The sequence below is a fragment of the Triplophysa rosa genome, linkage group LG2, assembly GCF_024868665.1.
Source record: "Triplophysa rosa linkage group LG2, Trosa_1v2, whole genome shotgun sequence".
In the NCBI taxonomy this organism is placed as follows: domain Eukaryota; kingdom Metazoa; phylum Chordata; class Actinopteri; order Cypriniformes; family Nemacheilidae; genus Triplophysa; species Triplophysa rosa.
In genome coordinates, this window is record NC_079891.1 from 8,455,662 (window position 1) to 8,527,750 (window position 72,089).

At 37.6% G+C, this 72,089-nt stretch overlaps 2 protein-coding genes across 6 annotated transcripts in view; one reads left to right on the forward strand and one right to left on the reverse strand.

Moving 5' to 3' along the window:
* Positions 1-440: 440 nt before the first annotated feature.
* Positions 441-29,366, reverse strand: LOC130545593 (transmembrane protein 47-like). Of its 3 annotated transcripts, XM_057320214.1 has the most exons (4): positions 29,003-29,363; positions 9,509-9,649; positions 1,353-1,419; positions 441-1,268 (listed from the first exon to the last, which is right to left on the reverse strand). In XM_057320214.1, exons 1-4 carry the CDS (start codon positions 29,196-29,198, stop codon positions 1,124-1,126), a joined length of 549 nt encoding a protein of 182 aa, XP_057176197.1. In that variant the 5' UTR covers positions 29,199-29,363; the 3' UTR covers positions 441-1,123. The 3 variants fall into 3 exon arrangements, with proteins under 3 accessions (XP_057176197.1, XP_057176193.1, XP_057176207.1); XM_057320210.1 differs by having other exon boundaries at positions 441-1,419; positions 29,003-29,366; XM_057320224.1 differs by lacking the exon at positions 1,353-1,419 and having other exon boundaries at positions 443-1,268; positions 29,003-29,356.
* A 33,581-nt stretch (positions 29,367-62,947) lies between these two features.
* The window catches only part of LOC130565175 (neuronal migration protein doublecortin-like), a 61,004-nt gene continuing 51,862 nt past the window's right edge, over positions 62,948-72,089 (forward strand). For 2 of the 3 annotated variants that reach the window (XM_057351759.1, XM_057351773.1), the window contains exon 1: positions 62,948-63,071. The gene's annotated coding sequence lies outside the window, so the exon portion shown is untranslated. Of the gene's footprint in view, positions 63,072-64,483; positions 64,521-72,089 lie in introns of all 3 variants that reach the window. The other variant, XM_057351766.1, reaches the window with a different exon arrangement.

Below are 72,089 nucleotides of genomic sequence, written 5' to 3' on the forward strand. Positions count from 1 at the left end.
CCCGACGGAGGCACAATGGGGAGAGAGAGACGGACTCGACACAAGCTGCCACACACGGAAACCTCTCAGTCAGCAAGGAGGACCTTCACTGACTTCCGAGCGACGCAAGCCAGGCTGAAGGAGAAGCCGTGGATATTTATGCTGTTTACTTTGGGTGCTCTATTTAAGTTGTTTTTCTGTGGAATAAAGTCGTGTCAGTCTCGCCAACCTCGTCCTCTTCCTTCCTTACCATAACGAACCCGCTACACTGGTGCGAGAACCCCGGGACGAATCACTTAGGTTCCCTGGGAACAGGTTCGCTGTGTGGACGGCCAACCTCTCCAACCTGACCAACGCGCTCCTACCCTTATTTTGCAATTATAAAAGACCGGTTGTATCGAGTGGCCGCAAGACGCTCAAACAAAAAGTTTTCTGCAGAGATCTGTGAGCGCTTATTCCGGAGCTGCTTCGTTGAGCATTGGTATGCTGAGTGTGGAATAAACGGAGAGCAGAGTGCTGGCACTGAGCGTGCGGGAAACTGCTTGTGTACCAATCACTCGCACGGCTCATGCTTGCTACTAGGGGACCTTGCTACATGGGAGTCGGGTGCGTCTGACGCTAGAGCACCTCTGGAGGTCGGGAAGTGCACCTTCCCTGAGACCTGCACAGCGCTCTCTCTCGCTAACCTGCCGTTTTTTTTAAAGTGTGGCGCTTCCGTTGGAAACACTTTAAAAACGAGTAAATCTGCATAGTCACCAGTGGCAATCTCTGCAAAAATATAATTCGCAAATTAATATTTTTGGTCGCAAATGCGACCGTTTTAGGCGCAGTCTGGAGCCCTGGTGAAGACACATGAAAACTTGAAATATGCAAAAACGTACCTTTCAACAAATCTTTCAAACTGTCAGAAACAAGATTCTCTGGTCTGATGAATCTCAGTTTCATGCATCATCTCTGGAAAATACAAGGCACTGCTCAACACCTGTACAATACCATCTCAACAGTTAAATGTGGTTGTAGCGGGTTCGTTATGGTAAGGAAGGAAGAGGACGAGGTTGGCGAGACTGACACGACTTTATTCCACAGAAAAACAACTTAAATAGAGCACCCAAAGTAAACAGCATAAATATCCACGGCTTCTCCTTCAGCCTGGCTTGCGTCGCTCGGAAGTCAGAGAAGGTCCTCCTTGCTGACTGAGAGGTTTCCGTGTGTGGCAGCTAGTGTCGAGTCCGTCTCTCTCTCCCCATTGTGCCTCCGTCGGGTGTTTATATTCTCTCCCCGCGCCCTTACTGGAACGAGACACAGGTGTTGGTCGTTTGTAATTACTCCACTCACTTACCGCTCGTCTCCCGGCTCTCTCTCCTGCCGCATACCTCGCTACACCACGCTCCCCTCGCCACAGTGGTGGAAACAGCATCATGATGTTTTCAGCTGCAGGGACTAGGGCATTTGTCAGAGTAGAAGAAAAGCTCAAGGGCACAAAATACGGAGATAATGATCATGAAAACCTAGCCCAGAACATTCAGAACCTCAGCTAAAACAATGCAATGGACAACTCTGTCTATGTCCTTGAGTGGCCCAGCTAATGCTTGGGCTTGAACCCAACTGAACATCTCTGTATAAACCTGTCTACTGATGATCTCCATCCAACCTGACAGAGTTTGAGAGGATCTGAGGAGAAGAATGGCAGAGAATTGCCAAATGTTGATGTGTAAAGCTTGTCACATCATATTCAAAAAGATTTGAGTCTGTAAACGTGCTTTAACCAACTACTGAGTTAAGGGTATGAATACTTATGCAATGTACTTATTATTATTTTTAATAAATTAGGAAAGTTCTAAGTCACAAATAAGCTTTTTGTTTTGACATTATTGTGGATGGAGTGTAGATTAATGTAAAAATAATAATTTAAAGTAGTTTAAGATAAGGCAGCAACATAACAAAATGTGAATAAAATGAAGGGGGATGAATACTTTTGCAAAGCACTGTACATGGTTGTCATGATCCTGTCCTCCTTGTCAGGAGTTTTCTAGTTTTGTGGACTTTTGTGCTTGTTGGGTTTTGTGTGGAAGCATATTGCCATGTGCTCTTCTGTCGCGTGTCTTGGCCCCGCCCCCTTGTTTCCCTGTAATCTTCCCCTTAGCGTTTCATTCCCCTCACATGCCCAGTGTAATTATCCCCTATTTATGGCCCTCTTGTCTTCAGTCCTGTGCTGGTTCGTTTTGACGTTTACCTAGTGTCCCAGTCTGTCTTGTTCTTGCCTTGCCCTGTATAATAGTGACCTTGGTTTTGCCATCGGTTTTGTTTTACATTTTTCCCCCTCGTGGGAAGTCTTTTGTTTGAGAGTTTGTTGTCCACCCTTTGTTGTGTTTGATTTTCCTGTTTTGCCACATCATGGTTTTTTCTTTAATAAAAGTATTTTGTAGCCAACTGCTGTCTCCGCATGGGTTCTCTTTCCAAATTCTTGACATTATTATTGTTATTCTCTATGGAATGTACAATGATGAAACTTACATAAATGCTATGTTGGATTGTCAGAAACTGTCAATTATTCAATTGAAGTATATTTTATTTATGTATATTATTATTTTAAATATTGTTATCAGGACTGGGACCCTAAAATTACTAAATACCAGAACAATTTGCAATAATACCAGATACAATGATTGTGAAAAATACTGTCAGATATCATTTCCAAAACATGTAAAGGCTTTGGAAAACATTGTCTTTCTTTTCCAACCCCATAAAGCCATACTAAACATTGCCACGAGTAAGGCTGTGCTGTCCATTAAAACACTCACTGTGACTGATAACAGTTATTATAGTCTCATTACACCTATAGTTAGACATCTGACTATCAAAATGTCATTGTCAATATGCTAAGAAAGTCGCAACAAGTTCTACCATGTTCTAGTTAAACTATGATGCAGGTCTAAACATTCTGACATTATCAAGTTTCACTGTATAGAGATCATACAACTTCAGTTCAAGTCTAAAACAAAACACCTTTCTGCACTGCTGCTATTGCTAGTTGAGGAATCCGTTTTATATAATTCCTTTTCATGTGGTTCTGTGAAGCTTGCAACCTTAAGTGGTTCATCTCCATGGTGACTATCGATGAGCTGATCAGCTGATCAGGGTTTTGTCACTCCTAACGTGCAGACATCAGGTGGCTAAAGATGATCATTTGTTTCACGGTGTGAAAGGACTGGTTGTCTGCAATTTCTTGAGCTTGTCGAGGTTTATGTGAAAGTGCCTCAACCAATATGTAAAGCGATCAACCAGAGTTCATTGAATCTTGAGAGCCATTTTATAACCATTGAAACATATTTTAGATTAACCTCATGTCATAACCTCGTGTTAAACATGTCATCTAAACAAAATAATCTGTGACTGGTCACCTTAAATGTCGGTTAGAGACTATCTTCCTGTTTAAATTGGTGGTTAGTCAATATAAACTACATTGTGGAACAGACTTTATGGCGTCAAATGTCTGGCTACGCAACACTACCTCTGCACTTCTGAATTTGTCCTTTGTGTCTCCACCTTCCACCAGTGGACTGCAGGCGTTCAACTCGAACAGTGAGTTACACCCCAGTGGAAAGTGTGGGTTTGAGCATAGATGTGTACGCATGCAGTTTGCCAATGTGTTGATGAATGTTTTCGTGAGTAAGAGGAAGTAATTAAAATTTGTAGCAAATTAGGGGGGTGTGGGTCTCTAATGGATATGAAATGCTGAATTGGAGTTAAAGAGAGACAAACTGTAGAAATAAGATGATACAAATTAAAACATGTCTATTTCTGTCTATTATGCTGTGTATATGAATGAGAACAGATGGTGTTTTGTTGTGTTTTAAGCACTGCTGTTTTTTTGTAAACAAGTTCAGGTATCAAGAAATACAATCTTTCAATAGGTCACTGTTTATCTGTGTACACGTTCTCATGACATCATACATCTGCAACTCGCCAAAGTCTTCCCAAGTTTCTGCTGCACTTCTCCAAGTATGAAGTTGGAAATTCTGACATTACCCAAGTTAAACAGAATACCAAGTTAAACATGCCAACATTTTCACCAAAAATGTTTCCTTTCTACTGAACATATAAATTGGCGTCTGCAGAAAGTATGTGTGCAAGACCATTAAAAATAAACAGCTTCTGTTCTTTCATACACAGAAAACATTCACAGGCCCATGGGTACACAGAATTAACACACCCTCCACACTTGGCCTCATTATGGGACCTTTATCCACAATTGATCTCAAAGCATTCAGAGCTAAGAAAAAAGACCAAGCATAAACATTACTGTACTTTATATTTGACATTCTTCAGAAAGAGGTAATTAAGATCAGGAAAGCATTTTTTTAACTGAAACTTTTATTTGACAAAGATGTTTTAATTTGAAAAATTTAATCAGTTGATAATCAACAATAAATGATGCAGCACAAATACTTAGATTATGTAACCCAATGTTTCTTTACTAGATTGGGGTGGCTACTAAAAACAGATCTTTGCAAACATGGATAAAGCTGAAACAGAAAGTTCTTCTGGACCAGCGTAGTTTACGTATTCTAGACTGGTCTATAAGCAGAAGTAATGTTGATAACCAGTCAAAGTCTGCCAGATGCCCTGATGGAGATAAAGATGATCCCCAGAGAATAAACCATGTTTCTACTTGCCAATCAGACAGGGTTTTTCTCTACTTTCTCACTTTTCCCAAGCTAGAAAAAACTAAACCCATCTTTCCATTCATTCATCTTTCTATTTTCCTGTCTTGCATAATGGCAAAAGTGGTAAGTATCTGTGCTGTACCACTGTACAGAAAAGCTGTGTATAAAATGAAAGTGCCAAATGCAAGTAAATAATAAGGCGAGCGGTTACAGGCCAGTGGCGAACAAAATACTGGGAGTTGCAACATACTAAACATAAATGGTTAAAATATGGTGCTTGGAAACATATGCCTGTAGTTTGAAAAGAGGCCCGATTCACATTTCGCGTCTTTTCCGCGCGCATATCCGTTATTTTAAATGTAGACGCGCGCCTGATGGGGGCGACGCGGTCGCAACGCGCATGCGGTGCGACGCGTTCTTTTTTTCAGGCATAATAACCAAAAACCATAATGTGATGATGAGAAATACATTGAAGGCACTAAAATATAACATTTATTTAGTCACAAAGTAGCTACCATTTGCCTTCATTTGTCAGAATTGACATTTATCAGCCAGTTTCTTCAGGTCTCATCCTGTGATGCTTTTGAAATAGTAATGAAGTAGTTTTCATCTATGCTGGACTCTTATTGGCTGCCTTTTCCTTATTATTTAGTCCAAATCATACATTTTAAACACTTTTATTAAACACAATTTTAGTTTTCGGATGAAAGTTACTATGTTTTCATAATTTTATTTTTGTTTTTAAGATCACAAAATCCTAAACTTTGAAAGGTTTGTAGTTCCTACTACTTTCAGTCAGTTATCTGACCCTACTCCGTGAATGAATGATACATATGAAAGAGAAGAGATACATATGGTTAACTAGAGAAAAGACTAGGCCTATTGCACATCACGGACCCCAGTTAACAATTTACTATTACTTTAAGAAAATTTTGGACAAACCAAACCGCAATGGGTGTTTATTAGGGGTGGCGCGAGATCCAATGTGTCAACACAGTATCCTCACGCAATTAGCATGATGGAGTGCTGTGCTCGAAATTGCGACCATTTTAGTCGCATATGCTCCCTAAATTTAACCTGTGCGAACTCAAAATATATTTGAACAGAACACGCTAATAACTGCACAAAGTATGTGCATGCTGTGAGCTGATACAGTGACCGGCCCAACCATCCCGCGGCGCTAGTTTCTCACTATTTTTCTATGTAAACACGCACTAGACGGATGGGTTTCAACGTTCTGGAGCATCTCTCGCATCTGCAGCGACTTGCACATAAGCACTAGTGTTTACGGCGGTTCGCGCTGCCAGCAGCACTTTGGGCTGAACAGCAGCTGACTGTACCACAAGTACAGTATAGCAATTGCAAGTTCACATTACTTTATTTTAAATACATTCACAGGCAAACCTCTTCAAAAACAGATAATCTGCATCTTAAATATGTGCAATGTAAGCATAAAACATGATGCGTTAATGTAGTTTTAACTGACTGACAGTGTAATATGATGGTCACCTCTGCTAACACAGGCACTATGCACAAGCATATAGAGAAAACAACCACAGCTCTTTCCTAAAAGCTGCGCCTGTTAAGAAAACAAAGCATCATTTTTGTGAAATTACTGCCTGTCAGTTGAGTTTGTGACAAAACATTTAGCAATGTTTACATATTGCTTATTACGGCATAATATAATTCATTAAAATAGAAGTTTAATTTGTTTCATAAAGTACAAGTTGATTTTATAATGCCTACATTTTTTGCATTTTGTGTTTTTAAGGTGAATAAAAGACTATTTTCCCCTATATATTTAATCATTGAGGATTTCTTTATAAAAGTCTAAAAATCTTGTCTCTTGAACCGTCTCGTGTCTCATCTCGTCTCGTGGGATAAGCATCTCGTCACACCACTAGTGTTTATGTTTTTGTGACAGATGCTGTTTTGCTAAAAGTTAAATAATTTTATTGTCACAGAGACTATAGTAAAACTTTCATTGAACCCTGGATGTACACTGTTAGTACCAGCCCAGGCTCATTGTAAATACAGACCTCTGCCTACATTTCTGCATAATGTGAAATATGTAGCTCCAGGTACAAATGTCCACTAGAGGCAAGTTTTTTCTCTGTTCTAATGAGTTTAATTAAAAGTTACGACGCAGACACATGCTCAAAGTAAAAAGGTTAGAGCACCTAACTCCACTACCACCCTAAACCTAAACCTACCCACTTCCCAACCATATAAAACACAGAACAAGCAAATACTAGTCAGCCACGGTTATTTATTGCAAACACTGACCAAAAACTGTAAAAAAAAGCATTAAAAACAGGTCACTTTACATTCGGAATCTTCTAAAACCATACGATATTGTTGTGTGATGAGCACATAAGGTTTTAATTACCGATTATCGCGCTCCAGGAATGCACCCAGTCACATTTCATTCAACAGTTTACACTCGAGGTTAGCGTATGACGCAATCTGCGACGCAATGTAGGTGAACGTAATGACGCAACCAGTCACAAGACACCATAAGCACAAATGATTTGAGACGTTTAAAACGAAACTAACCCCAGTGTTCGCCCCTGTTCATTAGCAAAACAACCATCTTGCCGCAGCTAAACATATTAACGCACATAATGTATTAACATTCATACAGCTAAACTCCAAGTGTCCATGTGCACTTATATAAGTTTAACACTGGCTTTTTGAATGTTCTATTTAGCCCGTGACTGACTTAGCTCCCTTCGCTATCATATGCTAACGTTATCCTCCTATATATACAGTACATTTACGTCAATTCAGACTGTTGATAAATATTACTTACATCGGCAGTTTTGTCTCGTTCAGTCGGTCTCGATCCCTCTTGAGCAGGGGTGTCTAATGTCGGTCCTGGAGGGCCACTGTCCTGCAGAGTTTAGCTCCAACTTGGCTCAACACACCTGTTTGGAAGTTTCTAGTCTGCTTTGTGAGACCTTGATTAGCTGTTCAGGTGTGTTTGATTAGGGTTGAAGCTAAACTTTGCAGGACACCGGCCCTCCAGGACTGACTTTGGACACCCCTGCTCTTGAGGAACAACTTTGAAGCTAATCCTGCTTGTACTGTCCCAGGTTGAAAAAGCACTCCGGTTTGAAGTGATTCGCGCAAACAAGCAGGTTTTTACTTATGGTTTCTGATGGATTTCCACTAAAAATAAAATAAATCCACTCCTGTCTCTTCCTAGGTTTGGACTCTGTGCAGCGACTACATTGCATGTTGTCCACGAACTTTAGCCATGGCGTCACGTACACCGCTGTCGCTTGTGAAAACAACAATGGCGGAGCGTGGTGGGTGGAACTGTGTAGATTAAGGGGCGGTAACATTATAATAAAATCTGCTTTGGATGTCACAATCAGAGCGAAATCTGAACGGCTTGATTTCTCACATGCTTGCAGGGAAAGGCACACCAAAACAAACTTACTGGGTTCTTATTTTTCACGTTTCTGGGTTGCTAGATGCACCGGGGACCCGATTATAGCACTTAAACACAGAAAAAGTGGGGTTTTCATCTGATGTCTCTTAAGTAAACAACAAGATCTTGATTTACCTCAGCCAAACACAATCAATCCTCACAGTAACGACATCAGATGTTTATCTGCCACGGATATACTGTACATCAATAATATTCAGTATCATCTGCTTCGTAACCTTGAATGTACCTGCATCAGAACAGAGAAAAACCCATGTGCCACTAGTGGACATTCCCCCCGAAAGATGCAGCGATTTGTAGCTAGCATCTTTGGAGCTACATATTTCGGGTTATGCGGAGGTGCGTTTTTGCAATGAGCCTGTGTTGGTTAATACGATTAGTGGGTGATCTCAGATTATGACCTTTGTCACTGTGCCGACCGTTCATTGTTGTGATAAACCAAAGTAGCTTCTGGAAGAGCACATGGAACATGCATTCCTAAAGTGCACATTCACACGGGCCACACTCATACACAAATACATCAGCTAGTGTGGGTTTCATGGGAGCTGCTGCTCTTAGTTAGAGTGTATTTTATTAGAGTCAACTATTTCTGAAGGTAATTTTCTGGCATTAGAAGTCAAAGCCACAGGAGACATTGCTCAAGGCACATAAGAAGCAGCTTTAAAAGCCTCAACGGTTCTATTCTCTCTATCTCCCCACTGCACTTTCATAAAGGGATAATCCTCATACATTGAAACACACACACGCACGCACGCACGCACGCACGCACGCACGCACGCACACACACACACACACACAAACTGTCTAAGCTTGCTGAGGGCAGTGAAAGACTTCTGCATGAGCAAGTCAGGGAGAGGGAAAGAAAGAGGCTGGTTACTGGTTAGGAAACACATTCCTCTACACATTACTAACTACGTGGTTAGTGAGAGGCACTGAGAATGGAATTTCTCACACATTCTCTAATGAAGGGCCCCAAGAGCCTATTAATGGCTTAAAATTACTTCTGTTTGGAGTCTTGGGAATTGCCTTACATGCTAGGAGTGTTTACAAATGATGTAATAAAAACAGAAAAAGTTTTGCATACAGTTAACACCCATGTGTGACAATGACTAAAATGCTGCATTTTGCATGCCAAGTCAGTCAGCATTATAAAGAAACAATAATATGTGCATGCTCACATACAGTATATATTCTTTTATAGAGCGGTGAATGCAATCATCAAATTGGCGAAAGAATCTATCAATTCTGTTGGGTGACTATGTCATTCCTGAGGTTTAAAATTTAAAACACACTGGAATTGACACAATACATGCAGAAATGCTGATTAAAAGCAAAACTTGAGAGTTCTCATAATAAATGCTATATGTATATATATGCCCATCATTATGTCAATGTGGGTGCACCTTACCTGCTGAGAAAAGAAACACTGCCACCATTCGATAGTGCTTCCTGTGTGTGCCTTTACACAGAGAGATCAGAGCGATGAGAAAGGCCACTAACGTCACAGACGCCCCTGCTAATAACAACACCAGCGTTGCTATCTGCCAGTCTGGGAGAGACGCAGATAATCAACAATTAGTAATAGTCATTTACCATTTACCAATGATGAGAGCTAATCAGTACAACACAAACACAGCTCTAAAGACCCATTCAAACAGACAATTAACAAATAAAAGATAGTAATTAAACACTAACATAGCTTATAATTTACAGCTTTAACGGAGTACATTAAAGGCCTTTTCTCTAACAGTTAGATTTTTTTGCCATAAGAAGTCTTAAAAATCAAATCTATACATTTCCTTTGGACTAGTGGTTAAGGTATATTCGTGGACACAAACTCATGGGACGGGAGGGCTGAGTAATAGAAATTCTGACCTCCTTACTGTTAAATATCACAAGTAGTGATGCACGATATTGGATTTTTGCCGATATCCGATAATTTCCACCTCAATTAAGCCGATAGCCGATACCGATATATGCTGTCTATCCACCGGGCGTTTTTACGCAGCTAAAAGTGCCTGCCGTTGGACAAAGTTTTTTCAACCAAGGTGCTTTGGTCGCAATTATAAGCTGCATGGGAAAAAAATAAGCGCCAGCACTGAGCCCGTGGAACAAAACAAGGGGGCATAGCCCAGTCACTTCAGTGACTGTGCCTTTTCACGGGGCTTGACATTAAGCATTGTCATGTGGTTGTCCTTCGGACAAGTAAACTTGTCATTCACTTGTCCGAATACAAAAATTACTTGTCCAACGATAAAAAAAAAATATTTCATTTGAATTCTCAATATAATTGTTCCGGATCTAGATTGGTAAAGTTTGCTTCTAAGCATTTTAACTAGTGTCCGCTTTGGCCGCCTGAATTTGGTTATAGGCCTACTCTCCGTGACTGCTATAAAACAAAGGCAAGCAGTAATTATTATTAGTGTTAAGGCTGTAGGTTAACTTTTTTTGCACATAGCACTGGTGCTAGAAAGGTTTAAAGTTTGGTAGCACAGGCCAAACTGTATGAGTATAAATCGTCTGTTGTCATCATTAAAAAAACAATTGCAAGTGTAGTTCATCATGAATGACACATAACTGACAAAAGACATTAATGTTACATACAGATGAATAAATTAGGGCCGTATCATTTTTAGATTACCTAAATTTGTTTGAATATTTCTCAGTTGTGTATTTTTCCTTTTTAACTATACAACAGTGGTATATTTGTCCACATAAATTACTGTAGTATACTATAGTAAACTGCAGTAAAATTCTTAGATACTATAGTGTTTTTGAACTTTACTATAGTATACAGTGTTTATCAAATCTTGTTTGCAGATAGCTTCACTCAAACAGTAAAATATGGGAAGCCGGTTCTTACGGGTTCTTACAAAACCTTTACCCTAACCCACACCCTAACCCTAACCTTACTCTAATCATCTAAACTACCTATGATTGTTAAAATAGACGAAAAAAAACGCGTAATTTCAGGGGTGAGGCCTCACGTGGATCTGTGAACATGGGAAGAAGGTATAAATATTGAATAGAAATGTAATCTTAGGACTACTTAATATAGTTTCAACAATACGCCTAGCCATAGCGGAGGTTTATAGGGTCAAATTTAAACCACTGGCGCCTTTGATTTAATTGGTTCGCGCTGAGCTGTTGTAATTGGTCGGCGCAGCGCTGCTGAGGATCAGTTCGCGCCGACCCGGCCATTCAGCAGCGCAAACAACTCGTCCTCCCTGCGTGGTCGAGTCGGTCGCGCGGTTCGGCCCAATTAACCGAGCCAATGGCATGTCAGCACTGCGCGAGCTCTACGACACCGCTCCGTTTCGTTCCACATTTGGTGTGTTCGGCTTCCCATAGACAATCACTCATGTTGTATGTTAAACTGTGCACGTAATTCACTCAGACACGCAGAACAGCCAGATGACATTTAAATAACAGGATTCTGCGTCCGCATGTAGTTACATGGACTTGATTATTGTCACACACAACAAGCACCACCACAACAAACGCACTACACACAAACACACAGCTCTGTCTAATGCACATATTCTTATTATTCTACATATATGTCGCACTGTTGTTATTTTTTTTCAAGTTATTTGTCCAGTCGGGCAAGTAAAGTTATCTCTCACTTGCCCATACAAAACATTCACTTGTCCCGGACAAGCATTAATGTTGAGCCCTGCTTTTCACATTTTAAAATGATGATAAACGAAATAAATTTAAAACATTTGGAAAATGAATTTGGTGAATATTAATTAAAGCAACAAGAGCATAGGTGTCTTCAGTGGCGTAACTTTGTTTTGAAAAGTGGTGGGGACAAAGACGACACAAACAATACTTTAATAAATTGTTTCTCTAATAACTCATTGGGAATATTCATGGGCGTCACAAGCGTGAAAAATGTAGGTGACTCCTCCAGAAAACAGTATAAAAACTGCGCCGCTTTATCGACGGCTTCAGTGGTGTAACGTTAGTGCGAAAGACGCATGACAAATAATATTGACACTGCCGTGAAGCAGGTTTCGAATCCGCTAAACTCAATATTCAAAATTTTCACATCACATATCAGATCTGCTTCCATTTGTTTTTAAACTATATCATGTTTTCATCAATGGATCATTTAAAGCATGTTGTGCTTTATTATATGCAAGGATGGCTGTTGCCGTACGTAATTAAACATATTAATTCGTGATTGACACAGATTACCTGTCGGTGGGTCAAGGATTGAGACGTTTGGGAATCCCCTGCTAATAAGGACAAACATTGAAGTATACAGGGGATACAGATGGAAAATAATATCTTTAAAAAAATTCTTATTTTCACTTATTACTACGGGCATTGCCAGATAGGCTACAAATATACAACGAACTTTCTAAATTTTGTTTTGAACTCATGAAACTACAAAGTTGTGACTTTTTCCATTAATTGGAGTTTTCTATCAAGTATCAAAATGTAATTGATCTAGCAATAGACGATAGCAACCGTATGTAGAGAACAATAAGGACGAATATATAGCACCAAAGAGCAATTAAGCGCAAAATGTTTGGTACATGTATGACGTGAACTGCCATTTTCAAATATTTTCATCATTTTATTAAAAATAAATACCTTTACAATCTGATATGTGATAGGGAAAAAGTTCAGCAAACAGCAGTCCCGAACCCACGACGACATGGAGTAGGTAACACATGCTCTACGCCACTGGAGCAGTCGAATTTCATATGCCTATCTTACATTTTGTCTATTCCAGTCTGAAACTTTTGGGCGGAGTTAGTATCTCTGCTTACAGAGTATACCTCTGCTTACAAAGCAGGCTACTTGCATGGTAAATAGACCCTCCGTATTTTTTATTTCTTCCAATAAGTGGTGGGGACAAAATTGACTTTGGCAAAAAGTGGTGGGGACATGTCCCACCCGCAAATTACGCCTATGGGTGTCTTTGAAATGGAGACTACAAAATGGCAGTGTGCAGAGACGAAAGTCACAGGGCGGCGCGCTGCATATTATCCACGCTTGAGCTCAAGTTCAAAGTCAACTCCCGATGGACGATGGGCAGGATTCAACTTCATTTTTACTCTGTGTTTTAGTTAAAAACGTTAATCAATAAATAGGCAGTGCACGGCTGACGGGCGCAGAGATGGATTTCTTTGCACACTCAGTTAATGTAAGAATGTGGTGCTTTTACAAGCATGATTTAATTACAGCTTCCTATCGGCGAGGCATATCGGCGTTATTTTCTTTATCGGGCCGATGCCGATAATTAATTTATAAGCCATTATCTGCGATAATATCGGCGTGCCGATAATATCGTGCACCACAAGCACAGCATTTGATGTGCTGTTTTAATATACAGCCAAACTAACTTTTACTTTAAAGGTGCAGTGAACTAGGACCACAATTTTAACCCGAGCTTTTGTTATATAAGAGGGAATTGTATTCAAGCGAACATCCTGTAAGTGTCAGACCTGAAAACGCCCTTGTTACTGAAATAACAACTGTTATTGACACGAGGCTCAGAGAAAGGCAGGTCCTGGAATGCACCTATCTGGTCCTTAAACCAGGTACTGGTAGCTTTGGCACTGTGTGCAAGTCCTGTTGGAAAATGAAATCCGCATCTCCATTAAGTTGGTCAGCAGCAGGAAGCATGAAGTGCTCTAAAACTTCCTGGTATACGGCTGCGTTGACCTTGGACCTCAGAAAACACAGTGGACCAACACCAGCAGATGACATGGCACCCCAAACCATCACTGACTGTGGAAACTTTACACTGGACGTCAAGCAACGTGGATTCTGTGCCTCTCCTCTTTTCCTCCAGACTCTGGGACCCTGATTTCCAAAGTCCAAAGGAAATGCTAAATTTACTTTCATCAGAGAACATAACTTTGGACCACTCAGCAGCAGTCCAGTCATTTTTGTCTTTAGCCCAGGCGAGACGCTTCTGATGCTTCCTGCTGCTGACCAACTTTATGGAGATGCAGATTTCATTTTCCAACAGGGCTTGGCACCTGCACACAGTGACAAAGCTACCAGTACCTGGTTTAAGGACCATGGTATCCCTGTTCTTAATTGGCCAGCAAACTCGCCTGACCTTAACCCCATAGAAAATCTGTGTGTCTGGTGTATTGTGAAGAGGAAGATGCGATATGCCAGACCCAAAGATGCAGAAGAGCTGAAGGCCACTATCAGAGCAACCTGGGCTCTCATAACACCTGAGCAGTGCCACAGACTGATCGACTCCATGCCACGCCGCATTGCTGCAGTAATTCAGGCAAAAGGAGCCCCAACTAAGTATTGAGTGCTGTACATGCTCATACTTTTCAGTTGGCCAAGATTTCTAAAAATCCTTTCTTTGTATTGGTCTTAAGTAATATTCTAATTTTCTGAGATACTGAATTTGGGATTTTCATTAGTTGTCAGTTATAATCATCAAATTAAAAGAAATAAACATTTGAAATATATCAGTCTGTGTGTAATGAAGGAATATAATATACAAGTTTCACTTTTTGAATGGAATTAGTGAAATAAATCAACTTTTTGATGATATTCTAATTATATGACCAGCACCTGTAAATATACATTCTATGCGCTGTTTTCATAGCATATCTGGGTCCGCTGGATCCGTCGGCTGCCAGCAGGAAATCTTTGCGACAGTTTTTACGACACTGTAAACAGACAATTCCGCTTATCAACCACGTGGGGCAACAGTGAGCAGAAGTAACAACTTTTCTTAGTTCCTTATTGGACAATTCTCCCGGAAAAGCAAGCCCACGCGTCAACCCGCCAGAACGAGAAGAAAGAGCACGCGTCAACCAGGGAGAGTGGGAGAAGGAGCATGCGCACATGTCAACCAGCTGGAGCAAGAGAGAGAGAGCACTGCGTTCGCAAAGTTCAGCTGTGTTTGTTTGTTCACTACATTTCGGTGAGGAATGTTATATAAACGGTGGATATGACGCTGGATTTGGAGATCGTTTGAAACTGATAGATGGAGCGGTCCCAGCGCTAAAAGATGCCGGACATGATCCGAACGTGGTAAATGAAACAGAGTCATATGTCTATGTTTTGTTGGCAATGGGTGCGCACATGTTTTAGTTCCCACGCGTGCAAGAAGTCGTCTGTTTTCGAAATTAAACGTACAGCTGTAACTGTCTTTTATAAATGTGATCAAACTAAAGACTCTTCAAAGATACGATGTATGCAATACTACTCTATAGGTACTCAAGATTATTATGAGATTGGCAGAAACTGTGTGTGTTACGTGAGCTTTAATTTGCTGGTGTGAATAGGTACTACAAAAAAACCAACAATCTAAACACTTCCAACCCAACAGACGTGAGGAAACAACATGGTCATCACACTTCTCTATTCCCTATTTGACAAATTGCAACAATCTACACATCTCCCCACTTACATAACACCAATAGGAATGTTTGACTTTCAAGGTGTGAAACAAGAAAAGCAATCAATTAAATGTTGACATAACTGAACAAACGTAACATTTAGGTGTCATGAAACGGGGAGGTGAGACACGGACAGAGGACCCATGTGCAGACAGCGGGTAAGGGGTTAACAAGACTTTAATAAATAATAAACAGAACAAAAACCCACGAGGGGGTAAAATAACAAGATATAAACATGACAGATAAACAGGAACACGGACTAACTAAACTAGACAGGACTAAAAAATAACATTTACCATATATTACAAAAAGACTACACTAACAAGACAAGGACTCACCCACATGAAACAAGTGACAGTACAATGAACCAGCACAAGACAAGAGACACGAGGTCAATATATAGGGAGATAAATCAAGAGGGGACAGGTGCGGGGCATGAACTAATAATTATCACTAATGAGGAAACAAGAGGGCAGGAACAATGACGAGACCTGGAGAGTATGGAAGGCAATCAGTGCTAAAATGCCCCTCTCCACATGAAACAAAAGGTTCTGTCATGGTTCTGCCACTAGATCTAGAAAAGCAAGACAAGATGGGGCAGAACCATGACAGAAGCCCCTCCTTAAGGAGCGGCAACCTGACGCTCCTCAAGGCACAAACAAGACAAGACAGATGGGTGCGACCGGTGCGACCAGCCGTTCGAGGGAGAAAAAAAAGTCTCTTTCGTTTTATTCAGACGGTTTTGTACAGTATTTTTATAGACTTCAACACTAGGAAATGTTTTTTTTATTAAATTGTTATTAGAGTAAGTCTTTTACCACTGTAAAGTGACTTTTACTTGTGATACTGGACTGTTGTGCTTTTATTTTTATCACTTAACTTTAAACCCATTTTCCTCCAAATTCCATTCCTGAAAATCATAGCGCTTCAGCCGACCTCAGCCATAACTTTTGTTACATACACAAGGTATGAGCAAAATAAAAACTGATTTGGAAAGGGCTTGAATATGGTATCAAAAACTGTAATATATAAATTTGCACCATGTGTTAGGTTTTCCCAGATCGAATCACATATGAACATAAACATTAAATATATAGATGAATATAAACAACAACGGCTTTATTGGGCATTCAGTTCCGAGACGCAAGTACAACGTGATGACGTCACGAACATACTAATTACCACCTAAAGCCACCTTGCACCATAGTGACGGGTAATAATAGATTATGACGGATTTTTACGAGCCTGTCAGTCAAAATGACGGACAATAAAAAAGTCTAGCGCAACCTCTGGTGTGTACATGTGAAAATGCGTGTGCTGCAGTCAGACAGAGAGAGGTGAGTAGCCTAGCCCCATCAGTTAAACAAAGTGGATGTAGCCGCGGGTGATGAGAGAAGATAAAAAGAACGATTGACAACTTTTTCGTGAATAATGTGAGAAGGCCTGATCCGTCCGAAAATCATACTTACTTACTTCCCACCTCTTACCTAAATAATCCCCCAAATCAGGGTATTTAGCCTATTATGTACTTAGCAAAGTGAAAACGCCACATCTTGGGTTTTACTACTATAATCTTTAATTTTGTCATTTAAAACAAAGGCTGTTACACCATTTGACAATTTCAGGTACCTTCAGTCTTTCAGTCTAACTTTCATAAAAAAGGTGCAAATGTTATTTGTAATTACGCAAAATCAACATAAATACATAAGTACATTTTAAAATATCTGATGCATGCTTTTAAAATCAGTTCATCTTGCCAACCCTGTTTTGTGCAGTCTGACAGGTAAAAAACACAGCATCTCTTGTCAGGTCTTTTGTCGATGTCCACCTAATGCTTTCCTGTCAGCTCTCTACTATCCTATCCCAATAATGCATAAAAAGCCTCTAAAATATAAAAAACATATATATACAGCAGGGCTCTAGAGTGCGACCAATTTGGTCGCACATGCAACCTAATTTCTCAATGGTGCGACTAAAAAAAATCTGAGGTTGCACCGGTGCGACCAGCCGTTCGAGGGAAAAAAAGTCTCTGCGAAAGTCTCCCTGTGGTTCAACAACAGACACATTAGGACATGTCGTGGTCTAAACCAATCAGAGATAGTGAAGGGCGGACCCCCCTCTGATTGGCCGTGGTCCAGATATTCCTGTGCGTGTGTGTACATTTGAAAATGCTGTGCTGCAGTCAGACAGAGAGAGGTGAGTAGCCTAGGCCGCGGATGTAGCCGCGGATGATGAGAGAAGATGACAAAGAACGATTGACAACTCTTTCGTTAAGAATGTTAAGTTAAGGCCTGATCCGTCCGAAAATCATAACCAATGCTCTGACACGCTAGACTGCGACTAAATGGTCTCATTTTGCTACAAATTTTCCTGCCAGTGCGACAAGTTTTTCTTAATGGTCGCACCGGTGCGACTGTCAAACTGATCAATATATAATTTTTGCGTATTATAAATTTAATGCGCAGAAATGTTAATGTTATATTTTCGTCTCCCCTCCTTCAACCATTCACTTATCTATCAGTGCCCCCGCCCCCAAAGACGTAATTCGCGGGCTACGGGTAAGAGGCGAAGGACCGAAAGAGCAGACGAGTGAAGCGCTCAATCTTGCAACTTAAATAAATATGCAAGAATACAGGAATTTCCCCTGCTAAGGTACAAAACAGCAAAGATAACGAAATGTGTTGCAAGTATTGTATGCATGTGAAGCTAATGCAGGAAACATGTGTTTAAACTTTATGCACTAAACTATTGTATAAAGATCTCTAACAATACTGCAAAGCATACAAAACGTTATACATCACGCTAAATACTATTTATTTGTAAGTCGCTATTGATAGAAGCCAAACATGTATCAATGCAGCTTTCATGAAGAATAATCATTAAAAGCCTTCAGGTCTCGCGGGTTGTTTGAGATATGCGCGCGCCCAGAGAGTCAGAGCACAAAATACTAAACGGAGTTCTCTTTCACGCCTTCTTACTCTGAAACGGACATATTAACACAAAATAACTTTAAAATTCCCATATTAACAAGAAACCTTGTAAAGGTATTTAGTTTCGTGACCAAACAGTTGGGAAACAAAACAAGTGTTCCAATATATTACGCGAGCTCTTAAAGGGGCAGCAGCATAATAAAGATCTCTGTTTATAATGTTCATCAAACAACAACGGACGGGCCCAAAACACTCACTGATATTAAAGGAATTGTGTTCTCTTATAGGAGTCGTTCACAACAAATAAAGGAAGAAAGTAGCTTTAAAGGCGCAGTTCTTGAAAATCAGCGGCCACTAGCTTTGTATTATAGTTTTGCAATGAATCTCTGAGTCATTTGCCCACCCCTCCCTTTCGAATTACGACGGTGGCCGCAACAGTAAAAAAAGATGTCGTCGACTGAGACAGCGGATAGTAGTGATACAAGCAGGTAAGGCAATATATTAACGTAATTAATCATTTAACATGTATTCTATTGCGAAAGATACTGTTACAATTCTATAATTAGATATATTTCTTGCATGCTATCTAGTACACGCTGAGAGTAGTGAAGTAACTAAAGTTAGCTAATCATAAATAGCAACGCTGTTCAAAGCGTTTGATCTGACAGCGACATAGGCAGTTAGGTGTAAGTTAGTAGACGTTTGTCTCCCCCTTTGTAAAGTCAGGAACAACCGGAGTACGTACCGCAGGAACGGAAAAACATTATTATTCGGAGGTTATATGGTCATTTCTATAAAATGCTAACGTTACCGTTTCAACAAAACAGTTGTTTGGTAAACATTGAAAAAGTGGAAACATTGAAAATGTTGAATTATCTTACCAGTCTAGCAGAAAACAGGCAACTTAGGCATCGCCTTGAAAACATTTGTCTTTCAACAGTGCCTTCCATCTGGTAATAGATACACCGATGTTTATCCTGGATTTCTGCCGCCGTTTGTCTCTAATTCGTCTGGCAGCATCACGTTTGCGCTTCTTTGACGACGGAGATTCACGCTCTGTCGGCGCTTGTGCACAATACGCATGGTCCTCCATTTTATCAAAACTTCTAAGACAGAACAATCAATTGCTTCAGCTAGACGACGACTACTCCTCCTCCTCTCCGTACTACGACTTACTACTTTGTGCGTCTTCAACTCAGTGATGACGCAAGCTGCATCTAAAAAAAACACACAAAGAAGACCAACATATACGAAACGCGCTCTGTAGAGCTGTTTGTCCGTTAGAGCTTACTGTACAAAACATGGCTGCGCAACATAACAAATTCGATGTAGATAGGCCCGCTCCCTATGTAGATACAACTGGTTTATTCTAAGGTAATAAAAACATAACTTTTCATTACGTAAGGTTTTTATACACATCTAAAGACACAGTTTTGTATGTTATATTGCATTTCTGTTAATAGATCATACAAAACATCCCGCACTGTACATTTAAGAAAGATGTGCTTTAAATATGGTAAAGTATTGAAAGAGAGTTTACATATACAATAAAAATAATTCAATCATAAACAATGATTTGTATTAATTTCTAATTCATTTATTAATGTATTAAACACATTTTAATGAAGTTTTAGTGATTATTTTTTCTTACCTCACCCCACGACTCTGGTGCTATCAAATTAAGGGCTGTTGCCACCAACTGAATAACTTGGTAGCACCAGTGCCACCTCTCTCAAGTGTTAGTCTACACTCTAGAGCCCTGCTTTCTTGTAGAATTGTGCTTCAAATAAAGAACTTTATGTTGACCAGATTGTTAGTTAACCATTTACAAGTCAATATTGCCTATATGGACAGAGATTTTTTAAAAAAAAGTGAACTTGTAAAACTGTTAAATGCGATGCGGTCGAAATTTTGGGTGCTCCTAACTTTTGTGCTGGTGCACCTAAGAAAAAAAGTTAGGCGCACCAGTGCAACCAGTGCAACCAGTGCAAAAAGTTAGTCTAGAGCCCTGTACAGTGGCAAGAAAAAGTATGTGAACCTTTTGACTTAGATGAAGATCATATCACATTTTATGACAAATTTATTCAGAAAACCATGAAATTCCAAAAGGTTCACATACTTTTTCTTGCCACTGTACATTTCTATTTATTTACACACCCTCGGGCATTGACATTGTTTCTTCACTATAACAAGCTGAAACTGGTCATTGGTGATCAATATGGAACTCTATCATGTTTTTAAAAGTTGAAAAGATACAGGCAACACAAAAGTTATTGCGTTAGCTCATGATTGTCTCATAAAGCGAACTGATCGATCTGTGCAAGAAACCAAAGTTTATTTACATTTTTACTATCAGTTACAGCATTATTATCAGTCATCTACTGTCTATGACCAACTGCACCTATGTGCCCAACTCACTTTGAAAGTCAGAGCTCTTGAAGTGGGAATTCTGAAGGTGTGCATACCAACTGCCTAAATGCCCATCCAAGTAAAGTCAATGTGTGGTAAACACTGGATATTGATCTGTGAATGCCTCACATTACGTGATAATCTGGACCGACCATTTGAACCGTTCGAGGTAGGGCTGCAGCTATCGATTATTTTAGTAATCGAGTGTTCTACTGATTTTCCGTCGATTAATCGGGTATTCGGATAATAAGTACTTTTTCTTTATTAAAGAGCAATACTAAATATACGAGAGAAAATAAGACGGGTCTCTTAAAATGAACAACTAATTTGTTTCCTTTTTAGAAAAATTAACATATTTATTGCTGAAATTGCATACATTCATATCTGTGAAAACTAAACCCATTTAGTACATTCCATTGCCATATTACATTCAAAATGCAATATAGGCCTAATACAAATGTATAATTATGAAACATTAATAAAAATAGAAAGAATCATTTCAAAGGTAAACAACTATCTTCAGCTTATGCATGATGCATTTAGTTTATCTAAGTTAGTTTTAGTTTCTTTTTTTAATATTAAATAGTAATATATTTGTCCACATAAAAATACCGAGTTAACCGGACTTTTATTTTGGCAGGTCGTCGGAAGTCGCTTATTTTTTAGTGTTAGCTTCACTCAGTAAAATGTTCTGAAATAAACTCTCAGAGCAACTCTGGAGATGAAGTTCATGTCCTCATAAAGTGCAGTCTATTCACTCAGACAGCCAGATGGCATGTGTAAATAACATGATTCGGCATCCACTAACATTAGTCTGCATCTAGTTTGATGGACTCAATGCAACCGGAAAACAAGTTTCACTCGCAAAATAGACTAAAACTAAGTAAAATAGCAGTTCACCATTTCAATAAGCTATCAGTTATTTATCAGCAATAGAAATACGTGTGAGCGTGTGAACAGACTAAAATGCGTGTGTCTCACGGTGAATGCGAGAGACTTGAGAGCCCTGTAACATGAATAGAGTTTAGCGGCTGTGCGTCAGTAATAACGGTCCGTGGGGAAACGCAGCGCTCCGTGTGTACTGTAGTTAAATGGATTAAACAAAGCTTCGAGGCAACAAAAATTGCCTCAATGATTTTTTGAATTCGAATTACTCGAGGAATCGTTTCAGCCCTAGTTCGAGGTCATGGACGCGTTTTATCAAAGATTCTCTGGAGGTGAAAATCATGGTAAAATCTGGCAGAGAATCCTGTACTCTGAGATCAGTTTCACAGCTAAAACACAGCATGGTTTCAGAATTAAAACAATTCCACTGAAAATATTAAAACACCCACAATATAACGAACAGCCTCACTATTGACTAGTCGACTTGACCATGCTGACCCATGACGTAAATACACTGCCCGTCCGAAATAAAAGTCACACTCTAATATTTAATTGAACCGCCTTTAGCTTTGATTACGGAATGCATTCGCAGTGGCATCGTTCCGATAAGCTTCTACAATGTCCATTTTTCCCGTTTAGAGTTGCATTAATTTTTCGCAAAGATCTTGTATTGATGATGGGAAAGTCCGACTGCTGCGCAGTCTTCTCCAGCACATCCCAAAGATTCTCAATGGGGTAAAGGTCTGGGCCCGGTTGCATAAAGCACATTAAGTGTAATTTTCCCTTAAGTGTGTCCTTAAGTATACCTTAAGTTTTACTTAAGTTATTCTCCTATTGTCTTTGGTAAAGGAAAATCACCCCTTAAGTGTCATACTTAAGGGAAAAACTTAAGGTGCTTTATGCAACCGGGCCCTGGACTCTGTGGTGGCCAATCAATGTGTGAAAATGATGTCTCATGCTCCCTGAACCACTCTTTCACAATTTGAGCCTGATGAATCCTGGCATTGTCATCTTGGAATATGCCTATGCCATCAGGGAAGAAAGAACCCATTGACGGAATAACCTGGTCATTCAGTATATTCAAGTAGTCACCTGACCTCATTCTTTGGGCACATAACGTTGCCCAATAGACCTCCAATCCAATGGGAGGCTCTTACCTATTTGCTTAGTTAAATCCAGGTGGTGACTTTTGTTTGGATGGGCAGTGTATAACGTGGTTCTAAATACAAAAATACAAAAGTAGCAGGAAGAGGGGGGTGCGATCAAACTCATGTTCAGACCAAACATAAAACCAAGTGTGAAAAACACGATGCAGATTGCAATGATTTCTGCTGCCAGGCTCATGCTGCTCTGGGAAGAATGCTGAACTGCTGATTTAGCATAAAAATGCTGATTAAAGAAGAGTTTTATCACACTAAATGCCTGACACAAAGCTTTTACCATCTCTCTCACACACACACTATTTCAGATGGTTTTTAATACATAATTCTACTGGAGGCTAATCCCACTTTACTTGCCCCAATTAAGGCAAGAAAGGATAAAATGATGGGGTAATTTACTATTAAGGATTGTGTGTTTCTCCTACACAAAAACACATGCATAAACCTTACCTCAAACCAAGATTATTTTAGTTTACTAAAATTAAAACTTTGAAAACGGCCCTGTTCATTGAAATCAAATAAAATATTGACCTACAAATTATGGGGAAAAACTTAACTAAAGGAAAAATTGAAATGTTGCATCAAAAATAAATTGAAATAAGTTTAAAGCACTAAAATTATAATAATAAACATAAACTGAAATAAAACTAAAATAGAATATTATATAATTAATTAATATTATATATTATATTAATTATTATATATAATTAATTAATATTATATAGCAACATAAAAAATAAACAAATAAATCATAAAATGACAAAAGCATATACCAAAATTGCTAAAACTTTAACTAAAATTAACATAAAAACTAAAGATCTAAAAATAAAAGCTAATTTAAAAAAAATAAAATAAATAAAACTAAAATGAAAACTATAATAACTCTGCCTCAAACACACTCTTATATATCCAATCACTTTTTTCGTTCACTGTGGCCTCATGGGTGCTGTGTTTTTAATGAGCTGTGCCAAAAAGAGCAGTGAGGCAGCAATGAGCGCAATACAACCGTGAACACAAACACCATCAGTCACGACAGCAAATCATGAGTATATATGCGTGTGTGTAAGAGAGTGAGGGAGAGAGAGAGAGAGAGAGAGAGAGAGAGAGAGAGAGAGAGAGAGAGAGAAAAAAGAGCTTAATTCCCAAGGGATCTATGTAATTGATTATTCATTGAGGCCAGTTTTCCACAAAAACAGTAAAGTAAAAAGAAAAACAACTAAGTAAACAGAGTTTTGAGTTGCTTTAGAGAGATTAAATAAAACTTTGCTGATCTTTTTTATTAATTAATTAATCATCTATGCTCATTACTGCAATATCAGATGCCTGTTTGGAATCTCGTCATTTGATTGTCTTCAGATTACAGCTAGTTTCGTAAAACAAATATAAAATGATTGTTTAGCCAAAATGAAAATGTAGTTATTTAATTTCTCTCACATCATTAATACAAACATTATTTTCTTAAGGCTAATTCTCTGACAAACACTAACAAACTTATTTGTAGGAGTTTGTAAGATCAGCGTGAAACACTAATATCCTGTGGCTGTTCTGGCCATACTGTATATCAGCACTTTAAATTGTTTTTCATCCAGACCACTCTGCTTTATGTATCCTGTTGTCCATATTTGACACTGGAAGGATACGACAGATTAATGACCTATCGGTCAACTTCTGTTGTTTTATATTAACATATGGTCACCTCTCTGACTTGGATATAACACACTTATGAGTCTGCTATTATGCTGAATGTTCCTCTACAGTAATTGCATAATTCAGCCACAAGAATCCATCAATATTTCTCAAAATGTGCAAACTTTTGCACTACAAGACCCCAATAGATGTCATTTATTGAACTCTTCCAATGAGGGAGAGACAAAAATTCCAGAAGTACGACCCATTACCAGGTGTGAAAAGGTGGAAACAGTTTGAAACTGTGATTTTTCTGTTTTGCAGGTACAAAGCAGGTTACTTTTATTTTACTTTTTACAGTTTTGGTCGCATTATCCTTGCAAGTTATGCATGTCTATAGGGAGAAAAAAGCTCATGGATTTTTTTCTCATTGTGTCTGCACAGGGTTTGTTGTTTCATTCAATATATGATATTACTTGCATAATATTCATTAATTGCACATTGGTCCTTCTCTAATGATTTTTGTCATTTTGAATGCATTATGTCAACCTACTGTAATGTCAACTATTGTATTTGCTATTTAAATATAACATATGATGACTTTTTACTTTAACCCTTAACTATAGAAGTAATTACAAAATATTTTAAATATTGAAATATTTTGAAATGTTTGAGTATTTGTACGTACTAATTTAAGTATCTGAAAACAGCAATGCACATGATTGAATTATGTCTAAAAAGCTGAGAAGTTTTCAAATTAAGAAGTTTTTTTTACTTTGACTTCACTAAATAAGCTTGTAATATTAAGTTTTAAATTCATGATAATATTCATACTTTCTAATTACAATTCTACTCACGAAACAATTAGGCACATTTATATGCATTTACACAATGTCTAAAGCTGGATTCATACTGATTTGCTGGATCAGTGTGAACTGGCCTTAAAGTGATAGTTCACCCCAAAAATGAAAATTCTGTCATCATTCAAACCTGTATAAATTTCTTCTGATGAACACCGAGAAAGATATTTGGAAGAATGTCAGTAACAAAACAAATTTTATCCCCCATTTACTGCCATAGTAGGGAAAATAAATGCAATTGCAGTCAATGGGGTATGAGATCTGCTTGGTTACTGACATTCTTCCAATTCTTCCTTTGTGTTTAGCAGAACAAAGAAATGTATACAGGTTTGGAACAATCTGAGGGTGAGTAAATGATGAAAGAATTTTCATTTTTGGGTGAACTATCCCTTTTAGACCACAATGTATGTCTTGAGTTGATGTGTAAAGGTCATCTAACAGAGTTAAGTGTGTATATTTAACAGACCCATCCAACACAGAGCTAATGGACACAGACAGAGAAACACATTCATGCTCTGAAGTCTATAGGTCTCTAGATTCACCTGACCTTGTCCTTTTACTGAAAAACCAGAAAACTCACAGCAATAGGGGGAGAACAAGCAAACACACAGAATGCCCTCCCCCAGATCAATTGGGACTTATAATATTAAATGAAAAAAATGTCATGACTTTCTGTAAGACATGATTAAATCTACAGGATGTAGTTTTTAAGTCTCAGAATAGTTTACAATTCATCTTAACATACCTAAACTGCTCCATCTGCCTATGCCTGCAATTACACATTTTAGATACCTAAACTAATACCAGCAAAGTTTTATTTGTCAAATTCATAATGACAGGGCTGCAACACTTGCTGAAAATGAAATGTGCTATAAAGGTGCCATTAATGCAACATTTAGCATCAAATTGTAACTCACTCTAACAATCCGGAGCATTTATGATTTAGCACCATATCCACTCAGGCCTTTGGCCCGTTCTTTTTGCATGTTTTAAATACAGTATATTCGGGTCATTTGTTTGAGGCCAACTTTATTAACTAAAAATATGAACTACGCACTAGATTTATTTCTTTATAGCTGTCACAAAAACAGCTGTCTCATAACTTGTTGTAATCACTTTGTTGTTTGTGTATTCAATCAGTGTGAAGTCACTGATTTCATTCTTCATTTCACTTGACAAAAAAACCTTCCGTTCAAAAAGCAAATTTGATTCGATGTTTACATGTCTACCTAATGCCCATTTCTGACATATAGTCAAATAGCTTATGAGAATAATTATATCAGACTACACATCTCACAGACCACACAGTCTTTATTTTAGTCACTGAAAACATTTTCACAGATATAGTTTTAGTTCATAGGCCTCAATAAAGTGATTGTGAATTTCTTAGTTTTTCTCTCTGGGATGAAACGGTAGTGGTTAAAACCAATCACATAATGGGTTGTGATTTTTAAACCACAGAGACTCAAAAACCCCTCTGCTTTGTCCAGATTTTGTTCAAATGACATCACACACATTTGTTCTATTATTTGACTTGAAGTGTATACCGAAGCCCTAATAAGCATCAGCAGAGTGTGTGTGGAAGCCTCTTATCTCTGTCTCACAATACACACAAGACTAACAGTCTGAGAGTCTGTCTTCCAGCTCTCCCTTAGGACAGATCTGTACAGAGAGATACATAAATGATAAAAATGATAGAGAGAATATATATAGTATAAAGCCATACTCTCGTATTCCCACAGAAAACATCTCAGGGTGGAGTGAGCTAGCCTCATTATCATCAGAAGCTGCTGTGTGATTCTTTAGAGATTGCCATCTCTCTCAACATAGTGTGCCAGCAGGACAACGAGAGAGCCAGATAGAGAGAATGTAACAGAGATTTCACAGAACTGTTTTAAGACATGCCAGGGACCAAACTGCACCACAGCAGTACAAAAACAGAAAAGCCTCTTGCCTTTTGCTACACTGCTTACAAAGCTATTCACTGATGTTGGTTTATGCACGCAGTATTTGATTGATCTTGTGGGTCCACCGAAATGCATTGTCTTGATTCGAAGTTACATGGAAAATTTGGGAAACACAACCTTCAATCTTTACTCAATAAATTAAACATTCTACAGCTTGGCATAACAGAAATTCATGTTAATGCTTGTTTTGTCCTATTTTAGGTCAGCCCAAGTTTGTCTGAGGCCCCTTGGTTGAGGAAAAAAATCTAAACCTGCTTCTATCTAAAGCTTTTAGTGAGGAACAGCCAAAAACAATACGTTCTTAATGAAAATTGTGAAAATGAAAATCTACCTAAGTGTCTCGCTTGTGTTCACCTGAAACAGCACATCATGATGACAGGTTTGACTTTGATGTCAATGAGAATCAAGCTGATTTTAATTGAGCGCAACTGTGAAAGAAATTTGTGGCAGTCTGTTTCTTACAAAAAGCTATTATAAGGCTCCAGAAGACTTTGAATACAGATCATTAATCACGCAGACTGCTTCTAGACTGTGATTGTGTCCACAATCACATTTACACTATGGAAAACAGCAGCCTACAAAGTATTTCCTAATAATGACACCAATAGTAAATTATCATATAGCGTTTAGGTTCCAGTCCAAAACAAAACCACCCTCCCCAAAACAAATGAATGAAAACAAAAGCATTCCTGCCCGCTAGACAACAACAACGAAGAACACGCCCACCCCCATCACAAAGCTCAAGAGGGTCGTGGGGGAGCACAGATGGCAAATAATCGCTCATCAATACGAAAATAAATGTATGAATGGACGAACCGTGTCGGCTCAGAAGGGTGTAAAATATAGCGGAATGGCTACACGTCTGTCCTTTCGAAAGGATCACGGTGGACTCAATTATGAAAACGCTTGCACTCGTTTGAAATGAGCCAAGAAAAATCTAGAAGCTAATGCACAATAGTTTGGAAACGTGTGTGTGAGAGAAAAGGAGAGTCAACAATGACCCACTGTTTGGTCCGTAGTATTCACAGAAAAACACCGTAAATTCGACACATTTCTCACTATTAAACAGTCATATTTGGAGTAGAAAAGGGATCACTCCACAAAATGGACTTGTTATTGGCCATATTTGGAGTTCCTGGAAATACATATTTTCCCAGCTGTTGCTCTTCCGCTGTTCAACCATGTATGTTGAAAGGTTTTCACGTGTAGCTGGTAAACAAATACAAGCATCGCTTTGAATGCCCTGAAATCGACTTCTGTTATGGCAAGCACGCGTACACCCTTTAGAAAGTAAACTGGTTTTTATTTTAGTGGAGGTGAAGAACTAAAACAGTTTTTTTGACGTACGGGTTGATTACTTTTCCTTTAATCCTACAAATACCATGGTCATACGGTTTGTGGGACCATGGTAAATGTGTGGTTACTATAGTTTCCCTAAAAATAAAAAACCCGTTACTATAGTTAAACAATGTTGAACTTCCTACGGCTACCACTGTAAAGGTGCTGTTAATAATACTCTTGCAAGTTCCTGGTAATGTTTTGTTCTCATTCCTTTAGTGCAGAACAATGTTCCACTCACCAAATTTACCTAACGTTACTTATAACTACCCCATAATCCATCATATAAACAGTGTTTCAACATAATGCGTGTTGTATAGACGTTATGCCTACCAGACTTGAGGGTGGAGATGCAGTTCCAGCCGGTCTCTATTTCCCTACATGACTCCCATAGCGACAATGCATAGCCCTCCGCCGTAACCCATGCGGGGCTCAACAGCGCAACAACGTCCAGGCAAAGTGCGAGGAACACGCAGAGGAGAGCGATTAGTTTAAACGGCCGGAACACGTACACCTCGTTTACGGACATATTCTCATAGCAGGCCGTCTCTGGATTCGCTCGTTCGCGTTGTGGTCAGGGGCAGAGATGTAAGGCTCGCACTTCAGCTGCGAAAGTTTGAAGGTCTGTGAGGTGTTGAGCCCTGCGTGCCTGTAATACTTTCCTCTACGCGCTTACCAGCAAACGCTCAGCACGTAGATGAAAACGCGCCACCCAACGGCCAATAGAGGAACATCTCCAAACATAAAAGAAATAGTGAGGTTTTGTAAATGGAGTAAATAAACATTTCAGATTTAAAGTTTTGTGGTTTCTAGTCCATGTCTGTTAGCTTATCTAAAACGATCTCATCTGGATTCTTCATGTCTGCACAAACTTTTCCCAATTTGTCCAAACTCTTGTTTAGAATGATCATACTCTGTCTAGCAATTACAAGTGACATGTTCTCTGTATATTATTTTCTGTAAATGTAGATGTTTGAATTCTGAAAATGTTACTTGTTTATAGTGCAGATAATTAAGATTTCCTATTCTTAGAGTTATCTATTTGTGTATTATTATCCAACGAAAATTATTTTCTAATATAGAGAAAACAACTTTTGCTATTGATTGTGATTTTAATAGCCACATCAAAGATTAACAAATATTGTTTGTTATTAAAAGGGCTTTGCAATACTGTTGGTTATGAATGAGAATAAATCGTCATGAAACAAAGCAAATCAGGTTTAACAGTGGCAATGTAACTTATAATGCTACTTACAAAAGGAATATACCCTTCACTGTGTTGCACCATCACCTGTTATTTAAATAAATTGCAATCAAGGCTGTGCCATATTGTGAATATATCACAGCTGAGGGATAATTGATGTGATACAGAGTACCTGCATCCCCTTACAGCCATGGCTGCATTAACAGTATGGCACAGCCTTGATTGCCGTATTGCAGTTCCATATAATTAAAATAATTAAAGACACGTGTTTGTTATTTTTTAAGACATAGTCCCTAACAAGTAACATCTAACAGTACCAGAATGTTGCTATGCAACAAGAAAAACAATGGGTGTTGCACAGCAATACTAATAATAGCTTAATGAATAAAGCATGCATAAGAACTAATCATCACCCAAACTAGCTATCATCGTTATAACTAGGGGGATGTTTCCATAAACTACCCCAGCACCTAGGAAACAGGATGTCTCTCAAAGTGATATTTCAGGTGGTAAAAATCTGTGACGTTCTCTGTTCTCGCCACACTCCACAGGAGCTGTAACAGTGTCTGCAGATGTTAGTGTACTTTGTAATTGCACTCTATGCACAGACTCCCTTCTGACCTTAAAGCACCTGCGTCATTTCGAAACACACTTAAAAACCTTAACCAGTCCTAGACTCCTAGATCCAGTTTCAGAAATGAACTGATGTCTTTTTAATAGTAATACTTCCCCCCCTGGAACTGTTTTATAATAGCATGTTCACCCCTTTTACCTTTACAAGGGCATTTTAGGGCACTTTAAGGGCAACCATAAAAACATGCAATATTTTGTCTATTTGTGGGTTTATTCATTTACTGGGATCTCAAAGAATTTATATCCACATAAAATAAAAACTGCATGTTAGACCAAAGTCATCTGGAGTCTTCAGTCACGACACAGCCGCAACATGTGAACCTTATCCTGACATAATTAGCTTTGCCCTTTACCAGCTACCATTAAAATTAGCATGTCATAAAGAGATATGGGAGTGGTTGGGAAAAAGGAAGAAAGAGAGAGTAAAGGCTTTTTGAGGAGGAAATCACAGCTCATTGATGATTTATAATGAGAGAGACAGGATGAATCCTTTTAAGATCCCTTGCTGCACCAGCAGCTTAGAATCGGAACAGAACATCATCATAAGTGTATGCGAGCACATGCACGCACACACCTAATCGCAAGCCCAAACACACACATGCATTCATTCACATAAACACATACATTCAAATTGCTTTTCCCAACGCTTGACAGTACACCTGAGCAACACATCTTGCTCTGCCAACTGGGCTCCCTGTTTGCTCTTGTCTCAAGGTCTGCCTTGTTTGCATAATTGCTTTTTTCTGTTTATCTGTCAGCGCTGTCATTGAATTAGGTAAAAAAATTCAGATTGTAAAACAAAATGTGTGTATATAATTAGATGGACTTTTATCAGTATAATACTGATATCGCTTATTACACAGAAATGATTTATTCACACTCATGTCATTCAAAACCTGTATGTAATTCTTTCTTCTGTGAAACACAAAAGAATGTATCAGTGGTTTTGTGTCCGTACAACAGAAGTCAATGGGGGCCAATGATGTTTGTTACCAATGTTCCTCAAAATTAGTTATTGTTTTCTGCAGAAAAACAGTCATACAGGTTTGGAATGACACAAGGGTGAGTTAAATGAATTTCTCTTTTTAGGTGAGCTATCATTTTAGAGTACAGCATATGGTCTTAGATGTAGAAACCTATCACTGGGCCATTTCAACTTGGACCAGTAAACCAGTTCCCAAATCCAGACCTCGTGACCCCCCTCCCAGAATGTGTTAGATCTCTCTTTATATAAAACACCTGACTCAATCATCAACCTTCTACCAATGCTTGAGATGTCTCCCTAATTAACACACTAACCAGCTGATGAGTTGAGTAAGGGGTTTTATAAGGAGAGATCCAAAACATTCTGGGACGGGTCCAGAGGACTGGATTTGGGAACCACTGCGAGTAAACAATCACCGGGTACACCCTATAAACTACCTAGCAACTGCATAAGCATCAAAACCCACTGGAAACATTACCAACCTTATAGTATCGCCATAGCAACCACCCACAACATCCCCAACATTTGACTTTTCCACGACCCATGTTTATATGTATATGTTTATTTTTGTGCAGTTTTACATAAACCCAGCGAAGCAGTTGGTTACAATGCATTTTATAACACCTAAGGGGCATTGTTAGGAATGACGTGAAGCGGATTTTGCTTTTGTAAAATGTTTATTCCATATGTGTAGCAAGGCCAAGAATGCAGCAACAGTGGAACAGTGAAACTTAGGCTATTACAAAGTACAAATCGGGTATTTTATAATGGATTAGATTGTGGCTCAACCAATCAGAATCAAGGACCAGAACTGACCATTTTATAATATTGATTCTATTATTATTACAATTAAAAGGATGTGAATATATTTGCTCTTTTGATGGCACTTATTTAACTGGAGTGCAATTAAACGTTAAATGTCAATCTCTTCACAGCAAAATTGCCAATCTTAAAAAAGGTCAAATTAACACTCTTGATCATATATAATCCACATGCGTGGATTATATATACGCTTTGAGTGTTAATTTGACCTTTTTTAACATTGGCGATTTTGCTGTGTTTGATTGGTTTGTGACTAAAAAGTGATTGCAATAGAAATCTATCAGCCTTTCAAACAAACCTGATGAATAAAAGCGTATTGTGAAAAGGTGATTTATTGTTGGCAGGCAATAAGAAGCTTGTTAATAGACCTTGAGCAAAATGAAAAGGGAAATAAGGCAAGAAAAGTTTGAAATGACAAGAAGGTGAGGAAATGATGACAGAATTTTCATTTTTGGCTGAACTATCACTTAGAACAACAGCAGTACAGTGGGTATAACATTGATGCTTTTAAACATATTTCTTGTGTTATTTTTGATAGGGGACATGGTTACCACCTGATGTTGTGCTGTTGTTTGTTGATAAACTGATAAAAGTTCATGTCTGTATTAATTGAACAGATGTGCATTAGTGACCTAACATGAGATTCTTTCTCTACAGTTTTGTATATTGTAAATCTGCAAAAGTATAGTTGTGCACTGCACATTATCCATATCTCTCTAATCAAACACACCTATTAAAACTTATCAGCTCATTAGTAAAGACTCCAAGACATCAGAAGAGTCAGATGTTTTATTGAGTTTAGTTTGAAGACATTATGGTGTTTAGTGTTTCCTTTAGTTGGGAACTTGGCTTTTTAACTCCAGTGATAGTTTTCCTCTGTCAGTTATAACTTACAGTATAACTGCATAACCAGAATCAGAATCAGAAAGAGCTTTATTGCCAAGTATGTTTGCACATACAAGGAATTTGTTTTGGAGCATCCAGAACACAGAAACAGCAACAACAGTACATAGAGACCATAACACAATAGAATACAGTACACAATGATTTAAATAAGGGCCTATGGGTATAAAAAACTAAGAAATACAATACAATAAACATAAGATAAAGATATAAAGAGTAAAGCTATGTATATATGTACAAGTAAAAAATAATGTGTGTGAAAGATATTTTTTCGGGCAAAGGAAACAAATGATCAGATTGTCATGAAGCTTAAGTTCAACTGTGTGTTGTTTCACTATAAAATGCTTATGTTTTTCTTTTTACAAAACTTACTATAGATATGTGTGATGTGTTCTTGAAGAAGCTGCATGGAGGAGGATGAAACTCAACAGTGGTGACAATTAACAAAAACGATGCAGCAATGTATGCTGAAATTAGATTTTTATGCGTTATGCGATAATTAATCTATTTATTGAAATGCATTGACAATTAAAATAACAACTTATCATATCAGCTTCTATATTTGTCCACATCTTCCCACACTTAAGTAAAAATCTGCAATCATAACATACATTTTTCTACGTTTTGACATTTTCTACCAGTTGATGTAGTTGTTTCCAGTTTTTCCAAATGTATATTTATATTTTGACATTACATTTTTACATCGCATAAAGGGCATATAGCAGTGGCGTTGCTAGGCCCTTTTTAGGGGAGCTAAAGCCCCCCTAAAGTTCTATTTTAGCCCCCCTAAAATATTGTGAGTAATAATCTGTACAATCTACAATCTGTACAAGAATTGGAGATCGCTTTATAGTCCCCTTTAAAACTCTTATTATGAAAATGGCGTTAGGCTGCGTTATTTAGCGCATTCTTCAGTTTACAGCAGCACATTGGAGTGAACGTCATAAGCAGAGTAACGTTACAAGGTGTGTGCATTAACGTGACATCTGCATTTTTGCCATTCTTTGTTATAAATGCGGCTTAATATGATGCGGGAGCGATACAAGACCCTTTCCCATCCACTGTAAAAAAGTTTTGTCTGCGTTCACCCCTCGTTAACTAACGTTAGTTGTTTACGTTACCTCCAGCAAAATGAAAGCATCACACCAAAGACGGCATACTTTAGAAAACGATCATGATGATATTGTAGCGCACAGAAATGTGTCATGCATGATGTGCTGTTTGATTTTTCTGCACCTAAGTTATATAGAGAGTTGACGGTAGTTTTGACAGCCCCGGAAAGACGTCGACGGGCAGATAAAGTTACGTTACTGGTGCGGCTGTGTTATTCATTGTTCTGAGTTCCGAGGAAAAAAAGTGTACTTAGAAGCTCTTTGTCGTTTTTCAGACGCTTCAGTATTTTTATTATTAATGTAAAACATATTGTGGATGCAATAGATGAACACGCAGTCATGCAAAGGAGTGACAGCGCTCGTGCTAATCAGAATGGCAGGGAAATATCAAGTTATTCCTACTAAATAATGATTCAGCAGTTGATTGTGACATTCATTATATGGATTTGTGGCTGTTGTTGTCACTTTGAATAATAAATGTTGCAGATTGACCGATTAATGTGAAATTCATTTGAATAACAATAACTTGTCTTTATGCTTTTCTGCATATTTTTAATTATTTTAGTAATGTATACAGTATGTGGTGCTTAGAGTGTGGCTATATATATATATATATATATATATATATATACAGTGCTCAGCGTAAATGAGTACACCCCCTTTGAAAAGTAACATTTTAAACAATATCTCAATGAACACAAATAAAAAAATCCAAAATGTTGACAAGACTAAGTTTAATATAACATCTGTTTAGCTTCTAACATGAAAGTAAGGTTAATAATATAATTTAGATTACACATTTTTCAGTTTTACTCAAATTATGGTGATGCAAAAATGAGTACACCCCACAACAAAAAAATACTACATCTAGTACTTTGTATGGCCTCCATGATTTTTAATGACAGCACCAAGTCTTCTAGGCATAGAATAAACAAGTTGGCGACATTTTGCAACATCTATTTTTTCCATTCTTCTAGAATGACCTCTTTTAAAGACTGGATGCTGGATGGAGAGTGATGCTCAACTTGTCTCTGCAGAATTCCCCATAGGTGTTCGATTGGGTTCAGATCAGGAGACATTTTTGGCCACTCAATCACTTTCACCCTGTTCTTCTTCAGAAATCCATCAGTGGCCTTAGATGTGTGTTTAGGATCATTGTCATGTTGGAAAAGTGCACGGAGTGATGGTGCTTTTTCTCTTTCATTATAGAGCAGTACATCTGTGAATTCATGATGCCATCAATGAAATGCAGCTCCCCGACACCAGCAGCACTCATGCAGCCCCACATAAGGAGTTTCAAGTTTCACTGTAGGCACCATGCATTTTTCTTTGTATTCCTCACCTTTGCGACGCCATACAGTTTTGAAGCCATCAGTTCCAAAAACATTTATCTTGGTCTCATCACTCCAGAGTACAGAGTCCCAGGAGTCTTGATCTTTGTCAGCATGGGCCCTGGCAAACTCTAGGCGGGCTTTTTTGTGCCTGGGCTTCAGGAGAGGTTTCTTTCGTGGACGGCACCCATGCATACCATTTCTCTGCAGTGTACGCCGTATTGTGTCGCGGGAAATAGTCGACCCAGTTTGGCTTTCTACTTCTTTAGATAACTGCAGTGAACTTGCATGCCGGTTTTCTTCAACCCTTCTCATCAGAAGACGCTCCAGTTGAGGTGTTAACTTCCGTGGACGACCTGGACGTCTCTGTGAGATGGTTGCAGTTCCATCTTTTTAAAACGTTTGTACCACTTTTGCAACAGTATTCTGACTGATAAGTAAAGCTTTGCTGATCTTCTTGTAGCCTTCACCTTTCTGGTGTAAAGAAATTATTTTCTTTCTCAGGTCTTGTGACATTTCTCTTCCGTGTGGTGCCATTGCTGACAGCATGAAATGGGAAGGGGTTTAACACCCTTTTATAGTCAACTGTCTGTTGGACACCTGTATAATGAATAATTCGACTCACCTGTGGTTGAATTCTTGTTAAATTAGACATATGTAGTCTAAAATTTAGCTTTGATCTAGAGACTTTCAGTGGGGTGTACTCATTTTTGCATCACCCTAATTTGCGTAAAACTGAAAATGTTGTTCTTCAAGTTATATTATAAATCTTACTTATGTTATAAGTTAAACAGATTTTATATAAAACTTAGTCTTGTCAACATTTTGGAAATTGATTTTGTGTTCATTGAGATATTGTTTAAAATGTTACTTCTCAAAGGGGGTGTACTCATTTACGCTGAGCACTGTAACTGTAGAACTTCACATTATATACAGTAGGTAATTGGTAAACAGTTAGATTTTATTATATTGCAAAAAACAAAAAGGAATATATATATATATATATACATATATATATATATATATATATATATATATATCCTCATTGGAGGCTGAGCCCCCCTAATATTGAAAACCTAGAATCGCCCCTGGTATAGTCTATATTCTTCATTAATTTACGAACACAGAAATATTAGCCTACACTCGTTTCTTAACAGAAGCAAAGAGCTAAGACACAAAGAAAGCGTTAAGCCGCTGTTGGCGATGTGATTGAATCTAATCTCGTCTCTGAGAGACATTAAACCATCATTAATGTAGATGCATAAAACAAGCCCGCTGTAGGCTATCACCAACACGCGCAAGGTCATCTATGACATTTTTCATCAAACAGCGCCATGAATTGTTAAAGGTGTGATACAGCCATAGAAAAAAGGCTGGTTTTGGAGAACTGATAGCACCAGATAATCAATTTCGCATTTACCACTCACCAATTCACGTTTCACCGCGGAACGAATTCAAATTTGACAAAGAAAGCTTGTACTAATATATTGGTAATGTCTATAACGCGTTCCCTGCAAAGACTCGGGCGCTGCCACTATCTCGCGTGACAAACAGGCGCTCTTTACGATGTGGCCACACACCGTTTCTACGTGGACACCCGAAGATGAAGGATTGAGAGCTGGAGGCAGTGCTGGATTTGCGAGGAATTGCGGTTTTTTGTGCAACGAGCTGAAAATAATTCCGAACTGATTTCAGTACATTTTTAAATCCTAAACGGCTCCTTACGCGAAATACGACAAGCATCTTTCTTCCAAAATGATAGACGAGCGAATCATATGGAGGAACTTTTTCACGCCCACACCTGAAGATTTGCCTAGACTTCTGCAAAATAGGTCAACCGAAGAACCGATTTGGACCACCACCGTTGCGCACATAGGACGTCCGGACCCCAGACTGCCAAGTTTATCCACATATCTTGGACTTTTTGTGTGTTTGCTGCTGTTTCTTTTAGCCCTGGTGATTGTGATGCTTTACCGGATGAAACACACCATCGCACCGTTGCCATCAGACGTGGAGACCGCGGGGCAAACGGAGATGTTTCCAGAGGTAGAGTTACGCGCGGTCTGTTGAAGTGGACAGTAATTAACTCGCTACAGCTTGTGTTTAAGCACAAACTACCTGACAATGTATTTGTTTTATTGTTGACCAAATCATTTGGCACATACTGTACATAACGTACTGATGACGTAACACAAAGCAATGATATTGATCGATGGATTCTATACTCATGTTAAAACCCCCATATGAGTTCAATGACTTCCATACTGCTTTAGTTAAACTAATGAGATGATACTTGACCAGTGAATATGACATACAGTACTGTTAGAGTCACATCATTGGGAGTGTTATTCATGCACTGTAGAAAGATTAAACTGACCATATTTTAACACTATGGAATTTATCCAGTAGCCTATAACATGTGCTGATAACAGCATACAAAGCAGGGAGATATTATCAGCAAATGAGAAAATCGCCGGAATGGATACATTGGGACTTCTTTCAATATAATATTCAACAATTAAATATATAAAAGTAAGATTATTGGGATGGGGCTTTAACTCCACTGCAGAACATTTGCAAAGAAACATGGTGTTTGCATACAGGGAGATTAAGCTATTATTTCCCAACTTTTTACATTTGTTTCACTGTTGTGGTTTTGCACTTTTTAATTCCATACTATTACAAACACACAGGCGAACGATATTAATCACAAGCCTACAGGAAAAATATTTTTCCAAACATGCAGTAATATGTTTTGTAACATAAAAGTGCGATTAAAGTAGTCACATGAGCAGTTATTATTTAGTTTCACATAAAAATATGATTTCATACTGACTCAACTAAAACACATGGGTTAAACTAACTACCAAATTAATTTTGAAATAAGATCATTTAGGTCACAGCACATCTTAGTCATTTACATATTTTTGAGCAATGCCCAGAGAACAAGAAACAAAGGTGGAAAACCTCATACTACACTCAAAATCTGAGAGGCATTGGGAGCGCAGGTGTACCCCTGTATAATTTTGAATAACTCTTATGTGCTAATGAAATGCTTAATTGAAACAAGCCTGAGTGAGATTAATATTCAAACAAGCATGTTGTTATAGTGTTTGGCGTGTGTTTGTAGGGGGATAAGTGGTCCGAGCTAATGCAACTGCCCTTGGTGCTCTTCAGAGCATGAAAGCTAATTGATTGAGAGTGTGCCTGGTTTAGCATCCCTCTTTTTCTTTCCCTTTCTCAGGATGGGAGCGAAATATCCAGCTGTTCTGCTGACTGATCTCATCCACTTCTCATTTGCCACTAATGCGTGGAAGGTCTGGTTCTTGTGTTTGAAAGAATATGTGTGTTGTGAATACAATGTTAAACAAATGAACAGCTGTTTGTGTATATTAATTTAATTTTGCACATACAATATATATTTGTTTTATTATGGTATATTGTCTTAATATTGCAGATGTAATAATAAACAGTTTTAATAATATATATTACTTAGTTTAATTTATAAAATATAATTTTTAATAATATATAAAATTATGCCCCAGATATTTTTTGGACATTTCCTGACAATTGAGATTCACCTATTTATGCATTAAAGCTGCCTTAGAAGACCTCTAACTTTGCCAAATAAGGTTATGAAGAATAATTTAAACCTGAAATACTCATCAATACAAACTAAATGAACTGTATCTTAAGAAACATATGACTAAGAAACTAAACATGCGTGGGTGTATCCATGAACAGAAGAGAGAGAAAGATGAAACAAAGGATGACAGAGCTCTTTATTTCTATAAAATCTTGTAGCTGTGGTAAGAAGATGGTGGTAGGAGGGAATTTTAAAGGTTACATTATCATTATAGTGCTTTTAGTGTCACTGAGGCTACAAGGACACGGATACAAAGATACAGACACAGAAGCAGAGAAAGAGATTCTATTCTTCAGCGTAAATCATATGCCTTTACTGAGATGTGTGGATTATCTTCAGATATGTATTTATTATATCTATTAGATTTGAAAAGCTGTTTTAGTGTTTTGAATGTAGCGTGTTAAATCTGTATAAGGAAGTCTGATGCTTTACTCTGAGGAAATGTTATTGAGCTGTAAAAAATGATGAAAATGGTTCTTCAAAGAGGTGCCAGAAGAACCAAGTTTGTTGTCAAAGGTTCTTAAAAACATGTCTTTCTAACCTTGTGTAGAACTTTTCTCCACTGGAAAATTGAGATTTATGAATGAAACTTTACACAAGTATTTGAACTAACCAGCACACCGTCTTGACAATTCAAAATGATTCACAATTTGGCTAGTTGGTAAACCTGTATGAATCTATATAACCTCATTATTTAATTTACGTTTTGTACAATCTGCTTATTCCCCACTAACGGTCAGGTGTAGGGGTGTGGATTTATTGTTACATTTTACATTGTTCTGTTGACTGTACAATATGTTATTCATATTCAAAATCGCCAAATCGGGGAACAGTTATGCATGGATTCTTGTTTCATGCCTGTTAGAAACCTTTTAAGACTTTTTGTGATATTCTGATATTCTTCTCATGATGTTTTGTTTTATAGCGTGATTTTCAACATGAATGTAATTTTATTTTTGCACTGTATCTCTTTCGTTACTTTTCCTGCTGTATTCATATTTTTATGGTTGTGTTAAACTTTTCTGTGTTCTATTTTTCTGTGTGCCTCTGTTTAAGTTATGTTTTGGTTTAATTGGAACATGGTAATCCAGTTCATAACTTTCATTCAGTTTAAAAGCTTTATATCAAAATATCCCTGAAATATATTATTTGTTTAATGTTTTCATCAATATTCTTATTAAGGTAAGGTAAGGAAAGGTAAGGTAAGGTTTACTTTATTATCCCTGAGGGAAATTTGTCTTGGGCTCTATAATACAATACTGCATCACATAATCCTAAATAAATAACCTAGAATAAAAACAGATCATTCACATCAGAATCATAAAAAAGCCTTACGTGGTGTTGTTTAATAGATTGCGAAAGGAATAAATGAGTTTTTGAACCGGTTTAATCTGCATCTTGGAATTCTTAGTCTCCGACCTGATGGCAGCATTTCAAACTCACAGTTCAAGGTGTGTTATATCATGCAAAATCTTATGTGCCTCCCTCAGCATAGACTTTTCATACAGGGTCTGGAGATAAAGTGGTTCTGTGCTACCCATTGTCTTCGTGGCTATTTAAATAAGATGTCCAAGCCTGGATTTCAGCTGTACACTAAAGGGTTATTTAATTTCTTTAATAATTTAGTCACTAACCTGTATGATTTTATTTCTTCTGAATTCAAAAATCAAATCAATAAGCTATACTTCAATAGTTTATTGTACTTTTATACTGCTGTACTACATACTAATGCTTATACTGGCATGATACCCACTTTGTGTGCAAAGGAGCATTCTAACACGTCCTTTTGTTTTTCACTAAAGAAAGCAATGTAGAAAGTAAAAGGCATCTCAGTTGTCATTAATGATTTTTAAACATTTCTAACACTGACAGAACTTTATTGGAGGAATAATTTGATTGCAATGGTCATTAATTGGCTGTCAGCCAACATGGCAAACTGGCAATTAAAAACTACAGGTTTTATTCGAGGATCATGGGAATCTTTTAGAATTCTCAAAATTGGTCTAAATCGCCAAATCTTGGCTACAGTTGCAAACGCAGTAAGCCATACAGGTCTCAAACAACATAAAGGTGACAGAAATTGTGGACAAATTTGGGCAAACCCTTTAAAATTATAATAAGCATTAATTGGCTTAAATATGTTTATATACTCAGGGTTTAATAAGCATTATTGCCAATGGCTCCCAGACTTCTTCTTAGACTGCCTGAGGTGATGGACAAGACGTTCCTCAATTTTTTGTTCTCTGTGAAATTGTAATTTACCCTGCCCTGTCAACTGCAGCCACTGGGAAAGGTTCGTACACTCATTAAATGACATATTTGGTGAATAAATCTATAGTACTACTTGCTGTTTCAGTGTCACTGTCCGACAGCACAGCGTCAGTACCAGCCCAGAAGAATACTGGAATGGAAGAGAATATTGCAGTTACTCTCTCTCGGGTTCAGATGGTGCCAGTTCTCTATTCTCTATTGTATTGTTCTTCAATGTTTTGTAACCCAAACACAATATCATTAAAACTATTTAAAGGCGCACAGTACATTTTTTTGCTTTTGCAGCTGAAAATGCATGAATCAGAAATCGTCATCTGCTTTTAGGTTAAAACATTTTAAGGTTTCTAGTGAGAGCAATTACAGTAAAACATCACTCAAATATTTTCTATTTATCTATATGGTATCTTAACAACATAAACAAACGTTTACAGGCACTTTTGTGACCCCCGAGTTAACTTCTGGTACACATTCACAAACAATAGAGTGCCTGTAGATGATTTCTGATAACAATCAAAAGAAACTGAGCAGAAACGTTACTTGGCTACACTTGTCTCTCCAATATTTTGATACCAAGCTCAACCGATACCAAGCTCAACAGATGTCAATGTGGCACGCACTTAATCCTTGGTGTTTCGAGTCAGATCCGTGGGCGTGGCTTGTTGGTTTTGACTAAATCTTTGGTGTTTCAAGTCTTACGAAACCTTTACCCTAACCCACACCCTAACCCTAACCTTACTCTAACCATCTAAACTACCTATGATTGTTAAAAATGACGAAAAAACACGTTTGGGTGATCACGTCTGACTCGAAACACCAAGGATTTTGTGAGTGCCATGTCAATGTACCTTATGGTTTGTGTAATGCGACCAAATACCGGACCCATTCAACAAATTGTTTATTTAATCAAATAAACATACAACAAAATTCAACAAATTGTCTATTCAATACAATGATTATACAGTAAAATAATAATACAAAATAATATTAACATAAATTAAATCAAATATAAATAGTTATATTATTAGACAATAGCCAAACACAAACTGGAAGTTAACTGGGGTCTAGGAATATGAATACTACACAGCAAAATCGCCAGTGTTAAAAAAGGTCGCAGTGTATATATAATCCACACTCTCATAGTGTTTAATTTGACATTTTTTAACACTGGCGATTTTGCTGTGTACTAACGTTACTCCTCCTCACTTTTGTCTAGCATGAAGTACCTTCGGAACACAATTGTATTTTGATTTTCCATTAGTTGGCTTCTTTTTTTGCCAGTATAAGATCAATAAAGAGGTGACAATATGGTAGGAAGCAGAGGCGCACCTGCAATTTTAAAACCTGTTAGCTCAAATGTGTCATATTAACTATGTGATTTAGATTTTTTTACATAGGTAAGGGATTTCTTTAGACTTGCAATAACAAGGTTTATCACAATACCATTGCAACAATCACAGAGCGAACAAAGTCCGACCCAAACCCCAGTCCATGTAACTATAGAGACAAATTATAAACAGGAAAATGGAACCCAGGAACAACACAACCAAATACAAACTAAAAATCAGTGAATGTATCAAACTAAGAGTCCTTGAATTAAAAACCTGTGCTTGACTTTTTACAGGTAGCCTACGTGAGTACTCCTAAAATGGCAAACATTGACTTGAAATGAGATTGTCACTTCTGCTTTACAACTGCGACAATTATGAATATAATGTGTGAATCATCACAAACGCCTATGTGATCCAAGAAGCGTTTGAATTGTGCATGTCTATCTGAAGTGAATGACATGGGAGCCATTGAAAGAGTTATCTCACTTCAGTGTCCTTGTTAAAATTTAGTTATTCATACCTTCTTATTTCAAAACATGGAACCCCAAGAGCTCCCGTTTGGCATCAGTTGCTTGTTTGTACTTTCACAGTACAGCTGCTGCTTGTGTGTGTGCGTGCAAAAAGCACAGAGTGTCTAAGCTGAAACGCTTTTGTCTCTCTTTGAGCAGGAAAGAAACCTAGAAGACTACACAAGATGCCAAATAGACTCAAACATAGTCAAAACAAGACATATTCAGGTGCAAATCAGCAAAAGAGAATCAAATAAATATAGCACAAGTCATGCATTATAAAGAACTATTTGAAATTTGAAACATAATTTGGAGTCATGTTACAGACATTACAAAAATGCACCGAGGCCAGTATCTGATAGTATTATGAGTATTTTCTTGAAATGTACCATCTTAAATGATAGGCAAGTGCATAAACATACATTGAATACAGTATATAGCACATATAGAATAATACATAGAACAGTGCATCAAAACAGTTTTACCATTCCTTACGAAACAAAAATACACACACTTGATGTGGTAGAAGTCGATCTTGAAGTTCAAAAAATCTCTCAGACAAAGAAGGTTCAGGAGTCAAGGAGTTAACTTTATTTGATCAGGTCAAACAAAGGAGATGTCCCAAGTCATCTAAAAACTTAGTGTTTTCCAGCCTGTAGTTATAGTGAAACTTAGGAAAGGAGGTGCTTTCCTAAACCAATCAGGAAATTCCCTTTACCTTTTATTTTTTATTATCCAATCATTCTCGTNTACAGACATTACAAAAATGCACCGAGGCCAGTATCTGATAGTATTATGAGTATTTTCTTGAAATGTACCATCTTAAATGATAGGCAAGTGCATAAATATACATTGAATATATAGCACATATAGAATAATACATAGAACAGTGCATCAAAACAGTTTTACCATTCCTTACGAAACAAAAATACACACACTCTAAGAAGAAAAGGTTAAAAAATGAACCTTTTGAGGTTCCTGGAGATTGCAACTGTGGGAGAACCTTAAAGGTTCATTAAAGAACTGCAGAGTTTCTTTTGGAACCCTTTTCTAGTAGTATTATTATTACTATTGTTATTATTATTATTTTAATTATTATATTACACATTATACTATAACAACATTTCATAACACATGACACAACACCATGATTCTCCATTAAATATTTATTGCGTACATGCAAACATTTCAGACAAACACAAAATTACAATACATTTTATTTAACATCTGATTGTTATATGTATGACATTAACAAAGTAAAATAATTATGAAATAAAGCAACACCACCTCACCGCATTTAAACAAACAAAAATTCTCATTTTAATCTGTAATATATGATAATTTACTCACCATCAAATTCCAAACCCTCCTGACTTTCTTTCCTTAGCAGAGCACAAGAAAGAAAAAGTTGCTTTTTGACTACACTTTAAAACTTTGCTGTAATTTCGCAGCAGGTTTGCCAGTAACTTACCGTAGATTTAATGTACAATTTTGTTTTAAGCATAAACTTACGTAGATTATATATTTTTCTTTCATAAAACAAGACAAAATATATTGGGTGACTTTTCTTGTTATGTAAATGTATCGTAATTTAATACGTTTTAAATATTTTTACAGAAAACAAAAGAAAAATGCTAAAAATGTTAATTTTGAATCTCAAAAGTCGAAGTGTTTTAATTTTGATTAAAGTAATTGAAAACAGTACTCATTGGAAAGTATATTAAATAGTAATTAAATCTACAGTAAGTTACTGGCAAACCTGCTGCAAAAACTACAGCAAAGTTTTACAGTGAAGTGTTTTTGTATGTAAGTGAAACATGACTTTGTCATTCAGTAACATTCTTCCTAACAACAGCCATAAACAGAGAGAAAGTCCATAAACTGATGTATGCAGTGCAGAGCTGTGTAAATCCCAGTTATATGATCCTTCAGTACTGCAGGGTAACCGTTTCAGGACCACAGACTGTTTTTTTTAAGTGCAATAATAAGTAATACAAATACAACACTAAAAAAACAACAAAAAAACATTTGAAATGACCCTTTGCCCATCAGCTGCCACATTGCACTGATGTAGGCGTCTCTGACACCTGAGAGAAAGAAAAACAGACTAATTAAAAAAATACCAATTAACTTTAACATCATCAACTCTGTAATTTCAGACTTCGAGCTTAATGACATCTCACACAGTAGATCACAGTAGAGGGATAAGTAGCATCAGTAAACATCAAGATGCCACAGCCTGAGGTAATAAGGATCATTCATTCAGGCTAATATTGCTGTTATTGTGTTGTCGAAAGATTTGGACACATTTTATTTTGATATTTTAGCATCATTGTTTCAAGAAACTATAATAAAGAAATCACCTTAAAACTGACCAGAAATACTATTCGTTCATTAAAATTATGTAGGCTTTTGACTCTTTGTACAGGTTGTGGGTTCCACATTAATGGCAACATGACAGTAGAGAGACACATCTGGAAAACCACAAATTCAACCGAAACATTGAATGATTAAAAGCTATACAGTAATATACCACAGTAAATTGGGAAGAAATCAATAGATTGGTTTCAGTTAAATATTCAGTCTTGTCATGTAAATAATCTTAACGCCAGTTTCCGATGTTATTTCCAAGTAGTAACTTATATGGGAAGAATCATTCTGAGTTTGCTTGAACGTAGCACTGGCTCTCGAAATCATAAGTCTCATTTTAGATGTTTGAAATAAGTTAAAAGGATTGGAGATGTTTTTCTCTGTTTATCATGGGGAAATGACATGTTTATTGTTTGAGGTGGTCCTACTCTCAATTGTTTGTGTATTTAATTTTTTTATATTAATCTTCATATATAACTAATGTAAATGTAAACTAAAGTAGGCTAAAATTATGATAATAAAATGATATTAATAAGAATTATAATAACAGCAACAACAAAACAGCATGAAAATCTAGTCCACCCTAGTCCATCTGAGAAAAGGTTCAAAAAGGAACATTGGGAATGGACCAGGTTGTAATTTGAACCCGTTTGCCAGAAAAAAAGAACTTCTAACAGTATACCAAATAACAAAGGGTTACTTATAGAACTTATAAGATCAACTTTGAACCTTTTTGATTATTAGAAGTTCATACTGTATTTGAACTTTAAAGTTCATTTTCTAACTCTAAAGGTTCAATCTCTTCTAAGAGTGTGGGAACATACTAGACAATATAATGCAATATATTAAATAATACACGTACATATTTTAGAACCAAGTGCTTACATTTTTCAATAAATGAAAAGTGGAATATAATGCACCATGTAATAGAAATAGACAGTTCACGCCAATACCACTGCTATCCACAAGGGGTCATGTATGATTCACAATTGCCGAGTGTGATCTTTCTCACTCTCCACGGGACAGACATACGTGGAGAACATTTAGTGGATTTACTTTCATTTAATATTAAATAAATTACTACCTAATTAAAACCAGTTCTAAAATACCATGTTTTTTTTAAAGGTTAAAAATGATCTTGATCCAATATCTTTTATCCCAAAGATCAAAGATCTAATTATGATTCACAGAAGAAAAAAATGTCTAATTCAAGAGGTCTGGTAAAGATTATGTAAGATATATCCTTATATAGGATCCCTGATATTGTAGAAGTTCCAGTGCTGTTTACATTTTTTTTAGGAAGTTCAGCCACCATGTAACCAAACAGCTAACATTTAGCCTACACTATGTAGAAAGTTACCTGGCACCTTAGGAAGTTCCACATTTTTTAATAGTCCCAGCAGAAATTGCATTTATGGGGCCAGTGTTACATAAAAATGTTGTTGTGTTTGAACACATGAAAAGGTACATTTTACTGAGCAGTCCAGCACAATTTCTCTGTGGTCTGTTTGATCCTGATGTTTAAACAATCCCAGTGAACCACGAACACTTTGCTGTATTCTTTTGTAATCCATCTATGTCAATTTTTGTACAAGTTCAAAGTGAATGCATGACCCGTCAGGTTTGGTGTCTCTGAAGTTTCAATGCAATTGTTACAAAGCATGTTTGCTGAGGTTTATGTCTGTGATGACGTAAGCACAGACTCACCTACACAGGTTTTGTAAGCGTTCTTTTATGTACACATCGTGTATTTGTGTCTGATTTTTTTCTTAAAAGAAAATGTCTACAAAGATGCTTCCTCTTTAGAACACTGTAGTTCTTTTTTTTGAGGGGCATACATGGTAACGGAGAACATTTTTCTTTTAAATAAAAAATACTGTACATACCATAAAACACAGGCACAAACTAATCAAAGTATTCAACTTTATGACTGTTCTAATGTCTGTGGATGTTGATACATTTTTCCAAAATTGTGTGTTCCTACAGTTCGTTAACAATCCATAAACACAATTAGTCTATGATATCCTGGTCTTGTAGTTTTCTTGATCTGTTTTTTTTCTGTGTGTTTGTGAGTGTACATGTGTTATGGTGAGTCATACTGCTTATTAGCTCAAATTATTTGCTACATGCTGTTGCCAGGAAGGTCTATTATAGCTGGAAAAATCTGTTGGCATTCCAGTTGGTGACGGGTGAAATAGCAGCATGTACCATCAGGGGTTAACTGGCCAGTGTTGACCAGTCAACCCTGACTCATCTTTTAATTCTTTTAAATCTTTTAATTGACAGCCAATAGTCGCTGAATAAATACAATCTAATGGAGACGATATTCTCATTCCACAAAACATTAGACAAAAGTTGTATTGTGTGAATTTTACATTTTACATTTTACATTTTTACAAGACTTTACATTTTTTAATGCATATCTGTGCTTTAGGTTTAGGCCCGGTTTCACAGACAAGGCTTAAGGCTAGTCCCAGACTTAAATGAATGTGTGCCCTGTCTTAACTGAATATAACTTGCCCAGAAATATCTTAAGATATATCAGTGACATTGATTTGTCTCGAGATGCACACCGGTAATGTATTCCTCTAAGGCATTTTTATAAATATCTTAATTCAACTAAGGCATAGTCCTGGCTTAAGCTAAGCCTGATAAACCTGTCTGTGTGAACCAGATGTGATCAACTACCATATGATGATATATTTTCAAATAAAAATGAATATCGAATGAGAAAAATTAAAGGTGTGGCTTGTTTTTCCACTGCAAATTCATTGGTTTGATAACAGACAGACAGGCGGAAAAGAGGGGTTAATGCTTTCAAACTGATTTAGATAAAACTTGTTTCAACTTCAAATTTTCTGAATTTACTTGTACAGATGAATTGTTCACCATGCACTTACAAAGTACAATTTTATTTCCTGGGGACTGCTGACTGCCTTCTTCACCAACCATGCAGGCAACAAAGCGCTGGTATTTTTATCTATAACTATGGGGCGACTTATGGCGGCAAGTGATGCATAAATGTTCATCATCAACTAAAACAAGAGTTAAGAGCCATTCATGACTAGTGAAACTGGTAAACACCTGCGTTAACAATGGCAGCAAGTGTTTAAATGAGGGATGGTTTCTTTTGCCATGGTAATTGCCTTTAATCTCAGTGAGGATCTTTTATTCTGGGCTAAATTAGAGTCTCTTAGACAGACCTGACATGCAGTCGGCCCGTCACACACACACACACACACACACACACACACACACACACACACACACACACACACGCACGCACGCACGCACGCACGCGCGCACGCACACGCACACGCACACGCGCGCACGCGCGCACACGCGCACACGCACACGCACACACACACACACACACACACACACACACACACACACACACGCACACACACGCACGCACACGCGCACACACGCACGCACACACACGCACACACACACACACACACACAGGATAAATTTGTGATAATGCCAGCCACACAGCATGGGCACAGAAGAGGGTGGGTATAGGGCACTGTTCCCATCAATGCCAGCACAAATTATAACACATCAAAGAGTCTGGAAAAAGATGTGGTTCAGATGCTTTACAATACTAATATAAAAGTTTTGAAAAGTATCCTGGAACTACAAGGGAACATTGTGATAAGTTTTTGGATTGTGGTACCATTTTACTGTAAAACCAATTTCCAAAAATATTGCACTATGATACATGCATCAGATGGCTGTTTCAGTTCAGTCTATGTTTATGGTATCTGTCCCTATACAAATAAAACAAAATGAATGAAATGAAACAATTGCCCTCTTCATTCCAATCCACACAAAATACACTATTACAATGCAATAACAGATCAAAGGAAATCCACGTCATGTCTTTTTGTTTAGCTTTTCATCACTTTCTTTTTCATTTTTGTCATCATCAACATCCTAGCCTGCAACACACACACAAAGAAACACGTTCAGCCCTGAGTATTTTATACCCTTCATTGTAAAGTGTTTAATACTATTGCGTCCCTTCAGTAAATGAAATAAATATGTAAAGGACTAGTTTGTCAAATGTAGAGTAACACCACACAAGACAAATTACACTGGTCATTATTTAAAGCAAAAAGGCACTTGAAGCCATCAGCTACTGTGGTTTAAGGTGTGTATAAGGCGTGTTGAGAAGTGGACCGAACACTATAACGCTTGACCTTGAGTGTTTTATTGCTTTTATTCAGACAGAATGAAACCATTCAGAAGAATCAAGAACATACCCATATTACCCATCATGCAACTCAATTGCTCATATAGGTTAGGCTAGGAGTGATACCTCATGCACCTTGTTGAGAAGACACGTGCTATTCCTTTTCTTATATACAGTGGCGGAAAACGAATTCCGTGGACTGCCATTAAAGGAGAGACAAGGTATCTTGGGACCAGATCTCACACTATTGAGTAGACTATACAGAATGCAACCACCTTTACATCCACATACAATCTTTTGCAACATAATAAAAACCCGTAGACCACAGTAGCAAACAGTGTTAGGGGTAACGCGTTACAAGTAACGTGCGTTACACAATAAGAGTACTTTTTAAGTAATGAGTAATGTAACGCAGTTACTTTCTAAATTTACATATCGATACTCGAGTTACTTTTCAGTCTAATCATTGATTTATATGACATTTATATAACAGTTTTTTAACTGCAGAAGTGAAATTCTGGATTAAAAGTAGTGTAGACATGATCGCTCATGGTTGCGCAGAAACAGTTGCTAGTCAGACATAGGCAGTGTTGCCATGTCTGCAGTGCTGCAGTGTTCCGGCTTCGTACTTGTTACGCAAATCTGGCAACCGTTGACACAGCGATGGGAGGCCAGAGCTCAGATGCGGAGCTATAGTGTGGCCGCACTCGCCACCATGGACAAAATGCCTGCAAATGCCGGTCGTGCTCAATAGATAACTTTCAGATCGTGAAATTAGTGCAAGTCACGACGAGTCGCAACAGCAATCAATTGCCCTGCAAGTGCGATCATGTTTGGAAGATAACTTTCAGATCGCGAAATTAGCGCAAGTCATGACACGCAACCGCAATCAATGGTCTCATGCCTCGTGAATGTAAACATAAGCTGTGTTCGACTGTTTGTGGCGCTGCACGCACAGACAGATCTGCAGATTTATATGGGCATGGTCACTGTTAGAAGAAGGGTTGGGGAGTGGGCAGAGCACAGGAGAAAGAGAGGAAACAACTGTCATCTGTTAGTCTCCTCACCAAATACCAGCATATACATAATATGTTAAATGTAATTTTCCCCTCAAAATAATATTATATAATATTAGTAATATATTATATGTTAGATTAATCATAATTTCGTATAACATTATCGAGTTGTTTTGGCTCAACAAAGTGCTCAGCAATGCAAAGAGGATCTGTCATATCGCTTATATATTACTTTATATATATATAAAAAAAACACCCATATTTGCCGGCCAAAAATCCTCCTTTTCCCACACAGTGTTATACGACTGGAAACTACTCTGCCGTCCCAAAAGCTCACCGGCGCCATCTTGTGCAACTAGCCGTGCTGTCAGAACACAATAAATATGGAGAGCGACACCGAAGTTAGCAGTGTCAACAGTAGGCAGAGTTCTGATGAGGTGGAGGACTACTGTTCAGGAAATATTGGAAATGTGTTTTTTAAAGAAAATAAAGCTGTGTTATAGGCTATATAGGATTGTTAAATGCATTACAGTGTTAAACACTAAAGAACAGCAAAGTCTGGAAAAGCATGAGCATCAGTTAGGTGAACGTAGTAAGTAACACAAAAGAAACGCAAAAGTACTTTCAGTTACTTTCCACAAAAAGTACCCAAGTAACGTATTTAGTTACTTTTTTATAGAGTAACTCAATATTGTAACTAGTTACTTTTAAAAGTAACTTTCCCCAACACTGGTAGCAAATACATATTAATGAACTGGCATGAAGATGCATCAGAGATGCGGCATTCTTCTAACACAAAGAGGTCAAATAATCATGTGTGAAGAGACTTTTGGTCATAGTGTTATTACACATAATACACGGTGGACACATCAGCTAATCTGACCACTCACATATACTGTAAATCAGAGTCTTAGACAGGTTTGGTATTTTCTACTCTATCCTGTCAGCATGCGCTGGTCATCATTTGGAAATATGACTCATTGAACTCATGTGTGTGTGTGTATGGTGTGTCCACGTGCATATGTGTCTAAGCGGAAAGGTGTAAACTGGACAAAGGATATGATAGTTAGAGTTTTTCAAAATTATGCATTTACTTTTAATTTTAGAGGGAATAGTATTACTTATGGTATTACTTATGGTATTCATAAAAAAAGACATTTATGCAGCTGACATTTAATCATGTTTATATGATGTTAGTTCCTTAGGCAGAGGTGGGTAGTAACGCGCTACATTTACTTCGTTACATTTACTTGAGTAACATTTTGGAGAATATGTACTTTTTAAGTAAAATTAAAAGTGTGTACTTTTACTCTTACTTGAGTAAATTTCTAATAGAAAATCTGTACTTTTACTTCGTTACATAACTTACATTGCGTGACGTTCCTTCGTTCCTTCATTTTAAAATATGCATTATAAAATACGTTGTTTATTTCAAGGTTGTCGTCTCTTTTTACGGGCATTCCCGAGTGATCGATTCTTTGGAGTCGATTCTTTTGAAAGCATTAATTGAACAATGGGCAAAACCATTTGAATAGGCTAATGAATCAGTTCAAATGATTTGTTCAGTTCGCAGCACGATCTGAATCATCTGAAGCAGGATTACTCACTCCTCGTAGCGCGAAACTTAAAAACACGCAGAACACAAAGAGCGTTGGATGAAGTGGCTATTAATCTATATCTATACAATCAAAACTGCAAATGTGTCATATTGTTTGCCAGCGATGATAAATGCCCGCCATTTGCGCGCAACCGCGCGACCTGTTCGTCAGACACCGCAACATGCGCGTTACCTGTCAGACACAGAGACGTGGGCTTGCAGAAATGTACATTTGAAGAACAGAAGGAAGAAAACTGGGCGTGTGGTTCACTGTTTACTGTTTGTTTACAGGTAAGAGCGTTTCACAAAACACACGTGACACAACACGAGAAAACATGAGCTTTGTTCAAAAATGTGTATTTCATTTAAGAGAGCACTGCAGATGTTCTACATCATCTTAGGAAATGCTCTGAGTTTAGTTCATGCTTTAGTTTGACATGGTCTATTATTCTAAATAAGTTGTGTAAACTACATTGACATCAGGACTAGATGAAATTTACAGAAATGCTTGTCTCTTCTGTGTTTGTCTATTCTTTAGTCTCTCTATATATTGCAAAGATATCTGCTTATGATAATTAAAAATATTGATTAAAATGTAATATTAAAATATTGGTGTTAATATTAATTTAATGTAGTAGGCCTATATAATCAGATACAAAGTAACTAAGTAACTAGCTACTTGAGTAGTTTTTTCATTGCATACTTTTTTACTTTTACTCAAGTAATTTTTAAAATAGTGACTTTTACTTTTACTTGAGTAACAATTTCTCTAGTTACTTGTACTTTTACTTGAGTAAAGATTTTGGCTACTCTACCCACCTCTGTCCTTAGGGAACACTGTTTGCCTCATTTGTAAATTGCTTTGCGTCTGGTAAAAAGCTAAATGACTAAATGTAAATGTAAGCACAAACAAGTGTCCTTGCAGAGAAATCACAGGTGTTCATAACATTAAATACAGACATTTTCTACTAACCCTTGACACTCAAAAGGTGTCCAAATCAGGCATGTTTTACTTAATTTTGATCAATATCTATTTTATTTTATTTTATTTGAATATTCTTATATTTTGTTTTAGCATATTAAGGCAACATATTCTAAGGCAATTATAATACATTCTGACATAGCCCCCCCTGCTTGCCAAAAATGACACTGTGCATTTGTTTCAATGAACACTTCACATTAGGAGGCACTTTCTTTTCCACCATGTGGACTGTGAAATGTCGGTGTAACTTCTTGCTACTACTGTTCTCAAATCTTTCACCTAATATGATGGAAATCTCTACATGTGTAACATGCATTATATATTAGGTTTTTATAATACCATGTGCAGATGGAATATTAAATTGATTCTAAGTGGCATCACTTGTCCTGTCTGCCATATGGGGGCTCCACAGCCCCTGCAGTGAGTGGTGTACACCTGACTGAGCGCCACTGCGTCTGGGTCAGCTGGTCTGTGTTAGTGCCATGTCACTTTGGATTTCTTCCTGTTTCCCGTTTGCCCCCCCCCCTTTTTGTCTTCAATTCTCTCTAACTATCTCCTCTTCCTCCTTCTTGCCCTCAGACATCTGCTACTGTCTCTTATCACCTGTTTATAAAAACTCCTTTACCAGTTTGATTTCAAATGTCAACATTACTAAATGCACCTTACATTTACATTTAGTCATTTAGCAGATGCTTTTATCCAAAGCGATTTACAAATGAAGTGAACAACAGAAGCAATTAGAAACAACACAAGGACAGCAATGCATAAGTGCAATCCAACTGGTCTCAGTAATCGCATTTTATTGAGCTAAGTACCAAAAAAATGTTTTAAGGAAAGAAAAAGTAGAAAAGAAATAGAAGTCTGAATTATGGTGATGGGTCAGGTGTTAGCGGAAGAGATGTGTTTTTAGCAGATTCTTGAAGATGGCTACAGAATCTGCTGATCTTGTAGCAACAGTTAGATCATTCCATAATCGTGGAACAGATCCAGAGAAGGTATACCTTGAAGTATAAGTTTTCATTTGCTTTACATTTAATTCTATTTCTGAGAGTGCACTTGTAGGAAAAAGTGTAACAGTATTAACTATCAGCGATATCTATGGGTTTAGGTGTTTTGTGCTATTTTAATATTCAAATGTCTGTGAGAAGAATTTATTTTTTTATATATCAACCTGTTTATGTGATGGGTATGATTTTGATCATCTTTGGTGGCTAATTTAAAGACATTTTGAGTAAAACATTTTGAGTTAACTTCATTAACTCTTTAATGAAGTGCATACAAAAGATGAGAGTTGTTTTCCGGTTTCTGCGTGTGACATTCGGCATAAAGCCTATTGGGGAACTCAAGCCATATCTTGAGAATAGAATAGAATATAAACAAGACCTTGGGTGGACTCTGGGTTTTAACTATAAAAGTCTTCTTTCTCTTTTAGAAGGCAACAGCTGTAGAAGTGTAATTGAGATTGTGGTCAGTTTGAATCAGAGTAATGTGTGATATCAGCAGAGAATGTGGAGACAGCTGAGGATTGAAGAGGGAGAGAGAGGCATCCAAAAACAGGCTGCCCCACCCGGAAGCACCAACAGAGACCCTTTGGAGCCATTCGAAGAGCTCTTGATTTTCTTGCTGAAAAGTTTCTGTTTTTGTAAGGAAAGGAAGAAGACAACCAAAAATTAATTTCAATTCAATTTTATTTATATAGCGCTTTTCACAATGTGCATTGTAAGAAAAACAGAAAAACACAGTAAAGCTTAAACACAGCACAGTGCATGGTGTTTATAGAACAAGCAAGATCATTCCGGCATAGTCTCCCGGTGAGCAAGCCAACACTGCCCTGTGGCGAGGAACCCAAACTGAAATGATAAATAAATGGAGAAAAAACCCTCTGAAGAAACCAGTCTCAGCCGGGAGGGCCAGGTCTCCTCTAACATGTCACAGCTGCACTCAGTGACTTTGATTAAAGGTTACTGAGTAAATGTTTATGAAAAATAGGGAGAGCTTATTAGTTGTGATTTAGGAAATGTTTTGGTGAAACTGTTTAGGCCTAATTTTGTATTATTTTGTGATCGATATCAGACAACAGAGGAATGTTACAAGCAGGGAAAATAGTAATGGCATAATGTAACTGAGTGAAGCTATAACTTCAAACTGCTGTCATGTGATGATGGACAAAAAGATACATGACCATCTAACTCACTTGAATGCACATTGTAATTATGACTCCTGAACATGTATAAAGTATCCTTCCTGAGGGACTCAATGACAAAAAGTGACAAATCTTAAACAATTTAGACATTGAGATGTCACAAAATAATTTGCATGAATAAATGCTTGAATATGTCCAGTGAGTATGTGTGCATAATGTTCTTATTGTTTTCCATTTGTGCCATTACAGGCAAAACAAGAAAAGATGAAATAATTGAGCCTTATTACAAGGGATGGGGATAATGTGCTTTCATGTGTCAGCAAAGGCAAATCCCTTTTCTTTTGAATATTTTTGTCCTTGTGGTGTGTATGTGCATGACCCAATTCTGAATCATTGATAGGTTGTAAAAGTCAGGCACCAATAGCCTGGTGGTTAGTGCGCCGACATATAGCGCTAGTATGCTCACGGTGACCCGAGTTCGATTCCCGTCTCGTGTGGTCCTTTGCCAATCCTGCTCCCCTATCTCTTCCCAGCACTTTCCTGTCATCTCTCCACACAATAAAGGCAAAAAAGTCATGAAGTCAGATTTTCTCATCACAAACCAGTTCACGTCCATCTTAAATAGGCCTTTGACAGACACAAACCTGGCCTTGGTGCTTTGGGGCCATAAATCTCACCAACAAAACATTGCTCTCCTCCCATTTAACAATGCATTCTAGTGACTCACAGTGATGTCACAGTGAAGTATGCTGGCATTACTGTTAATCAGATGTTACTGTGAAATTTAACCATGCTTCAACAGTATAGAATTCATAGTGACTGTGCCAGCTGTGTCAGGAACCCAAATGTTTTATTTGATACAAAAACTATTGTTGTCACTAAAGCGTTTGTGTAACATAGAAAGGTTGTAACATCACATATAGATGGATAATCCTTTTCATTATCTATTTGACACTCATCTCACATCACAGGACTTGTGTTTGCTCAATGCAATGGTGCAAATCTTTGATTCTTTGAAGAGGTCATGAATCTATACAACACGCGATGAATTACTTTGTCCCTTGACCCATAGCAGCTTTCACAGTTAAACACAATCTTCAAAGGAAAATAAAAGAATAGAGATGTGTTTGCATTGTGTGCATTTGTGTTGCCATGTGTTTTGTCTGTCCCAGCCATTGTTGAGTTGGTAGTCCAAAAATGTCACCGGCTACTAATTACAAATTACTTTTTTATTGCAATACGATTACTAATTGCTAACGGATAATTAAATTTCTCATAACCTATGAATTTTCAAACTCAACAAGACAAAAGGATAGGCAGCAATTTGCCATTAAAAATGTCTATTAAAGGAATGTCAATTGTAAAATCAATTGTTATAAACTTAATAACACATGGCAACTTTTGTTGTTGCACACCTCTTGTTATTAGTTCATGCCATGCTGCTGTCTCAAATTCTTTAAATTGCTTGCGGTGATTTTTGTAAAAGAATTGAACTCTGATTCTAATTTAAAAGTGGGTAAAACTTTACATTTAAAATAAGGTTGTATTTCGTAACATTAGTGAATGCATTAGCTAATATGAACTAGCAATGAGCTATAATTTTGCAGCAGTTATAATTATTCTTACTTCATGTCAATTTTAGCATTTACGAATGCATTTTTATTTTATTTCATTATAAATTCAAAGTAACAATTGTTAACATTATTTAATGCACAGTTATTGTAAAATGTTACCTGAAAGTGTTAATAATCACACTGAATTTGTCAAACATAACTCAAACAAGACAACAGGGATTAATGTTACTCTGCTGTATTATTGAATTGAAGGGGAAACTTTACTCAACTCAACTCAACTTTATTTATATAGCGCTTTTTACAATTTTCATTGTTACAAAACAGCTGTACATGAGACATATTGGCTATAAGCAAAACAATTAAAGTTGTACCTGTAAAAACAAGAAAAAGGTGAAAACACAGAAGACAGACATACCCACATACAAAACACTCCACACACACGATATGCACACGTACTAACACACACACATGGACGCGCAGACACACGGACGCGCACGGACACACACACACACACACAGACAAGCACGCACACACACACACAGACACGCACGCACGCACACACACGCACACACACACACACACACGCGCACACACACATGCACACACGAACACACGCACAGTGAAAGCACACATTTAAGATAAAGGAGAGAGAAACACAGGGCAAATATTAAACAGACTATAAATTCCTATATGCAATATTAATGAAGTAAAACTTTAAAATTCTAAAGCAGCCCCCCCAGCCAGGCAAATAGTGCAAAACAGTATGCAAACGGTGGCGAGGAACACAAAACTCCAATCGAGAAAAAAAAAAACTCAGGAGAACCCAGGCCCAACCAGGGGATTCCAGTTCCCCTCTGGCAAAAGCTGCTGCCTCTGCATAAGCTTGAAGGGCTTGCACAACAAGGCTAGATAAAAATAAATAAACTTACTAATAGGGTAAATTATAGTTTTAAGATTATCATTAATAATCTAATAGCATTTGAAATTTTGTAGTGAAGTCAAGTCACCGCGTCATTCTTTATCCAGCTCTAACATCTCAGCTCTTGTCAGGTCGCCGCTTCCTATTCTCCGCTCTACCATCAGGTCTGGCCATGAATTGCATCCTGCTCGCTGTGGTAACCTTGGAACAATGAGACAAGACTGGCTGAGAGTAGATTACTGTTCTGCACTCTTTGATGCAACAAGTACATCAGTTGCGTTTATGGTTCCGGTTGATCTAACTAATGCAGCCTAAACCCTCAGAGGATTTATATTATGGAAGTGTAGTGTATGCAAGATTAAAAAGATGCGTCTTTAAACAGACAGAGTGTGTCTGCCTCCCGGACAGTGCAGGGAAAACTATTCCAAAGTTTAGTCTTTACTTGGAAGGTGAAAGAATATACAGTATTTAACAAGTAACAACATTTCCAAACAGTAGCTGTAATAAGATAAGAGATTCCATATTTTGTCATTGTAGTCACATTTGAATGGTACATTTAAAAGCAAAGTAAGCCCTATTACATGTGACTATATATTCACCTTTGTGCTGTGCTATTCCACCATCACACCGAATCGTTCTCATTGCTTAATCGTTCCACGAAGTGTCGATCCATGCCAGTGTAAACTGGTCCTACTCGCCCCGCGCGGGCCTCGAACCGGCATCGGTCCGGATGGGAGACGGGCACTCTAACGAGGAGGCTAAAGACCGCTAGAGCGTCTCTGTTGGTCGGGGAGTGAGGTTTTACACACTGCACAGCTCTTCACTAGCTGGCCTCCGTTACACTAGCTGGTACGTAGATGGTTTCATTTTCCACCACAGGGCTGATAACGGAAATTTTTAGAATGTAAACACAAAAGCGTCACACGCTGCTTTGGTAACACATGAGATTGAGCTAACGCCTCTGGGCGCACTCATTAGCACGATTCATGGTTAGGCAACCGTGCCGAAAATTCCAACCCGAGAACTGTTTGTAATCGTGTCGTGTCGAACCAGGCTCACGTGGAAACATAACTGTAACCGTTTCAGACTGTGCTTAGAACGGTTTGGCGCGATGGTGCGAAAGAATACGAAAGAATGGAGACGGCTGGTTGTATCGCAGGTCTCCACCGAGCTGCAGCATCCATCACAACGTTCTAAAAACATACTAACCAATAACTGTCTGTTTTCTTGTCTATTAAATAAAAATATTTCATGTTGTTCATTCTCTCCCTTGCTTACTTCTGCTTTAATCCTCCTAGTAAACTGGCTATCAGTACTGTTTAGCGTGTTGAAAAAATGTTAAATGTGCTTTGGATAAAAGCGTCTGCTAAATTATGGAAAATGTAATGTAATGATAGGGCAAGTCCTGTAACTGTTAGTCATGCATTTGCGATCCTCTGGCTGGTAACGTTAGGTTTGCTTTAACCTGTTAAAGGCAGGGTGGGTGATCTTGTCCAGAAACATTTTTTGTCATGTTGACTGGAAATCATTTTACATCCTGATAGCAATCAAGAAGTATAGTGGTCAAATAATATTTTTATAATTATATATCGTCTGTGAAAGGAGTAGGACCCCAAAACGTTCGCCCAATCAAAACGTTCTGGGCTGCGTTTCCCAAAAGCATTGTAGCCTTAAGTTGATCGTAGCTCCATTGGTGACAATGGTTCTAAAATCAACTTAAGGCTACGATGCTTTTGGGAAATGCAGCGCTGGCTGAACGCTGTGACTGGTCATGTGTACATTTTCAGCCAACATATTTTGCATACCACTGCGCACCCTGTTCACGCAGACATCATACATCATCAGCACGCTCACGTCCGCTGTGTCAATGTAGGGAGAATGGCGGACAATCAGCAACAATCAAACTTTCCTACGGAACCGACAACAAGTAAATCTACAAAATGAAAGTCAGTTTTTGAAAAAGCAGTGACGAAAAAACGTCTGGATCTTGAAAGAGGAAAAACTCGAATTAACATCGGTTCAGCTGTTATACGATGGAGACAGCTCCGGCAGGCAAACGGTCTGAAAGAAGATACCATGGTTGCTCTCTTTCTTTTGGACAGGTATGTACAGAGTCGGAGCCCACAGTAAAATCGCCAGTGTTAAAAAGGGTCAAATTAACTCTCACAGTGTTTATATAATCCACACTTTGAGAGTGTGGATAATATATACACCGTGAGTGTTAATTTGACCTTTTTTAACACTGGCGATTTTACTGTGGGTGCACAAAGTGAGGGGGCTGCTATGTTTAGTGGGGGGGCCAGGGTTTAGGGGTTTAGAGTGGGCTGGTGTCCCGAAATTTCATTCTACCCATCAGATTATCCTACCAGGCATGCACACATCAATGTTACGTCATTTTCTTGCGCTATAAAATCATACTTGTTTATTTTATACTGCTACGGGAATCTGATTGTGTATTTTCGTTGTTAAATCATTCTAGGCCTACATATTTATTTAGTACTGGTAGTACAATTATAGGGTATTGCGCTGTAAATTAATCATGTTTCTTTTATGCTTGTAGGATAATCTGACAGGGTATTTACGATGTAAATTTATTTAATGTGTTCATTTTAAACTGGTAGGACTATCTGACAGGGTATTTTGCATTGTAAAATCATCCTACCTGTTTATTTTGTCGATGTGGTTTAGATTATAGCCTAAATTTTGCCCTGCAGTAGGAAAATCTGACAGGGTAGGACAATTCGAGGTTGAGACACGGCACATAGGCTGAGGTCTCGCTCTGTTCTGTTTCAGTGTGCGGCTCTTCTGGTGTTAAGAAGCGGCACTCCGCCATGCCCCAGTTTTCTTCTCAAGTTTAATTTTTAACAATTTACTTCTTTATCAGAGATAATCGCGGAAAACCTGATCTATATGCAACGTGGTAGGCTAACCAAATCACACTTGTAAAAGCGGCACATTCGCACATAATGAGTGCGCGAAGAAATCCATGTCCGCACACATCAGCCGCGCACTGCCTTTTTCATTGAGAGCCAGACATTTTTAACTATATCACAATAAAAAATCTAGTTAAATCCTGCCTATGGGTGCCCAATACCTGCGAGTTGTAGATACAAAGCTTTTCATCCAGTGCATGCTGCCGTTTGGAAGTTTAACAATTCTAAATGTCCATTTCGAGGACAGCATTGCATATTTCGCATAACTTTTTCAAAGCTAATAAATTGAACTGAACTAAAAGACATGAAAGACACTGTATGAAAGACACTGAAACTGAAAGGCTAATTTTTTATATCAACTTGGAGGAGAGCAAATGTTGTATGACGTTTTGACAAAAAGAACTGGAAATACACCGATCATAGCCTACATAAATTCAGCGGAAGTTAATAAATGAAGATTACTAATTTAGACGCATATATAGAAATAAATATATAGAAAAATGTCAAAAGCAGGCTTTAAAGAAAAAGTGACAGAAAAAGTATACAGGGGACTGTTCCCCAGTAGAGCTTTATGTCTAACAAAACGATCGCATCATTATAACAACACTACAGAGCGAGCTCTTGCTTTCTGATAGACAGCCTGTATCTCCACTTGTCACCGTCTGCATAATAATAATGCCCGTTCCTTGTTAAGCAATGCATACAGAAACATTGCCGCTGGACGCAAGCAGCCCTTTAGCTTGTGTTTTTAAGAACACATGAAAGTACAGCACAAGACAATGTCTTAAAATCTGTTAACGAATAAATAAATTATTTTTACCCTCTGCTCTTGTTGTTTCTTTAATAAATATAAACCAAATTCATTCTCCAAATGTTTTTTTAATGATTTCGCCTTTTATCATTTTAAAAAGTGAGGGGGCACAGCGACTGAAGTGGCCGGGCCATGCCCCCTAGTGCCCCCTCGTGGCGCCGACTCTGGGTATGTACATGCTTCGAAAGAATTTAATGGATTTAGTTTGTAATTCGTTACCTGGATTTACGAAATACATTCATGTGTTTGGAGGAGGCGTGGCTTTGAACGGCGAATCGCATAGATGGTGGGATTATAATTTCAGTGCTAGCAGGCTAAAGTTAGCACATTTCTAAATCAACCACACCACCTTTAAGTTTTAAATGGCTAAATACATATAAAAATGCTGACAGCTAAATTTTAACTTCTGCTAATATTAATACACCACTATTTGTATACTGTTCATTTAGTTGTGCTAAATATGTTTTGTTTATATGTAATCTATTATATATAATGATATTTTTCTACATTTATTGACTCTCTCCCCATAAATGCCTGCCTTTGAATGATGTTTATTAGCCATTGTAGTCAAGAAGGTGAATTGTCCAGGAGAAAGGGCACCAATGGCTAAAATAATCAATAAATAATGGATGCAGATCATAAGGTGCGCCACATCCAGATTCCTCTCTGGTGTGAGAATTATGCTCAAAACAAATGTTTTGTAGACACTTTTTTACGGCAACCTCTAACTGCACACATTAAGCGTGTACCTTTGGGTTCCATAATAAATAAGGTGAATAACCGAAGCAACCTCATTGTGCAGTCATCTCTTATTTTACATATACACAGCCAATAGCGTCTTTGACTGCGGTACATTCAAATAGGGTACATTCACGACTCATTACCAGTAAATTAACTCATGAAAGGAGATTTTTCTGGATGCAACCTGCACTAGGCGTTGACTGTACTCAGTGGGTGTGGAATTGGGCGGCGTTAGGACCGCGCAGAACGCCGGTAGGGAAACATCGCAGGCAGAACAGCAGCTGTAGCGGCAGACAAAGACACGGAGCACAGCTCGATCCTGCAGCATCCACACCCACCCACCCACCCACACTACACACAGCAGCGCTACGCTGGTAAGTCAAAGACCGGTATACTTTTATTTTAGAAGACAAGCATGTTGTAAAGGTCTAAACACATTTGTTCCAGTTTATGATGATATTATTCTGGCGTTTAATGAGTTAGGTTATGTATAAAAGTATTTGACTTGGTAGTATTAGATTGGGAATGTTGGTAGATAAACGTAGGTGGTTGAAGACAACTCTGACATATAAAAATAATTTTGTGTAAAAAGGCATTTTGTCACTGAATTCATTTATTCTTTAAAGAAATAAGATGTAACGTTTTATCCTTAAGTAATTCATAAGAAACAATTTACCATATTAAAAACCCTATAGGAATGCTTGCAGGATTCATATTAGAATGTCTATTCATTCAAATTGTAATTTGTGTAACTGTAACCTTTATCGTAGCCCTATTGGTATAGTATTGGAATAATGCCATTCTACTACCTAAAGGAAATCACATGTGGTAAGCTGTAAGTTTTAAGATCCACATTTTTTCCAAATTATGTAGCTCAGAATTATTTATCGGAGTATACTTATATCTCAGTATATTTTACTGTAACAGAGATACTAAAATGGTTGAGTACTTCTTTACACTCAGTGGGTTGCGGTCTGTATGTGTGCAGTAGTAGACCCATGCTGAATTTGCTGTAGTGCAGCATGTGCCAAAGGGACACAATGGAACAGGCTTACTCTGGGTGGATGGGTTGTTGTATGAGGGAGAGAGGGACTTTCAGACTTTCACTTGGAGACCATTTGCTGTTTACTATGACTGATTTCATTCCACTCATTGTGTGTGATTTAATGTGATGTGGTAGTGAACTCCATACAATGCAGCACAGGGAGGTGTGCGACATCATCATTTTCGACCACCCCAAAACTCAACAATAGTTTATCTTTTTGTCATCTGTACTTTACTTTTTTGGTGTTCACCTTAAAAAAATTGTGGTTCATTGACATTGTTACTGTGGATGGTATAACACCATGGCAATACAATACAATACAAATTAATTTAAGTAAGAGTTTTATTTTAGCGTTTTTACTGCCCCTCATGTTGAAAATGTCTAGGCTTCTGTTTTCCAGACAATAAATGTGGATGGGGACTGGGTGCTGTCAAGTTCCAAAAATGACAAGTATCAATAAAAAAGCACCACAAAAAGTAATCCAGACAATTAAAGCGAGAGTTGACCTTAAAAATGAAAATTCTGTCATAATTTATTCACATTCAAGTTGTTCCTTACCTTTGTAAATTGTGTTGTTCTGCTGAACACAGAGAAAGATATTTGGAAGAAAGTTTGTAACCAAACAGTTCTGGGGCACTATTGACTTCCATAGTAGGAGAAAAACTACTATGCTAGTCAATGGTGCCCCAGAAGTGTTTAGTTTACCACAGTCTTTAACATATCTTCTTTTGTGTTCAACAGAGCAAATCATTTTATACAGTTTTGGAACAATTTGAGGGTGAGTAAATGATAACAGACTTCTCATTTTTAGTGATATAACATCATATGCCTAATATGTGCTATATTCTAAATTTTATGAAGCCATACAGCACCATTTACGGAGCAAAATACACTTTTTATGTCGCATTTGAGCTTGACAGTACCAGTCCTTGTGCATTTTCATTATAATGAAAAAATAGCAGTCAATATATTCAGCAAAAATCTCCTTTGTGTTCTATGGATGAAATGAAGCCCTACTGGTTTGTAACGACATCAGTAAATGATGACAACATATGGGTATAGGCATTTAATAGCAGTAGGGGTGCTTTCTCTAATAACTGTCATGAACTAGAAACACGCCTATGATGCTACACGTCTTGCTGAGTCAGTGGGCTTCAGTTGTGTTGTGTGAATGTTTGATTCATCTCTGCCCGTCATGGGTGGGTGGGTGTGTGTAGCCTTTGTGTCAGCTGTGGAGCAGACCCAATTCCCCTCTGCATCACTGATGGCAATAAAAAAGCACTCAAGGTGTGCAGTCTGGCTACAATTAAGATGTAATCCCTCTTTTTTTTGCTATTACAGAGGGACATGTGTCGCAGGATTAGACATTAACAGACCTATAAATCAGCAGTGATGCAGAACAGGGATGGTCACCTCTCACACACACACACGCACACACGCACGCACGCACGCACGCACGCACACACACACACACACACACGCACACACACACACACACACAAATGGGGCGTTGTCGCAACACATTACATACGTTTTTCAAAATTGGTTTGTGCTTTAATGCTTGATTGTACGTTTAAATTCTTACAGCTTTATATGTTTGCCGTGCCCCATGTCTTTGTTTACGGCTTTTTCAGAATTATTGTATGCGTGTGTATTGTGTGTGTTCTAAGGTGAGACGATGAGAAGTAGTAGCCAGGCCTTAATTGGAAAAGCTGCTCTGATCCCCTCTGGCAGTCACACTGGACACAGGCCCAGGTCTAAAAGCCACAGATCGCCCTGTTGGCAAGACAACCACACAGCATCATTGTGCTAACCGCTTACCACAAACGCATAATAGCTTCTATCCAATAAAAATCGCTGATGTTAAAAACATTTTAAAATCTAATATACAAATTATGGTGCTTGCTACAAGCTATTGTTTTAACTGTTGCTCAGACATTTTTGGCATTTGAACAAACTCCCAACCCAACCTTCAATACATGGTTTGTCAAATCTTGTTAAAGAGTGCAATACTTGTTTTAAAAAGAATGAACATATGAATCATTTCACATTGCAAATAATGAAAAGGATGACATTTTTTTGCTTTTTGACTCATCCTTGCAAGATCAAGTACCTCTTTCAGAAAAGGAAAAATCAGTTTTGCATCTTTACTTTGAGGCAAGATCATGTGATCGTCCTTTTTTTGAGAGTAGCATTGTGTTAATAGACAGTGTAAAAATCAAACCTCTTTTTCCTCCACTGACTTTAGTGCAGCGTTTGTTGATTTTGGACGGAAGTCAAATAAGCGCTGACTAGTAACAATCTAACCCTCAGAAATCCCATCATTACAGGCTAAAGATAGAGGAGGTCAGGTTTTAGGTGCTGATTAAAGAGCTAATTGGGTGTCTTCAGGCTAAGTAGCACTGACAAGTGTTAATAGGATTCCTTGAAATAAATCAATATAGAAACCTTAAACTAATTTTCACCAGTCCTAAAGGATTTGAATATGTCACCTTTATAAGTACAGTATATGTATGTTAAGTATATGCATGTATTTGTTTGTGTCTATAACTATGAAAGTAATAAGCACAGTACACAGACAAATATTATGTGAACACAAACAATTATTTCATGATTATTCATTTGACAGCCCTATTTTATATATCTAGTTTTATTTCATGTGTGTTCTCTGCGGTGTTGGAAAAGATTGCACCAACGTCTACAACCGTGAGAGATTTTGATATAAACTCAAACAGCCAAAATGAATACCAGCAAACAGCAACAAATGCCAGTAAGAGTTTATCAGATGTTCATGCACAAATGTGGTGCTTAAAATAGATCTCAATACTTTTATGATGCACCCCTTCACAGATGTCTTGGAAATGTGTGTTTGCTTACTAAGAGTATTTGTATGCAAGTAGTTTACAACTACTTTGATTTGTGATCGAGGTCACAAATAAAAAAATTGCTGTGGAAAATGAAGTAGGTTAATCACTAAATGTAAACATACCGCAAAAGTGCTCTGTCATTAACTGTCAGTAACTCTACTGTTACTTTCTTAGCCTTGGGCAGTTTGTGCATATTTGGCATTTTCAACATCTCAGATTTCAATCAACACTTAATAATGCAATGATTGTTGGACAAGTGACTGTCTCTCAGTTTTGAGATGCTTTAGAAAATAAAAAACACACTATTAAAAAGCCACACTATCAGTGAATCAAGAAATAATACTGAATGAGTTTTGTGACTAAGTTTCACTTATGGTCTGAAATTTATAGTGGTGCTTGCATTAGAACACCACAATGATAAGCAGAAGACACCTATGCACACACACAAAGACATGGCTAGTGTTGAGTTAAACTGTCAGTATCTCTCATCACAGGGGGTTGTATTGTTAAATGACTGTCCCTTTCCAGGCAGAATAAAACAAAAAAAACAGAACCTTTAATCACCCAAATCCAGGACATGGCATGCTATTTACTAGACAGGGACTAGGGACAAGTGCTATCGACTATCAGAGCGTTCCAGAGACAAAAAAAGTTTAAAACATATCAGGACATTGATGACTGGATATTGGCTTTGAATAGAACCGTGTGTCATATGAGGCAGAACTGTGTGAGCAGTATTTTATAGATCCAGTGTTAGTTTAGGGGGTTATGGGGGAGTATTATGAGGGAATGTGTGCTCAGATGGGGAATGGGGTAACAGAATGAGAATATTGACTAATTCTAGGGCAGCAGAAGGTGGGTGGGAGGGGCATGTGTGACTTGTAAAAGTCTTGTCGGGGGTGGGAGGCCTTAGTGACAAAGAGATGCCAGATGACCACGGTTTATGAAGTGGAATGGGGCATAGATTGGTCTCAAAAACACACACACATGCAAACACGGACACTCACTGTTTTTATAGAAACGTCTCAGTATTTGTTATAAGTTCTATAATTCTATAAGTTCTATTTTACACGTAAAATGATTATTACGTGGCAACAGATGTGCTTTATTCACTATTATACGCTGCACCTAACAATTCAACATTTTGAACATTTTGAAAAACATTTTGTTGCTGTTCACAGTTGATCAGGGACTATTTTTTTGCTGCGGAAGGAAGGCTTTATGTGATTTTACATCATTAACATTGATACATATTTTTAGGCTATAATATTTGTATTGCGTGGTAACTGTTTTATAAAAGCAATAAGGTACTTGGGCACGATACGAAATAAAGCACTGCTTCTCGTGCCTTACTGCTTACTTATAAATAATACATTAAATCTAACCCATGGTAAAATTTCTGTAGCAATCAGCCTAATTCTGAGTTCACACCAAACGTGAATTAAGCGATTTGTGCCAGGCGATCGAATGACGCGAATCGGGCGGCGCTTTTGATGCGCATTCGCATGTCATTTGAGCAGGAAATTTTGAACTCGAGAGAGAAATTTGCGCGAAGAGCTCATTGACACCCACTGTTTGACATGTCCAGACATGCAATGTTTTTCACATTACTCGCGCGAAAATAACTATTCCCACGAATAATAAAGAGCGAGGAACGCAATCCTGTTTGGGGTGAACACAGCATAAAAGTCTTTGCACATACAGTCCGAAATTTTCGTATGCGTTTTTTTGTATTTGGCTCTCGTTTGTACGGTGTCTCTGAATTGTTATAAAAGGCCACTCAAAATGCTTGCTACGGATGCGAAAACGCAGAAAATCGAACCCGGTCCGAATTTTTTATGACGGACGAAAATATCGAAGGCAGTGTGTAAATGTGGTTGACAACAACGAGAGGTCGTATTTATTTTTTAACGTGGGGAAATTTCGGACACAAATTTCGGACTCAATGTGCAATGGGCTTAAGAGTCTACACACTATTATGATTTTCTTAACCCTAATTTTTCTTCATGTGTTGTAAGACAACTAAAGATAAGTAATTCAGTAGATATAGAGTCTTTTCTGTACATTAAAAGTAGATCAAAGTTGTGACTAGTGACTGTTAATCCTATTGATAAAAACAACAAAACTAGTCCAAAGATAGTAAATACAACTTGCATTCTTGTTCTGGAGTCTTTTGAAGTCATATGACGTAATACGTTTTTTTATAGTCAAAAGATTTAAAACATTAAATCATGTCCCCAAAATTTGTGCTTCAGTTGTGAAGTTTGCACAAATATGAGACACAACCTGATAAGTCAATGATGCTACAACAAACTTCAAATCGGTCTTATATCTAGGCTCTGTATAACAAATGCTTTCTAAAGTATTCAAATACCATTTACTGGCAAAATCCCAATGACTTCCATATTTGCTGTGAATATTGTGAAACATATTGTGAACACATTTTACTATATTTAAATTTATCCTATAGAATTCTGGCAGTTTTTTACAGTGTGTATGGGAGAGACTGTGTGTGTTAGCTAAGAGTTTTATGTCCTTTCACTTGCTTGATCACTTTGTCCTTCAAAAACGGTTGATGGGAAAAGATACAGTTTGAACGGCTGAAGAGACAGTTACACTCTTATTACACTCTGCTTCTTTCACTTTCTAGTCTTTCTCTTTCCTTTTGTGAAGGGGTAGAGAGAGTTCTGTTTAAAAAGAGCAGCTGTGTTTTAGAAGGTCTGGCGCTGGTCCACGAGAATGCTGTGCCCAGGACCTGACTGCTTTTCTTTTAATCATAGGGAGAACAGGAACATTGGGACAGATATTGAGTTTTAACTGGTTTTGCATGAGTCAAGCTCTTCAAAATGATGATTGGCTGGTCAGAGTCTTCGTATCGTGGAATTTTTAGACACATTTTGCTGTGTACAACTGATTTACCACCCATACTAATGGATCAGAGTCACAGTTTAAAACGGGTAGACAAAATGCTCACTGGGAGACTGCATTTATTTATTTATTCATTTATTTATTAGATATTATTTATTATAATGATCTTGCTTGGTCTATAAACACCATGCACTGTGCTGTGTTTTACCTTTCTGTGTTTTTCTTATTTGCTCCTGTAAAGCTGCACGAATAATAAAGAGCGAGGAACGCAATCCTGTTTGGGGTGAACACAGCATAAAAGTCTTTGCACATACAGTCCGAAATTTTCGTATGCGTTTTTTTGTATTTGGCTCTCGTTTGTACGGTGTCTCTGAATTGTTATAAAAGGCCACTCAAAATGCTTGCTACGGATGCGAAAACGCAGAAAATCGAACCCGGTCCGAATTTTTTATGACGGACGAAAATATCGTTGGCAGTGTGTAAATGTGGTTGACAACAACGTGAGGTCGTATTTATTTTTTAACGTGGGGAAATTTCGGACTCAAATTTCGGACTCAATGTGCAATGGGCTTAAGAGTCTACACACTATTATGATTTTCTTAACTCTAATTTTTCTTCATTTGTTGTAAGACAACTAAAGATAAGTAATTCAGTAGATATAGAGTCTTTTCTGTACATTAAAAGTAGATCAAAGTTGTGACTAGTGACTGTTAATCCTATTGATAAAAACAACAAAACTAGTCCAAAGATAGTAAATACAACTTGCATTCTTGTTCTGGAGTCTTTTGAAGTCATATGACGTAATACGTTTTTTTATAGTCAAAAGATTTAAAACATTAAATCATGTCCCCAAAATTTGTGCTTCAGTTGTGAAGTTTGCACAAATATGAGACACAACCTGATAAGTCAATGATGCTACAACAAACTTCAAATCGGTCTTATATCTAGGCTCTGTATAACAAATGCTTTCTAAAGTATTCAAATACCATTTACTGGCAAAATCCCAATGTCTTCCATATTTGCTGTGAATATTGTGAAACATATTGTGAACACATTTTACTATATTTAAATTTATCCTATAGAATTCTGGCAGTTTTTTACAGTGTGTATGGGAGAGACTGTGTGTGTTAGCTAAGAGTTTTATGTCCTTTCACTTGCTTGATCACTTTGTCCTTCAAAAACGGTTGATGGGAAAAGATACAGTTTGAACGGCTGAAGAGACAGTTACACTCTTATTACACTCTGCTTCTTTCACTTTCTAGTCTTTCTCTTTCCTTTTGTGAAGGGGTAGAGAGAGTTCTGTTTAAAAAGAGCAGCTGTGTTTTAGAAGGTCTGGCGCTGGTCCACGAGAATGCTGTGCCCAGGACCTGACTGCTTTTCTTTTAATCATAGGGAGAACAGGAACATTGGGACAGATATTGAGTTTTAACTGGTTTTGCATGAGTCAAGCTCTTCAAAATGATGATTGGCTGGTCAGAGTCTTCGTATCGTGGAATTTTTAGACACATTTTGCTGTGTACAACTGATTTACCACCCATACTAATGGATCAGAGTCACAGTTTAAAACGGGTAGACAAAANTTTTTTCTCCATTATTCAGCATTGGAGTTTGGGTTCCTCACCACAGCAGAGCAGTGCAGTGTTGGCTTGCTCACCGGGAGACTGCATTTATTTATTTATTAGATATTATTTATTATAATGATCTTGCTTGGTCTATAAACACCATGCACTGTGCTGTGTTTTACCTTTCTGTGTTTTTCTTATTTGCTCCTGTAAAGCTGCTTTGGAACAATGCACATTGTGAAAAGCGCTATATAAATAAAATTGAATTGAATTGAATTGAACAATTGTTGATTTAACTGGCAAGGGACCACCCTGGAGCAATTACCATTCCAGCTACAGTACCATTTACCAAAAAATCTGGTATTGTCTGGTTTATTCTGCAGGATTAATCTCTTTTTGTTATTGTCTGGGCCATGATAAATAATTCTTAATTTTACAAAAAAAGTTAGACCTGAATCCGACTTTTTAAATATGCAATACCTGTATACCCATACTGTACAACATATATATAGGCATCATACATCATTACATAGGTATAATTTCTAATGGAGTGGTCTCTTATAGGCAGCAGATTATGCAGCCTCTTAATATTTCATAAGTGATATATCTATTCATAAACATCACATACACTGAAAAAATAATTACGCTGAAGTTACTTAAAAATATAGTGCATCATTTTTGCGACCAATTTTTTAAGCCAGTTCTACATGAAATTTTAAGCAGCATTACCTTAAATTCTTTAGTAGGCATTGCTTAAATTTTTGAGTAACCCTATTCCCAGCAAGGGATTTTGCTTCATTTTTTCGGTTGGTGTGACTCACAATTTTAAGTTGTTTTTACTAACACATTTTTGTTATTTCTACCAAAAAAGTCTAGTTTACCCTCATGATCAAATGTAAGCTTATTTAGATTAATATTTTTATGTTCTTAACACCTAAAATACAGAAACAATGGACAGCTGTGAAATGCTAAAAGCTTTATTTTTTCACTGAATAATTTAAACATGAAACATACAGCAGTTCAGAAATGTACATTTCATTGTACAACAAA

What these genes read in the sequence shown, in the direction of transcription:
- LOC130545593 (XM_057320210.1), bottom strand. Translation starts at nt 29,198, where the DNA reads ATGTCCGTAAACGAGGTGTACGTGTTCCGGCCGTTTAAACTAATCGCT. An exon ending in CATCTCCACCCTCAAGTCTG is followed by an intron (nt 9,650 to 29,002) that starts GTAGGCATAACG and finishes CGTCTCTCCCAG; the next exon opens with ACTGGCAGATAGCAACGCTG. An exon ending in AGTGTTTCTTTTCTCAGCAG is followed by an intron (nt 1,420 to 9,508) that starts GTAAGGTGCACC and finishes CAAATGCCCTAG; the next exon opens with TCCCTGCAGCTGAAAACATC.